Source organism: Scyliorhinus torazame, chromosome 4, assembly GCF_047496885.1.
Source record: "Scyliorhinus torazame isolate Kashiwa2021f chromosome 4, sScyTor2.1, whole genome shotgun sequence".
Taxonomy (NCBI): Eukaryota; Metazoa; Chordata; class Chondrichthyes; order Carcharhiniformes; family Scyliorhinidae; genus Scyliorhinus; species Scyliorhinus torazame.
The window spans coordinates 287,302,242-287,374,330 of record NC_092710.1 but is presented as its reverse complement, the minus strand read 5'-3'; positions in this window follow the sequence as shown (position 1 = coordinate 287,374,330).

Genomic DNA, 72,089 nt, shown 5'->3' with positions numbered 1-72,089 from the left:
CACGGATTCGTGAAGGGTAGGTCTTGCCTCACAAATTAGATTGAATTCTTTGGTAACTAAGTGTGTAGATGAAGGTAGGGCAGTTGGTGACATATACATGTATTTTAGTAAGGCGTTTGATAAGGTTCCCCATGGTCGGCTCATGAAGAAGGTAAGGAGGTGTGGGATAGAGGGAAATTTGGCCAATTGGATAAGTAACTGGCTATCACATAGAAGACAGAGGGTGGTGGTAGATGGTAAATTTTGAGACTGGAGACCAGTTACCAGCGGTGTACTACAGGGATCAGTGGTGCGTCCTCTGCTATTTGTGATTTTTATCAATGACTTGGAGGAGGGGGCTGAAGGGTGGGTCAGTAAATTTGCTGATGACACCAAGATTGGTGGAGTAGTGGATGTGGAGGGCTGTTGTAGGCTGCAAAGAGACATTGATAGGATGCAGAGCTGGGCCGAAAAATGGCAGATGGAGTTTAACCCTGATAAGTGCGAGGTGATTCATTTTGGTAGAAAAAATTTGAATGCGGATTACAGGGTCAATGGCAGGGTTCTGAGGAATGTGGAGGAACAGAGAGATCTTGGGGTTCATGTCCACAGATCTCTGAAGGTTGTCACTCAAATAGATAGAGCCATGAAGAAGGCTTATAGTGTGTTAGCGCTTATTAACAGGGGGCTTGAGTTTAAGAGCCGCGGGATTATGCTGCAACTATACATGACCCTGGTGAGACCACATTTGGAGTATTGTGTGCAGTTCTGGTCACCTCATTATAGGAAGGATGTGGAAGCATTGGAAAGGGTGCAAAGGAGATTTACCAGGATGCTGCCTGGTTTGCAGGATAGATCTTATAAGGGAAGGTTGAAGGAGCTAGGGCTTTTCTCTTTGGAGCGGAGGAGGATGAGAGGCGACTTAATAGAGGTTTATAAGATAATGAGGGGGATAGATAGAGTGGACGTTCAGAGATTATTTCCTAGGGTGGATGAAGTTGTTACAAGGGGGCATAACTATAAGATTCAGGGTGGGAGATATAGAAGGGATACCTGAGGTAGGTTCTTTACTCAGAGAGTGGTTAGGGTGTGGAATGAACTGCCTGCTGTGATAGTGGAGTCGGATACTTTAGGAACATTCAAGCGGTTATTGGATAGGCACATGGAGCACACCGGAATGACAGGGAGTGGGATAGCTTGATCTTGGTTTCGGACAATGCTCGGCACAACATTGAGGGCCGAAGGGCCTGTTCTGTGCTGTACTGTTCTATGTTCTATGTCCCAGTCACTGAGGATCATTGCCGATGGCATCAACACCTTGGTGCAGACATCGCGGAGCAGCCAGGGCTGCCAGAGCCAGAAGATTCAGGGGCAGCCGGTCTTCGAACCTGATGCCACTCCATCCCGAAGTGAACCCCTGAGCCCTATGGCCACCTCGCGGGACGAGGGCGTGTTGGGTGCAAACCCGGACCCGTCCCATGCAGTGGGAATGGTGGCCACGAGCTCCCCCGAGTTCAGCCCCTCTGATAATGTAGCATCTGGAGGTCAACACATGGGACAGGGCGGTACGGCTGTGCATGTGTCATCGAAAATTGAGCCGGAGCCCTCCGGCCACAGAGCCCCCAGAGGACAACCGCCAGGGGCATCGAAGGCCACGGGACAAGGTAAACGGCTGGCTACATCCACCTCAGATGTGCATCCTGCGGAGATACCTAGATGTAGCAGTAGCACAGGGAACGTTAAGCACATTGAGGATCACTGAGGGCACCGGGGTAGGGGAGAGTAGGGGGAGGGTAGGTAGGGGTGGATGTGAGGGGGAGAGTGGGGTGGCACCATCAGGACTGGGGAATTGTATGACACCTCTGACACATTAGAAACACTTGAGCACAACCAGTATGACGCCTCTGTCACTTTCTTCCGCCAAGCGGGCCGACATCCGAACTCTTGGCTCATCTCTCCAGGCATCTCCCCCCACCCAGTAGCATAGAACCACCCTCTGGCCGTGGACATGACCCCAGAGCTGTGTCCCATCCCCTTGATGTTTGGATGTTGGCTGCTGCGTGTGTGTTGTTGCCTCCCACATTGTTCAGGCACAGTGTCCATGCATAAAGGTGTGATTGGGATGCTGGGCAATGACTCCCACATGCTACCGGGCCTGCCCACCCACGGGAATCCACTTGGGTTGTGTGGAATGCTCACTTAACCATGATTGCCAATTCACCATAAGCAACAGACTTCCGCTGCGCGACCAGAGGCTTCGGCAGTCGGTGGGGCTTATGGTGGTCGGTGGAGCAGACGGGCAGGAGCTCGGGTTGCCCCCTGAACAGGTATGCATGATCCAGGGGTTATCTGCTGGTGCCACCCGCGGTTGCCACCCCAGCATCTCCCTCTTCCACCCCCCCTCCACTTCCCATGGGAGCCGGCAAGCCCAGTGCCGCCGGGCTCTTTGCCTGTGAGCGTAGATGGCTACTTACCTCCTTGGCTCTCCAAAGAGTCTATTCATGTCAATTTAAGGCTTCTCGATCCAAAAATGTCTAAGAGTACCGATCATTTATCTGCCACTCCAATCTTTTATTTTTGCAGATTGATGTCCACCTCTAAAGCCTGTGAAGCACTCAGTGTTCTTATGTGTGAGGAGGACCATGTCAACACATTGCTGTCATTGAAAACTCATGGGGCGGGATTCTCCACTCCCGCGCCGAAGTATCCACGCCGTCGTGAACGCCGTCGAGGTTTACGACGGCATGAGACGGCCCCGATCCGGACTGATTCAGGGCCCGACAATGGGCTAGGATCGGGGCCGCGTCATCTAAAGATAGATAGTTTTTTGAAGAATAGAGGGATTAAGGGTTATGGTGTTCGGGCCGGAAAGTGGAGCTGAGTCCGCAAAAGATCAGCCATGATCTCATTGAATGGCGGAGCAGGCTCGAGGGGCCAGATGGCCTACTCCTGCTCCTAGTTCTTATGTTCTTATCTACACGCGCCAGGCCTTGTCGGCGCGTAAAGGCGGCGCCGCATAGATGACGCAGCCGGCGCCGCATAACAGGCGTCACCCGCGCATGCGTGTTTGCCGTTCTCTCTGAGTCCGCCCTGCAAGAAGATGGCAGACGGATCTTGCGGGGCCGCGGAAGAAAGGAGGTCCTCCTTCAGAGAGGACGGCCCGACGATCGGTGGGCACCGATCGCGGGCCATGCCACATGTGAGGTATCCCCCGGTGCAGGATCCCCCGTCGCCCCCCCCGCAGGCTGCCCCCCCCAGCGTTTCAGCACTGTTCCCGACGGCAACGACCAGGTGTGGACGGCGCCGGGGGGAACCCGCCGTTTAGGCCTGGCCGCTAGGCCCATCCGGGCCTGAGAATAGCGGGGGTGCCGGAGAATCGCCATTTTGGGTGTCTCCGGCGATTCTCTGGCCTGCAGCCCACGGAACTCGACGGGGCCGTTCCCACCGCTTGGGAGAATCGCAGGAGGGCGTCGGACCGGCGTCCCGGGAAATTTTGGCGGCCCAGGCGATTCTCCCAACCGGTGCGGGAGTGGAGAATATCGCCCATGATGCTTCTTGTGGAAATGAAGGAAAGTAATCCTTCCAGTATAATGCACCAGTCACTTATTTAATACAGTGGACCAGTACTTCATGCAGCATCTGAAAAAATACTTCCTTGTGCTAGGAGACACTCAATTCTCAAGAACATTAATGGCAGGATTCACTTTCATGCTCTCAGAGCACTTAGTCACTGCTGATTTCCTTAAATCAGTTTTTACCATTTGCAGATAACTTTAGAATTGTTGACAGGACAATCCTCCGCATACACGATTCCTCTGTCACCATAGGCAAAACATCTCTGTGGCCTCTTTCCAGGTGAAGGTTTTGCCTCTAACGTTGTTAATTTTCTCTTCCTCCTGCTGCTCAGAGGGCACTGCTTCTGCTAGCAGTGAAAATATCAAACACTAAACATTTTTCAGTTTGCTGGGATTGTGAAGATCAGATTATATTGTGAGTTCTATAGTGCTGGGATCAGTTAAAGGTGAGCACATTGTTGACAGCTTCTCATATTGCAGTTTGTCACTTTGGTGGTGATGTATTACTGATGGAGACCTTTTTATCAGAATTTTGCTCTTTGAAGGCAAGTTATTGTGAAGGATTGGTCCAAGAGTTGACAAATTCCTGGAATTTATTTCACTTTTGATGCCTTGAAGATGGATAAGAAAAGGACAGTCGGTTTCCATAGAAGGATAGGTGCCAGTCTTACTGTGCTCGATGAGTTAGATAACACTACCAACATGCACACTCAACTGACTTAAAATCTCCAGTGAATGCATTATCATAAGAAACAAAACATAGGGAGGGACTTGATCATGAAGGGATTTAGAAACTAGGTTGAGGCATCGAAAACGCAGGACGATGCGTGAATAGGGCTTGATGCGAGGTAAGATGGGTCGATTGGTAAAAATTGTGCAAATCCTACATTAGCTGCGCTGTGTATGTACTGGCACCACCTGCGCTTCACCAGGTCAAGAAGGTGACTCGCCACCACCTTCTGAAGGGCAATAAGGGATAGGCACTAAATGCTGGCCCTGCCAGTAATCCCCACAGCCCATGAACAAATATATTAAAACGTATTGGTCGGTGAGCTATGCATAAATACAAGTTGATGTTAAAGTATCATTATAGGACAGAAGGAGGCCAATCAGCCCATAAAGTCCATGCGAGAAGATGTTGGGTGAAAGGTGGTTGGTTAGCCAAGGCTGCATTCGAATAGTCAGGTCTAGTGGTAACAAAGACAGAGATTTCAGCAGCAGATGATCTGAGGCAGGGGCTAGATTAGGCAATGTTACAGAGATGGGAAGAGACAATTTTAGCGCTGGTGCAGACACACAGTTTGAAGCTCACCTGGGAGTCCTGCCTTTGCGAATGCTCTAGCTCAACTTCAGCCAGTTGCCACAGAGGGGGTTGGTGCCAGTGGCCAGAGAACAGTGTGAGTGACAGGGACCAAAGGCAATCGGTGTTCCAGTATCGAATTGGAGGAGATTTCTCCTCATCTAGTACTGGACGGTGGATAGGCAGCGTGGCAAATCAGGGATAGCAAACAGTTCAGGAGAAATGACAGTGAGATAAGACTGGGTGTCATTAGTGTATATGCGGTCCCTGACATTGGGATACATTTTCCGGTCCCTCCCGCAGCTGGAATCATTGTGGGGGGCGGAAATATGCTGGACCACATAAAGGTCTTTTGACCTCGGGTGGGAATTTCCTGTTTTGGGGCAGGCATGACCGGAAAATCCTGCCCATTGTGTTTTCTGATGATTTCACCAAGAGGCAACAAGTGGACGGGAGGGTGGGGCAACGGGGTGGACGGGGCATGGGGAAGGGGGAGGGAGCTGTAAAGGTCCTGGGGGATGCCATAGGTAATTATGCAGAAGTGGGAACAGACACCGCTGCGATTTAATAAACAGTAGCGATAATGCACAGTGACTTGGTGGATGTCGTGTTGGGTGCTCTGCTACACAGACGAACCAACACGGTTGTGGATGGTACAACTCAGTTTTATTACTAACAATATTTACAATGGCAAACTGGTTACTGTGGTTCGTTCATTACCCTTGAATCTGTGGACCTATCCCTAACACTATCTTGGAATGGCACTCAGCACATGATGGGTGTCTGAGTGGCTTGCTGTGAGCTCCGTGCCCTGAGCTGTCTACTGCTGGAATCAACGGGAAGTGTTGTGTTCCCCGTTTTATACTGTGTATGCTCTTGCCTGTGGTGTTGTGTGTGTATTGATTGGTCCGTTGATCTGTCCATCAGATTTCGGATTTCTTTTTTGGATTTCGGCGGCAGCGGTGCGCAGGGGCCTTCTTGGAGGTGAGTAGTGAGTTTAAAACCACTTACCTTTACAGGAGCAGCCCTTTGGATTTCGGCGGCAGCGGTGCGCAGGGGCCTTCTGGGAGGTGAGTAGTGTATTTAAAAGCCTTACCTTTACAGGAGCAGCCCTTTGGATTTCGGCGGCAGCGGTGCGCAGGGGCCTTCTTGGAGGTGAGTAGTGAGTTTAAAACCACTTACCTTTACAGGAGCAGCCCTTTGGATTTCGGCGGCAGCGGTGCGCAGGGGCCTTCTGGAAGGTGAGTAGTGTATTTAAAAGCCTTACCTTTACAGGAGCAGCCCTTTGGATTTCGGCGGCAGCGGTGCGCAGGGGCCTTCTTGGAGGTGAGTAGTGAGTTTAAAACCACTTACCTTTACAGGAGCAGCCCTTTGGATTTCGGCGGCAGCGGTGCGCAGGGGCCTTCTGGGAGGTGAGTAGTGTATTTAAAAGCCTTACCTTTACAGGAGCAGCCCTTTGGATTTCGGCGGCAGCGGTGCGCAGGGGCCTTCTTGGAGGTGAGTAGTGAGTTTAAAACCACTTACCTTTACAGGAGCAGCCCTTTGGATTTCGGCGGCAGCGGTGCGCAGGGGCCTTCTGGGAGGTGAGTAGTGTATTTAAAAGCCTTACCTTTACAGGAGCAGCCCTTTGGATTTCGGCGGCAGCGGTGCGCAGGGGCCTTCTTGGAGGTGAGTAGTGAGTTTAAAACCACTTACCTTTACAGGAGCAGCCCTTTGGATTTCGGCGGCAGCGGTGCGCAGGGGCCTTCTGGGAGGTGAGTAGTGTATTTAAAAGCCTTACCTTTACAGGAGCAGCCCTTTGGATTTCGGCGGCAGCGGTGCGCAGGGGCCTTCTTGGAGGTGAGTAGTGAGTTTAAAACCACTTACCTTTACAGGAGCAGCCCTTTGGATTTCGGCGGGAACCGGAAGTTCGACCTCTGGCAAGTTTCCCCCCCCCCCCCCCCCCCCAAACCAATAAATTCTGGTGGAGAGGAAACCCGAGACACTACACGTGTAGTGTCTCCCACCCACCCTCCTCCTCTAACCTAATAATAAGACCCATTGGTGTAAGGTAAGTGCCATATTATATTATTATATTATTAGCATTGTGCAGGTCAAGGATTGGAGGTGGAGGAGCAGTCTCTGTCAGCGAGAGAACCTGAGAACATCTCAGAAGGTAAGCAAGTGATTTTTACTTTTATACCTTTTTTTCAAATTGTGTGTGTCGGGGGGAAACTGAAGTGACATCACAGAAAAGCTGTGACCTGAGTGGCTGGTTGGGATTCTAACCTAAATTTTTTTGAGTATTTGGGAACTAATTAAACATAATAACTTAATTATAATTTAGAGGATATCTAAGCCAGAGATCGGAGAATATTATAGTTAGCTATTTAAAAAAAAAAAAGACAAATTTTAATTTTAATTAATTGACGCAATGTCAGTTAGAGGGGTGCTGTGCTCTGACTGTGAGATGTGGCAGGTCCGGGAGGCTTCCAGCGTCCCGGATGGCTTCATCTGCAGAAAGTGCACCCAACTGCAGCTCCTCACAGACCGCATGGTTCGGTTGGAGCAGCAACTGGATGCATTTAGGAGCATGCAGGTGGCGGAAAGCGTCATAGATCGCAGTTATGTAAGTGTGGTCACACCCAAGGTGCAGGCAGAGAAATGGGTGACCACCAGAAAGGGCAGGCAGTCAGTGCAGGAATCCGCTGTGGTTGTCCCCCTCTCGAACAGATATACCCCTTTGGATACTGTCGGGGGGGATAGCCTATCAGGGGAAAACAGCAGCAGCCAGAGCAGTGGCACCACGGCTGGCTCTGATGTTCAGAAGGGAGGGTCAAAGCGCAGAAGAGTAATAGTTATAGGGGACTCTATAGTCAGGGGCACAGATAGGCGCTTCTGTGGACGTGAAAGAGACTCCAGGATGGTATGTTGCCTCCCTGGTGCCAGGGTCCAGGATGTCTCCGAACGGGTAGAGGGAATCCTGAAGGGGGAGGGCAAACAGGCAGAGGTCGTTGTACATATTGGTACTAACGACATAGGCAGGAAGGGGCATGAGGTCCTGCAGCAGGAGTTCAGGGAGCTAGGCAGAAAGTTAAAAGACAGGACCTCGAGGGTTGTAATCTCGGGATTACTCCCTGTGCCACGTGCCAGTGAGGCTAGAAATAGGAAGATAGAGCAGACAAACACGTGGCTAAACAGCTGGTGTAGGAGGGAGGGTTTCTGTTATCTGGACCACTGGGAGCTCTTCCGGGGCAGGTGTGACCTGTATAAGATGGACGGGTTGCATCTAAACCGGAGAGGCATAAATATCCTGGCCGCGAGATTTGCTAGTGTCACACGGGAGGGTTTAAACTAGTATGGCAGGGGGGTGGGTACGGGAGCAATAGGTCAGAAGGTGAGAGCATTGAGGGAGAACTAGGGAATAGGGACAGTGTGGCTCTGAGGCAGAGCAGACGGGGAGAAGTTGCTGAACACAGCGGGTCTGGTGGCCTGAAGTGCATATGTTTTAATGCAAGGAGCATTACGGGTAAGGCAGATGAACTTAGAGCTTGGATTACTACTTGGAACTATGATGTTGTTGCCATTACAGAGACCTGGTTGAGGGAAGGGCAGGATTGGCAGCTAAACGTTCCAGGATTTAGATGTTTCAGGCGGGATAGAGGGGGATGTAAAAGGGGAGGCGGAGTTGCGCTACTTGTTCAGGAGAGTATCACAGCTATACAGCGAGAGGACACCTCAGAGGGCAGTGAGGCTATATGGGTAGAGATCAGGAATAAGAAGGGTGCAGTCACAATGTTGGGGGTATACTACAGGCCTCCCAACAGCCAGCGGGAGATAGAGGAGCAGATAGGTAGACAGATTTTGGAAAAGAGTAAAAACAACAGGGTTGTGGTGATGGGAGACTTCAACTTCCCCAATATTGACTGGGACTCACTTAGTGCCAGGGGCTAAGACGGGGCAGAGTTTGTAAGGAGCATCCAGGAGGGCTTCTTAAAACAATATGTAAACAGTCCAACTAGGGAAGGGGCGGTACTGGACCTGGTATTGGGGAATGAGCCCGGCCAGGTGGTAGATGTTTCAGTAGGGGAGCATTTCGGTAACAGTGACCACAATTCAGTAAGTTTTAAAGTACTGGTGGACAAGGATAAGAGTGTTCCGAGGATGAATGTGCTAAATTGGGGGAAGGCTAATTATAACAATATTAGGCGGGAACTGAAGAACATAGATTGGGGGCGGATGTTTGAGGGCAAATCAACATCTGACATGTGGGAGGCTTTCAAGTGTCAGTTGAAAGGAATACAGGACAGGCATGTTCCTGTGAGGAAGAAAGATAAATACGGCAATTTCCGGGAACCTTGGATGACGAGTGATATTGTAGGCCTCGTCAAAAAGAAAAAGGAGGCATTTGTCAGGGCTAAAAGGCTGGGAACAGACGAAGCCTGTGTGGCATATAAGGAAAGTAGGAAGGAACTTAAGCAAGGAGTCAGGAGGGCTAGAAGGGGTCATGAAAAGTCATTGGCAAATAGGGTTAAGGAAAATCCCAAGGCTTTTTACACTTACATAAAAAGCAAGAGGGTAGCCAGGGAAAGGGTTGGCCCACTGAAGGATAGGCAAGGGAATCTATGTGTGGAGCCAGAGGAAATGGGCGAGGTACTAAATGAATACTTTGCATCAGTATTCACCAAAGAGAAGGAATTGGTAGATGTTGAGTCTGGAGAAGGGGGTGTAGATAGCCTGGGTCACATTGTGATCCAAAAAGACGAGGTGTTGGGTGTCTTAAAAAATATTAAGGTAGATTAGTCCCCAGGGCCGGATGGGATCTACCCCAGAATACTGAAGGAGGCTGGAGAGGAAATTGCTGAGGCCTTGACAGAAATCTTTGGATCCTCGCTGTCTTCAGGGGATGTCCCGGAGGACTGGAGAATAGCCAATGTTGTTCCTCTGTTTAAGAAGGGTAGCAGGGATAATCCCGGGAACTACAGGCCGGTGAGCCTTACTTCAGTGGTAGGGAAATTACTGGAGAGAATTCTTCGAGACAGGATCTACTCCCATTTGGAAGCAAATGGATGTATTAGTGAGAGGCAGCACGGTTTTGTGAAGGGGAGGTCGTGTCTCACTAACTTGATAGAGTTTTTCGAGGAGGTCACTAAGATGATTGATGCAGGTAGGGCAGTAGATGTTGTCTATATGGACTTCAGTAAGGCCTTTGACAAGGTCCCTCATGGTAGACTAGTACAAAAGGTGAAGTCACACGGGATCAGGGGTGAACTGGCAAGGTGGATACAGAACTGGCTAGGCCATAGAAGGCAGAGGGTAGCAATGGAGGGATGCTTTTCTAGTTGGAGGGCTGTGACCACTGGTGTGCCACAGGGATCAGTGCTGGGACCTTTGCTCTTTGTAGTATATATAAATGATTTGGAGGAAAATGTAACTGGTCTGATTAGTAAGTTTGCAGACGACACAAAGGTTGGTGGAATTGCGGATAGCGATGAGGACTGTCTGAGGATACAGCAGGATTTAGATTGTCTGGAGACTTGGGCGGAGAGATGGCAGATGGAGTTTAACCTGGACAAATGTGAGGTAATGCATTTTGGAAGGGCTAATGCAGGTAGGGAATATACAGTGAATGGTAGAACCCTCAAGAGTATTGAAAGTCAAAGAGATCTAGGAGTACAGGTCCACAGATCACTGAAAGGGGCTACACAGGTGGAGAAGGTAGTCAAGAAGGCATACGGCATGCTTGCCTTCATTGGCCGGGGCATTGAGTATAAGAATTGGCAAGTCATGTTGCAGCTGTATAGAACCTTAGTTAGGCCACACTTGGAGTATAGTGTTCAATTCTGGTCGCCACACTACCAGAAGGATGTGGAGGCTTTAGAGAGGGTGCAGAAGAGATTTACCAGAATGTTGCCTGGTATGGAGGGCATAAGCTATGAGGAGCGATTGAATAAACTCGGTTTGTTCTCACTGGAACGAAGGAGGTTGAGGGGCGACCTGATAGAGGTATACAAAATTATGAGGGGCATAGACAGAGTGGATAGTCAGAGGCTTTTCCCCAGGGTAGAGGGGTCAATTACTAGGGGGCATAGGTTTAAGGTGAGAGGGGCAAAGTTTAGAGTAGATGTACGAGGCAAGTTTTTTACGCAGAGGGTAGTGGGTGCCTGGAACTCACTACCGGAGGAGGTAGTGGAGGCAGGGACGATAGGGACATTTAAGGGGCATCTTGACAAATATATGAATAGGATGGGAATAGAAGGATACGGACCCAGGAAGTGTAGAAGATTGTAGTTTAGTCGGGCAGTATGGTCGGCACGGGCTTGGAGGGCCGAAGGGCCTGTTCCTGTGCTGTACATTTCTTTGTTCTTTGTTCTTTGTATGTATGTATGTTTGCACCATGATGTTGACCTGAATATCATGACAGTGGAATCCACACACAAGAATATGGCTAAACCACTTTCAGTGTCCCAAGTACAGGAAGTTTGTATATTGTTCATCTCTGGTTCAGTGCTGTATTACCCTCTGGGCACAAATGGCAATTTGAATATTCATTATTTTAGACAACTGCAGTAAGACTATTAGCAAGACTGGCACTGAAACAATTTTAGAGCGAAAAATAAAAGAGCCAAGCGCTTTTCCTATCTTTGTCCTTCTGGTCCCAATATTCTTCTGGGAAGCACAGGCTGAACAATGTTTTTGGAAGGCTGCACAGATATTTCCTGAGCGTTTGACTGCTTGCACCAATTACAGAAATGGGATACGTGTACAGCTCGTGAAATACAAATGAGCTTCCCTCAGGAGATGCTGTGTATTTGCCTCTGGAGGCCAGTGGGTGATCTAACACTTTGTAAATCACATCAATGAAATTCAGGGCTATCATCGACATTCATAAATGCTTCAAAGGAACATACAGCTGGTCTCCCGCTGACTTCCTGTCAATTTCCTACTCGTCATACATCTCTTGTGGGCAAATTAACACACAGCATTTCCCCAACAAAAACATCAGGGAGCCCTGCCTGGACTAATTTAAATTTCATTATGCTACAGTCACCATTTTATTGCTGATTGCAAAATGGTTAATCTGATACATTAGCTCTCTGGAACAAGTATTTGGTCACATGGACAACCGAGTTATGGATCACAAAAAACAAAATACTTTTCATAAAAGCAAAATACTGCGGATGCCGGAAAACTGAAATAAAAACAGAAATTTCTGAAAAAGCTGAGCAGGTTTGGCAGCATCTGTGGAGAGAAAAACAGAGTTAATGAGCAGGACCCTCCGGAACCCCATCCATTTGGTTTTTGGCGGTGCGCCGTTCGCTGGCAGTGGGACTCGCTCTTCCCGCCACTTGACAACGGGATTTCCCATTGAAGCCTGCCACCGGAAAACCCGCAGGCAGGGGGTTCGCTGCCAGCGGGAAAAGAAAATCCCAATGGCCGGAGAATTCCAGCCAATTTTTAAAGTCGATATGATTCCTCGTCAGAGCTCTCTATCTTCAAAATATTTTTCATATTGCTGCTATTTCTAATGTATAGAGATGCAGTCAATTTGTTAGAAGAAGAAACTTGTGCAGTTCATGTTCTGAACATGGTTCCAGATTTATAGTTACTTGTGTCCTGGAAAGAAGCTTTCAAACTGTGCTTTAGTGTTCATTGCAATGTACTGCTTGACTAGCTCAGTGTGCTGAATCTTCAAACCAGGTGCGTTGGTGTTGGATTGGCCACACAGCTTGTCCGACATCCAGTATTGGATGAGGAGGAATTTCTTCCAATTAGGAACACTGAAACTATTGTCTTTGACACCTCTCACTGATGTTGTTCTCTGGCTACCTCTACCATCCACTCTCTGTGGCTGCTGTCTGAAGCTGCCCAGAGCATTTGCAAACTCACGTGTTGTGGCTGACTCTCAGGTGAGCTTCAAACTACATGTCTGCACCAGAATTAAAACAGCCTATTTCCGCATCTGTAACTTACCCTGCCTCAGTTGACAACTTCATCTGGGCCTTAGTTACCCTCGACTTGCAAATTGGAATGCACTTCAGACTAACCAGCTATCTTTCAACCAACATCTTCTGGTGAGATACAAGGAAGCAGAAATGGAGAAATAATTTTTGCCACTGAGGATAAAGTCCTGCCACCCAGCCTGAAAGCAGAAGCTGACCCCGCTCCAATGGGCAGCGTGACCCTTGGGTGGTATTTTAACAGTCGTGACCAATTATTAGGCTGCCACCGGGGCTGACGTCCAGTTGAGAATGATGGCCAGCTCCCCACCAATGCTTTTGGTCAAATCAGAGTGATGGCAGCTGTTCCACCCTTAGCGCTGGGCAATGCTGAGGCTGCAGCATGAGGGGGAGGGTTTACTTCAATTCCAAGATTTGCCCATAGATGTAAGTTTCTCTGAGGAAGTCAGAGCCAGCCAGGCAAATCCTGACAATCGAGAGATGGTGGGGGGTTGGGGGCAGGGAGATGAGTTATTCCAGTAGCGGTGCATTAGGCATGGCAAAGCCTGCTGGGAGGCTGCCAAGGTTTACTTTGCGGTCTCTCCAACCGCTGGCAGGCCTTCCCGACCAAAGCTAAATTCCCACGGGAGCGAGTTATGGCACTGTGGTGTGCAAGGTCTCAAACTAGAAGCCCACCCTTGCCCCAGTTGAGGCCCTCAAAGAACCAGTTAATAGTCGAGGCTAGCTGGAGAATTGAACTTGTGAGGGGAAGATCGATAAATAAAAAGAGTTACATCTCAAATGGGAAATCAAGGGGAGGTGGGGTTGTGGGTAGCGGGGGTGGGGGGGGGGGGGAGGGGGGAGCGAGAGCTCCTCCATCCGAAGCCCCTTTCTGAAGTCAGGGCTCCCTTGTGTGATCTGGTGGCCTCTAGATCTGTCTCAAGAGGGAGCAAAAGTAACTTTTCAAACTGATATTGACTCAATGCCTTTTCCCTGAAATTAATTCAAAAGGGTAATTTCAAATTGAATAGGCCATTCAGAATCAAATACACTGGCTGTCTTAAACTCTCAACGTGTGAAAGTCAACACACAAGTTATATAATGAACCTGGCCACACGCCTTATTTGGAAAGGACTTTGGACTTATAACATGTCATATGATGAGAGTGTGATGTTTTCAGCCTGCTATTAAAACAATAAAAAGAGCTGTTCTGGATTCAAATCCATCAAACCGCCATCTTACCAGCTGCAAGTCAACCACGCAGCCAACATAATAAACAACCATACCTTGAAGGTGGGAGAAGGACTTTGCCCAACCTGTACCAACTTCAAATTCACTTGAGAACAAAAAATATCCTGGAAATTAAACTGCAAAAAGACTCACAACTTATTGCAAATCTTCTGCTTATCAGACCTTCACTTCACTTAAAAACATCAACTCATCTCAGGAACTACAGGTCTATTGAGGTAATTTATATATTATAATATTTATCTGTATCTAGTCTTTGTGTGAGTGACAGTACGTGTGAGGCGAGTGAGTGAAACGTGGAAAATGGAGGAGGCCATTCGGCCCTTCGAGCCTACCCCGCCATTCATTATGATCATGGCTGATCATCACGGTCAATAACCTGATCCAGCCTTCCTCACCATATCCCTTGACCCCCTTAGCCCCAAGAGCTATATCTAATTCCTTCTTAAAATTACACAAAGTTTTGGCCTCAACTACTTTCTTTGGTAGCGAATTCCACAAATTCACCACTCTCTGGGTGAAGAAACTTCTCCTCACCTCAGTCCTAAATGGTTTAACCCTTATCCTCAAGCTATGATGCCTAGTTCTGGACTCCCCCACTATGGGGAACATTCTTTCTCAATCTACCCTATCTAATCCTCTTAGAATTTTGTAAGTTTCTATGAGATCCCCTCTGAACGCTAAACTCCAATGAATATAATTTTAACCGATTTAGTCCCTCCTCATATGACAGTCCCGCCATCCCAGGAATCAGGCTGGTAAACCTTTGCTGCACTTTCTCTATAGCAAGCATAGAATCATAACTCTTTATTTTAGAAACTCACAGAGTAAGTTTGCTGCTGGGATTATTTAAATTGGAGCAATCACCCTGAAGGTAAGAAAATACAAGGACCTCACATTGATCACGGATTGTAAGAAAATACATAAATCTGTCCATGACATGAAGCTCGAATCAAACTTGAGGAATGGCCCTGTTCTTTTGACTAAAACTTTGTGGACTCAAGAGGCTCAACGGTTTTAGATTGTAACCACTGCCCTCATGTTGTTTTACTTTGCTTGTTTCTTGGGGCTGTTATTTCTCTCTTGTTTCTCCCTTATTTTCCGTTGCTTTTGGATGTCAACTGTTCAGAATCCTGCCATTCACAGCTTCTCTCGACACATCTTTTGTCTTGTAACTTGTCCCTTTGGCCCTGCACCATGAAAACCTTTGTCATTTAATCTCTTTCATCCTCCATCCTATCATGGATCTTCCCTTTGGTACTTTCCCCGCAACCCTACCCCACCTTTTCACTTGCTGTATTGTATTTGGGCGGCACGGCAGCACAGTGGTTAGAACAGTTGCTTCGCAGCGCCAGGGTTCCAGGTTCGATTCCCGGCTTGGGCCACTGCCTGTGCGGACTTTACGCATTCTCCCCGTGTCTGTGTGGGTTTCCTCCGGGTGCTCCGGTTTCCTGCCACAAGTCCCAACAGACGTGCTGTCAGGTCATTTGGATATTCTGAATTCTCCCTCTGTGTACTTGAACAGGTCCTGGAATGTGGCGACTAGGGGCTTTTCACAGTAACTTCATTGCAGTGTTAATGTAAGCCTACTTGTGACATTAAAGATTATTATTATTATTCTATCTTTTTCCCAAACTGCTGGAAGGACATAGACCTGAAATGCGAACGGTTTCTCTCTCCACTGATGTTATCAGACACTGGTCAGTATTTCCAACATTTTCTGCTTTTCTAAAAAACAGTGTAATATTTAATTTCCTGGTGTGAAAACTGCACAAAAATTAACACAATGGTTGTAAGCATTTGTGGGGCAATTTTGCTGAGTGGGATGTAAAATTGAGCTGCTGTGTTTGAAGCTGCTGTTTATTTAACCTTTGTAACAGAGAAAGTTACAGTGTACATTCCGCATAGGAAAGTAGGCAACTATTATACAGCTAGTTATGCACAGTGCAGGCATGTAAACTTGTAAATAACAACATGACACACAATAACAGATAACCTCAGATTTACAGTGTGCTCATCTAATCTGAAAAGGCATATTCATGAATCTAAAATGAATGGAACATTACCTAAATGATCTTTGTGAAAGATTTCGCACATTGCGGCAGCATTAATGCTGCTTATTTTCAGCCAGCATATTTTTCATCTTCCCATGCTGTCAGTATATAACCATTAGGAAAATGACTCGGTTATGTGTCAAAGGCATATGGTGACAACATATTACTGCTGATTAGGAATTTATGAAGAACAAATAAATCTGCAAGTTCCACAGAAATTTCAGAATAAAACAGCATTTGTCAAATGTTGAATTGTATAAAGCTGTATTTAAGACGCGGAACAACTATAGAAATTAGGTCAGACCCAAAGGGCACTTTTATTACTCCAGGATGACGACAATAAGGCAATTTATGAGGTCACAGGGCTGGTGGGGAGTCATGACTGCCAGTAGACCTTTGCAGAGGTTTGGGACAAGTGCGGCCTGCTGTTATCATGATATTAATTCAGATGGTCAAAGGTGAAAGGTCAATGTTGGGTGTCCCATTTTGGCATTAATGGCGGGGTGCTTACCCGCCGGCTTTTTGGGTGCGATCCAGACATGGGTTCACCCATATTTAGTTGTTTTTTTGGACTTGGGGAGTTGCTCACCGGTCTAGCCCACACTTAGAAATGTTTCCAGCAATGGGGAGCTGAACTCATCAGTGGCGAGACCAGCTCCTCAGAGATCGGGGCCCCACTTTGAAAGGGTTATCCCAACTTGAAATGAACTTGAGGGTTCCCCACATGCCCCACCCATGGACAATGCCACCTCGAACAATCATGGGCATTCCACCCCTCCCCCTCCCCAAGTGTGCTCACCGCTATGGTGGTCACAAAAGATCCTTTCCTTCTTTCCGGCTATCCCTAACCCCTTTTCAAGACCATCCCCTTCACACCAAAACATTTATGAAGCCCCTTCACACAACGCATCACCGTCCAACCTTCATTCCCCCTTCACTCTCCTCCTTTCAAGGGCATGGCCCCCTCAGGCCCCGACACTTGATAGTGCCAATCTATCACCCTGGCGCTGCCAAACTGCCAGAGCAGTGCTCCTTGCACCCTAGCAGTGCCAGGTTGGCATTGCCACGGTTCCCAGATGCCAGGGGCAGTGTCAGTGTGCTGCCCTTACCTCAACCACCCTGGGTCTCCAATGGCCTCCAATTTGGGCATCTGCTGTGATGCTCCCGGGATGCCTGCATCAGCACCAGGTGCAACGTGTGGTAAAATTGCACCTATAGAACCATGGACCCAGATCTTCCAGCCGAAGGGACCACGCAAAATGCAATGACTCCATTGGAACTGCCTGGAAAGTTTAAACATCTGATGGACAATTCCAAGCTACCTGGCACCCTCCAAAAAGGTGTAAAACTTTTGAGTTAGATTTGGAGATTTTTAACAGTTTTGACTTGTTCCCTGAACAGCTAACTAAAAGCACCATATTGTGGATGCTGGAGTTCTGAAATAAATACAAGTAGTGCCGGAAAACTCCAGTAGGCCTGGCAGCATCAGTGGAGGGAGAAACAGAGCTAATGTTTGAGTCCGTGTGATTCTTCTTCAGAACTGAAGAGAACGAGGAATGTGATAGGTTTTATGCTGTTGAAAAGGTTGGGAGGGGCACTGTCAAAAGAGGTCAGGGATAAGTTAGTGGGTGGGGGAAACCTATTACTGACCTTTACTTATGGTCCATCTGCCCCTCCTCACTTTCTCAACAGAGTAAAATCCATCACATTCCGAGTCCTCTTCAACTCTAAAGAAGAGTCATATTGTACCTAAATAGTTACCCAGGAAATATTAGACAGATTAAGATCTAGGCCTGAATGCCAAACACTCAGGGAACGCAACCCTGTCAAGTCCAGCAGGCGCGCTGCCAATTCACACTCAATTGAGCATTGATTGGCAGCAGAGAGGACTTCCATTTGCCCTTGGATGGAAGGCCTCCCTTGGAGAGCTCTCAGTCAATCATATTGGCCAACAGCTTTTTATACCCTGCAGGTACAGTAGCCAGAAGAGGTGCTGCAGTGGAGCATTACGAGCGGGGAGGGGGTGGAGGGCAGGAAGCAATCTCAGTAGGTTGGGGCGGTTGAGGGGGGGGGAGGTCCCAGGTCCCTGGGGGCTGGAACTCCCAGGTCCCTTTAGAGTGTTGCTCCAAATCTGAAAGTGCCTTCAGGTTGAACACTGCCCCACCGCATCGCCAGCATCCCACCCCCCCCCACCCCCCCCACAAACCCTTCCTGCCTGAGATTGATTTTGTTAACATTTTCTATCCTGCATCCTGATCTAACTGCTGCCTGCTTGCCTAAAAATTGAGGCTGCACAAGCAAAAGTCCTTAAGTAGCCATTAATTGACCTGAATTGGCCAATAGGCCTAACGGGCAGGCTTCCCGTCCGAGACCCTGTCCGCCCTACTATAAATTGGATTTGGGTCGGGGGGTGGGGGGTGGGTGCAGTCCCAGCGATCCTGGAATGAATCCCGTTCATGTAATTTTACACTCCCACCTCAGAACCCGCTTGTTGGGGAGTATAAAGTCTTTCCCCGAGTCCAAGAACTGACTCTCCTCATCCTCAGCTCTCCTCTCAATAGCCCTGTCTCCCAACCTGACCCCTGGCATCCCCCTGAGCCTCTGGCTACACTTGGACCCAATTTGTCTAGCCGCAGCCACTCAAATCTCCCTCTGACACTCTAAATCTCCCAGGCCTCCAACCTGATCCATCCTCACTATTGGACTCAACCCCTAACTTCTTTACAGAACTAGACGGGCAGCACGGTGGCTCAGTGAGTAGCACTACTGCCTCACGGCGCCGAGGTCCCAGGTTCAATACCGGCTCTGGGTCACTGTCCATGTGGAGTTTGCACATTCTCCCCATGTTTGCGTGGGTTTTGCCCCCACATCCCAAAGATGTGCAGGGTAGGTGGATTGGCCACGCTAAATTGCCCCTTAGTTGGAAAAAATGAATTGGGTACTCTAAATTTGTTTTTAAAAAAAGAAGAACCAAGCAACGTATCTCAATGACTACCATCCAGTGGCCCTGACTTCAGTCGTAATGAAGTGCTTCGAGAGGTTGATTATGAAGCGCATCACCTCCATTCTCCCAGAGCGCCTTGATCCACTGCAATTCGCGTACCGTCGCAACCGGTCCACAGCAGGCACCATCTAGACAAAAGGACATCTACATCAGACTCCTATTTATTGAGTCCAGCTCCGCCTTCAACACCATAATCCCAGCCAAGCTCATATCAAAGCTCCAAAATCTGGGACTTGGTTTCTCGCTCTGCAACTGGATCCTCGACTTTCTGACCCACATACCACAATCAGTAAGAATAAACAACAACATCTCCTCCACAATAGTCCTCAAGGCTGCGTACTTAGCCCCCTACTAAACTCCCTGTACACACATGACTGCGTGGCAAAATTTGCTTCCAACTTCATCTACAAGTTTGCTGACGATACGACTATAGTGGGCCAGATCTTGAATAACGATGAGTCAGAATACAGGAGAGATATAGAGAACCTAGTGGAGTGGTGCAGCGACAACAATCTCTGCCTCAATGCCAGCAAAACTAAAGAGCTGGTCATTGACTTCAGGAAGCAAAATACTGTACACACCCCCTGTCAGTGTCAACGGGACCATGTGGAGATGGTTAGCAGTTTCAAATTCCTGGGAGAACACATCACCAAAAATCTGCCTTGGTCCACCCACGTCGACGCTACCACTAAGAAAGCACAACAGCGCCTATACTTCCTCAGGAAACTAAAGAAATTTGGCATGTTCGCTTTAACTCTTACCAACTTTTACAGATGTACCATGAAAAGCATCCTATCAGGCTGCAGCACAGCCTGGTATGGCAACTGTTCGGCCCAAGACCGCAATAAACTTCAGAGAGTCGTGAACACAGCCCACTCCATCACACGAACCTGCCTCCCATCCACTGACTCCATCTATACCTTCCGCTGCCTGGGAAACATAATCAAAGCCCCCTTCCACCCGGCTTCCTCACTCTTCCAACTTCTTCTATCGGGCAGGAGATGCAAAAGTCTGAGAACACGCACAAACAGACTCAAAAACAGCTTCTTCCCCGCTGTTACCAGACTCCTAAATGACCCTCGTATGGACTGACCTGATTAACACTACACCCCTGTATGCTTCACCCGATGCCAGTGTTATCTAGTTACATTGTGTACCTTGTGTTGCCCTATTACGTACTTTCTTTTATTTCCTTTTGTTTTCATGTACTTAATTATCTGTTGAACTGCTTGCAGAGAAATTATTTTCACTGTACCTTGGTACATGTGACAATAAACAAAATCCATCCAAGTCAGAATTACGAGTGGCTTGGAGGGGAACTTCCAGGTCGTGGTGTTCCAACGTATCTGCTGACCATGTCCTTCTGGATGGTAATGGTCATGAGTTTGGAAGATGCTGTTTAATGAATCTTGGTGAGTTCCTGCCATACAACTTGTAGATGGAACACATGACTCCAACTGTGCATCGGTGGTGGAGGGATTGAATGTTTGTGGAACAAAGAACAAAGAAATGTACAGCACAGGAACAGGCCCTTCGGCCCTCCAAGCCCGTGCCGACCATACTGCCCGACTAAACTACAATCTTCTACACTTCCTGGGTCCGTATCCTTCTATTCCCATCCTATTCATATATTTAAGGGATTTAAGGGATGATAATCAAGCAGGCTGCTCTGCCTTGGGTGGCATCATGCCCCTTGAATGTTGTTTGAACTACACTCTCCCAGGCAAGTGGAGAGTATTCCATTATGCTCCTCACTAGTGCCTTCTAGGTGGTGGACTGGCTTTGAGGAGTCAGGAAGTGAGTTACTCACCGCAGGATTCCTAGACTCTGACCTGCTCCTGTAGTCATAGTATTTATGTGGCTAGTCCAGCTCATGTTTCTGGTTAATAGTAGATGTCACTAGTGGGGATTCAGTGATGGAACTGCAGTGGTTAGATTCTCTCTTGGAGGAGTTGGTCATTGCCTGTCACTTGTGTGGTAAGGCGTCACAGTGGTTAGCACTGTTGATTCACAGCACCAGGGTCCCAGGTTCGATTCCCGGCTTGGGTCACTGTCTGTGCGGAGTCTGCACGTTCTCCCTGTGTCTGTGTGGGTTTCCTCCGGGTGCTCCGGTTTCCCCCCACAAGTCCCATAAAGACGTGCTGTTCGGTAATTTGGTCATTCTGAATTCTCCCTCGGTATATCCGAACAGGCGCCGGAATATGGCGACTAGGGGCTTTTCACAGTAACTTCATTTCAGTGTTAATGTAAGACTACTTGTGACAGTAAAGATTATTATTGTGTTACTTGCCACTTATCATGCCATGCCTGGATTTTGTCCAGGTTTTGTTATAGTTGGACATGGACTGATTCAGTGTCTGAGGAGTCACAAAGGGTGCTGAACATTGTGCAGTCCTCTGTGAACATCCCCAATTCTGATCTTTTGATGGAAAGATGACCATTGATGAAGCACCTGAAGATGGTGTGGCCAAGGCCATTACCCTGAGGAACTCCTACAGTGATGCCCTGGAGCTAAGATGATTGACCTCCAACCACCACAACCATCTCCGTTTGTACTTCCTTTTTACTCAAAATGTTAACTCTGTTTCTATCCTAATAGATGCTGACAGAGCTGCCGGGTTTTTCTGGCGTTCTCTGGTCTTGTTTCAGATTCCAGCATCTGCAGTATTTTGCTTATCTTCCTTGTGCTAAGTATGATTCCAACCATAGAGGGTTTCCGTCTGATTCCCATCAGTTTTGCGACGCTCCTTGATGCCATACTCGATCAAATGCTGCCTTGATGTCAAGGACAGCCACTCTCACCTCACTTCTACATTTCAGCTCTTTGGTCCATATTTGAACAAGGCTATAATGAGGTTAGGATCTGTGTAGCTCTGACAGAGCCCAAACTGAACGTCAGTGAGGAGGTTATTGCTCAGCAAGTGCCATTTGATAGCACTGCTTATGGCCCCTTCCATCATTTTACCGATGATCGACAGTAGACTGATGAGGTGGTAAATGGCTGGGTTGGATTTATCCAAGGACATATCTGGGCAATTTTCCCCATTGCCAGGTTGATACTAATATTATAGCTGTACTGGGACTGCTGGGCTAGGTGCGCGACAAATTCTAAAGTACAAGTCTTCAGTACTATTGCCGGCATATTGTCAGTGACAATAGCCTTTGAAGTATCTAGTGTCTTCAGCCGTTTCTTGATAACACGTGGGGCGAGTACAATTGACTGAAGATTGGCATCTGCAGCATCCTCCAATGGGAGAAGACCCAGAAAAATCAAAGCAAGGTAAATGTGTAATTTCTGGAAAGAGGGATTCCAACCCTGAATGGAAGATTAGGCTACAGTGTTACATGTCTTTGACCAAAGGTCATCTGGACTCCAAACGTTAGCTCTTTTCTCTCCTTACAGATGCTGCCAGATTTGCTGAGATTTTCCAGCAATTTCTCTTTGGTTTCAGATTCCAGCATCCGCAGTAATTTTCTTTTATTACAGTGTTACATGGTGATCTTTTGCTACTCTATGCTCAGTGTCAGAATTCCTAAATCAGATTATCATTGAGTAGCTGGGTTTTGAGGCAGAGCAAGTAATCTTTGTTCTAACACTCCCCCTCCCCTCAAGCACCAAGGACAGAATCACAAGTACAAGGTAGGTAGGCATTTGGAAATCAGTCACATGATTGCCGCTCACAAATGCTCAATGCTAGCTAGAAAAGTGCGCCCGCTGGATGTTGGCGCATTGTCTCTTTGGAGCCAAGAAGGAAGAACTGGAAGAGATTCAGGTGATGGTATCATACTGCCGGTTTCACCATCACTTTTCCTGTGGCCACTGGGGGTTGGGGAAGTGGATGGACCAAGTTCTTAGTCCACATTGTTCACCAAATGGATTACCACAAATGAAATTAAGGAGCATGGACACCTGAAGTTATTGGATCTCTGCAAAAATCCCTCTCGATGCCTGTGGAAATCAAGGATTGGTAGCTGTTTATGCTTAATGAAATGTTAACCCAGCTAATTTAAAGAAATTAGAATCCATTAAGCACTTTTGCACAGAATCTGCTTCAGCGAAGCGCTTTGGGGAAAACAGTGTTTGAGTCTTGAGTTTTACTGGAGGCTTGTTAATATGATACTCATTTTCTCAGTTTCTGCGATCATGGAGCAAGTTAAATAGCCCACTTGTGCGACGTTAATCTCTGCCTTTGATTGTTCTAAGTATATGGATTATAATCTGGACACCTGCTGGTAAAAATTAGTTGGAAGAGCTGTCATCATTCCTGTCACTTTTCCCTGGATGGTTGTGAATGTATCAATGACATTTTGATGGTTTGTGTAAGAATTGTTTTTAAAAGATAGTTTATTAGTGAATTGAATATGACTAAAACAGTTTCACTTCTGGCTATGAGGTCGCAGTCTGATATTTGGAGCAGGTTAACACCAATAATCTCCTGCATTCCTGCAGTACCATTAAAGCAGAAGGAACAAACCAAACACTTACAGAGGTGTAGGGACAAAAGAGGGCAGCAGAGGGCGGCAGTGGCATAGTGATTTTGTCACTGGACTAATAATCCAGAGACCCAGGGTAATACTCTGGGGATCCGGATTCAAACCAGGAGGTGGAATTTGAATTCATTATTAGGGGGTGGTTTAGCACAGTGGGCTAAACAGCTGGCTTGTAATGCGGAACAAGGCAGCAGCGCGGGTTCAATTCCCGTACCGGCCTCCCCGAACAGGTGCCGGAATGTGGTGACTCAGGTCTTTTCACAGGAACTTCATTGTGACAATAAGTTATTATTATTAAAATATCTGGAATTGAAAGTCTAACGATGGCCATGAAGTCATTGTCGAATGTCATGAAAAATCCATCTGCTTCACTCATGTCCTTCAGGGCAGGAAATCTGCCATCCTTATGTGGTCTGGCCCACAGGTGACTCCAGTCCCACAGCAATGCCTCGGAAATGGAATAGTAAGCCACTCAGTTGTATCAAACTGCTAAAAAGGCTCAAAAGGAATGAAAGCAGACGAACCATCTGGCATTGGTCAAGGCACCGGATATGACAATTGCAAACCCAGCCCTGTCAACCCTGCAAATTCCTCCAAACTAACATCTGAAGGCTTGTGCTAAAATTGGGAGAGCTGTATGACAGACTAGTCAAACAACAGCCTGACATAGTCGTACTAATGGTATCATACCTTGCAGATAATGTACGGACACCGCCATCACCACCCCTGGGTATGTCTTGTCCCCCTGGCAAACCAGACCCAGCAGAGGTGGTGACACATTGATATATAGTTGGCGAGACCTCAACATCAACTTTGCTCCCTAGGTCAAACATGAGCAAGGAAACCTCCTGCTGATTACCTTGTACTGCATCCCTACCCCCTCAGCTGGTGAATCAGTGCTCCTCCATGTTGAACACTACTTGGAGGAATCACTCAGAGTGGAAAGGATGCCGGATGTACTCTGGGTGGATGACGTCAATGACCATCGCCAAGAGTGATTTGGTAGCACCATTACTGACCAGACCTGCAGAGTCCATCAGGACATAGTTGCTAGATAGGATCTGTGGCAGGTCGTGAGGTAACCAACAAGAGAGAAAAACATACTAGACATCATGCTCACTAACCTGCCTGCAGCAGGTGCATCTGTCCATGACAGTATCGGTAGGAATGACCTCCGCATAATCCCTGTGAAGACTAAATATTATCTTCACATTGAGAATACCCTCCAGCATGTTGTGTGACACTATCATTGTACTAAATGGGATAGATTTTGAACAGATTAGCAACGGGAGACTGCAAACCAAGAGGAGCTATGGGCTATCATTAGCAGCAGAATTGGACTCAACCACAATCTGCAACCTCATGGCCCGGCATATCCCCCACTCTACCATTAACACCAAACCAGGGGATCAACCTTAGTTCAATGAAGACAGCAGCAACATACATGAAACTAAAACAGAAAATATTGGACAATCTCAGCAGCTTTGACAGCACCTGAGGAGAGAAATGGAAGCTAATGTTTTGAGTCTGGATGACTCTTTGTCAAAGTGTGTTAGGAGCAACAGCAGGCATAACTAAAATTGAGGGAGTCAACCTGGTGAAGTTACAACACAGGACTACTTGTGTGCCAAAGAGCATAAGCTGTTAGACAGAGCTAAGTGACTCCACAACCAATCGATCAGATCTGAGCAGTCCTGGCACATTCAGCATGAATGCTGGTGGGCAATTAAACAGTTAACTGGAGGAAGAGGCTCCATAAATAACCCAATCCTCAATGATGGGGGAGAAAAGTACATCAGTGCAAAAGACGAGGCTGAAGCATTCACAGCAGTCTTCAGCCAGAATTGCCGAGTGGGTGATTCATCTTGGTCTCCTCCGGAGGTCCCCAGCATCACTAATGTCAGTCGTCAGCCAATTCGATCCATTTCACAAGATATCAGAATGGACTCACTTTGGAGCATCCGCGATGCTGAGGACGTCGTGGATAGCACGTTTAGCGAGTTGGTCATGCTGCAGGTGGAAGTTACTGAGGGAGATAGAAAATGGGTGACCAAAAGACAGAGCAAGAGTAGGAAGGCAGTGCAGGTGTCCACTGCGGTCATCTCCCTGCAAAACAGATATACTGCTTTGGATACTGTTGAGGGAGATGGCTCACCAGGGGAAGGCAGCAGCAGCCAGGTTCATGGCACCGTGGCTGGCTCTGCTGCGCAGCAGGGCATGAATAAAAATGGCAGGGCTATAGTGATAGGGGACTCAATCGTAAGGGGAATAGACAGGCAGTTCTGCGGATGCAATCGAGACTCGAGGGTGGTATGTTGCCTCCCTGGTGCAAGGGTCAAGGATATCTCGGAGCGGCTGCAGGACATTCTGGGGGAGGCGAGGGTGAACAGCCAGCTGCCGTGGTGCACATAGACACCAACGATATAGGTAAAAAATGGGTCAAGGTCCTACAAGCTGAATTCAGGGAGTTGGAGTTAAAATAAAAAGTAGGACCTCAAAAGTAGTAATCTCAGGATTGCTACCTGTGCCACGAGCTAGTCAGAGTAGGAATGTCAGGATAGATAGGATAAATGCGGAACTTGAGAGATGGTGCAAGAGGAAGGGATTCAAATTCCTGGGACATTGGAACCGGTTCTGGGGGAGGTGGGACCAGTACAAACCAAATGGTCTGCACCTGGGCAGGACTGGAACCGATGACCTAGGGGGGGTGTTTGCTAGAGCTGTTGGGGAGGGTTTTAACTAATGTGGCAGGGGGATGGGAACCGATGCAGGAAGTCGGAAGGTAGTAAAACAGGGACAGAAACAAAAGGCAGTAAGGGGGAAAGTGTAAGGTAGAGAAGCCATAGTCAAAAATCAAAAAGGGCGACAGTACAAGGTACAGTGACTGAGGGGAGCTCAGTGAATAGGCTCAGTAATAATAAAAGGAATAAAACGGGAAGTAAAAACATTAATGGTAACTGACGCGGCAGGTTGTTACATGAAGATATGGGTTCAATGACAAGGAAAATTAGGAGAAAAGTTAAGAAGAAATATAACTTAGGAGAGTTTACTGATCGAGGTGTTAAGATTCAAAACAGAGCTAATAAAGCCAAGAAATGTGTACTTTACCTGAATGCTCGTAGTATTCGGAATAAGGTAAATGAGTTGATGGCGCAAATCATCGTGAATGACTATGATTTAGTGGCCATTACTGAAACATGGTAAAAGGATGGTCACGACTGGGAGTTAAATATCCGAGGGTATCAAACTATTCGGAAGGACATAGTGGATGGTAATGGAGGTGGTGTAGCTCTGTTATTTAAGGATGACATTCGAGCAATAGTAAGGGATGACATCGGTGCTATGGAGGATAAGGTTGAATCCATTTGGGTGGAAATCAGGTATAGTAAGGCGAAAAAGTCACTGATAGGCCATCAAATAGTAACATTATGGTGGGGCAGGCAATAAACAAAGAAATAATGGATGCATGTAGAAATGGTACAGCAATTATCATGGGGGAATTTAATCTACATGTCGATTGGTTTAACCAGGTCGGTCAAGGCAGCCTTGGGGAGGAGTTTATAGAATGTATCCACGACAGTTTCCTAGAACACTATGTAATGGAACCTACGAGGGAACAAGCGGTCCGAGATCTGGTCCTGTGTAATGAGACAGGATTGATTCATGATCTCATAGTTAGGGATACTCTCGGAAGGAGCGATCACAATATGGTGGAATTTAAAATACAGATGAATTGGATTGGATTGGATTTGTTTATTGTCACGCGTACCGAGGTACAGTGAAAAGTATTTTTCTGCGAGCAGCTCAACAGATCATTAAATACATGGGAAGAAAAGGGAATAAAAGAAAATACATAATAAGGCAACACAACATATACAATGTAACTACATAAGCACTGGCATCGGATGAAGCATACAGGGGTGTAGTGTTAATGAGGTCAGCCCATAAGAGGGTCATTTAGGAGTCTGGTGACAGTGGGGAAGAAGCTATTTTTGAGTCTGTTCGTGCGTGTTCTCAGACTTCTCCTGCCCGATGGAAGAAGTTGGAAGAGTGAGTGAGCCGGGTGGGAGGGATCATTGATTATGCTGCCCGCTTTCCCCAGGCAGCGGGAGGTGGAGATGGAGTCAATGGATGGGAGGCAGGTTTGTGTGATGGACTGGGCGGTGTTCACGACTCTCTGAAGTTTCTTGTGGTCCTGGACCGAGCAGTTGCCATACCAGGCTGTGATGCAGCCCGATAGAATGCTTTCTATGGTGCATCTGTAAAAGTTGGTAAGGGTTAATGTGGACATGCCGAATTTCCTTAGTTTCCTGAGGAAGTATATGCGCTGTTGTGCTTTCTTGGTGGTAGTGTTGACGTGGGTGGACCAGGACAGATTTTTGGAGATGTGCAACTCTAGGAATTTGAAACTGCTAACCATCTCCACCTCGGCCCCGTTGATGCTGACAGGGGTGTGTACAGTACTTTGCTTCCTGAAGTCAATGACCAGCTCTTTAGTTTTGCTGGCATTGAGGGAGAGATTGTTGTCGCTACATCACTCCACTAGGTTCTCTATCTCCCGCCTGTATTCTGACTCGTCGTTATTTGAGATCCGGCCCACTATGGTCGTATCGTCAGCAAACTTGTAGATGGAGTTGGAACCAAGTTTTGCCACGCAGTCGTGTGTGTACAGGGAGTAGAGTCGGGGGCTAAGTACACAGCCTTGCGGGGCCCTGGTGTTGAGGACTATTGTGGAGGAGGTGTGTTGTTCATTCTTACTGATTGTGGTCTGTTGGTCAGAAAATCGAGGATCCAGTTGCAGAGTGGGGAGCCAAGTCCTAGGTTTTGGAGCTTTGATATGAGCTTGGCTGGGATTATGGTGTTGAAGGCAGAGCTGTAGTCAAGAAATAGGGGTCTGATGTAGGAGTCCTTGTTTTCGAGATGCTCTAGGGATGAGTGTAGGGCCAGGGAAATGGCGTCTGATGTGGACCGGTTGCAGTGGATCAAAGCGTTCTGGGATTGTGGAGGTGATGCGCTTCATGATCAACCTCTCGAAGCACTTCATTACGACTGAAGTCAGGGCCACTGGATGGTAGTCATTGAGGCACGTTGCCTGGTTCTTCTTTAGTATCGGAGGATGAGAAGGTAAAATCAAACACTAGTGTTTTGTGCTTAAACAAAGGAGATTACAATGGGATGAGAGAAGAAATAGCTAAGGTAGACTGGGAGCAAAGACTTTATGGTGAAACAGTTGAGGAACAGTGGAGAACCTTCCAAACGATTTTTCACAGTGCTCAGCAAAGATTTATACCAACAAAAAGGAAGGATGGTAGAAAGAGGGAAAATCAACCGTGGATATCTTAGGAAATAAGGGAGAGTATCAAACTGCAGGAAAAAGCATACCAAGTGGCAAAGATTAGTTGGAGATTCGAGGACTGGGAAATCTTTAGGGGGCAATAGAAAGTTACTAAAAAAGCTATAAAGAAGAATAAGATAGATTATGAGAGTAAACTTGCTCAGAATATAAAAACAGATAGTAAAAGCTTCGACAAATATATAAAATGAAAAAGAGTGGCTAAGGTAAATATTGGTCCTTTAGAGGATGAGAAGGGAGATTTAATAATGGGAGATGAGGAAATGGCTGCAGAACTGAACAGGTTTTTTGGGTCGGTCTTCACAGTGGAAGACACAAATAACATGCCAGTAACTGATAGAAATGAGGCTATGACACGTGAGGACCTTGAGAGGATTGTTATCACTAAGGTGGTAGTGATGGGCAAGCTAATGGGGCTAAAGGTAGACAAGCCTCCTGGCCCTGATGGGATGCATCCCAGAGTGCGAAAAGAGATGGCTAGGGAAATTGCAAATGCACTACTGATAATTTACCAAAATTCACTAGACTCTGGGGTGGTCCCGGCGGATTGGAAATTACCAAACGTGCCACCACTGTTTTAAAAAGGAGGTAGACAGAAAGCAGGTAATTATAGGCCAGTGAGCTTAACTTCGGTAGTAGGGAAGATGCTGGAATCGATCATCAAGGAAGATATAGCGAGGCATCTGGATGGAAATTGTCCCATTGGGCAGAGGCAGCATGGGTTCATAAAGGGCAGGTCGTGCCTAACTAATTTAGTGGAATTTTTTGAGGACATTACCAGTGCGGTAGATAACGGGGAGCCAATGGATGTGGTATATCTGGATTTCCAGAAAGCCTTTGACAAGGTGCCACACAAAAGGTTGCTGCATAAGATAAAGATGCATGGCATTAAGGGTAAAGTAGTAGCATGGATAGAGGATTGGTTAATTAATAGAAAGCAAAGAGTGGGGATTTATAGGTGTTTCTCTGGTTGGCAATCAGTCGCTAGTGGTGTCCCTCAGGGATCAGTGTTGGGCCCACAATTGTTCACAATTTACATAGATGATTTGGAGTTGGGGACCAAGGGCAATGTATCCAAGTTTGGAGACAACACGAAGATGAGTGGTAAAGCAAAAAGTGCAGAGGATACTGGAAGTCTGCAGAGGGATTTGGATAGGTTAAGTGAATGGGCTAGGTCTGGCAGATGGAATACAATGTTGACAAATGTGAAGTTATCCATTGTGGTAGGAATAACAGCAAAATGGATTATTATTTAAATGATAAAATATTAAAACATACTGCTGTGCAGAGAGACCTGGGTGTGCTAGTGCATGAGTGACAAAACGTTGGTTTACAGGTGCAACAGGTGATTAAGAAGGCGAATGGAATTTTGTCCTTCATTGCTAGAGGGATGGAGTTTAAGACTGGGGAGGTAATGCTGCAATTGTATAAGGTGTTAGTGAGGCCACACCTGGAGTATTGTGTTCAGTTTTGGTCTCCTTACTTGAGAAAGGACGTACTGGCACTGGAGGGTGTGCAGAGGAGATTCACTAGGTTAATCCCAGAGCTGAAGGGATTGGATTACGAAGAGAGGTTGAGTAGACTGGGACTGTACTCATTGGAATTTAGAAGGATGAGGGGGGAATCTTATAGAAACATATAAAATTATGAAGGGAATAGATAGGATAGATGCGGGCAGGTTGTTTCCACTGGCGGGTGAAAACAGAACTAGGGGGCATAGCCATAGCCTCAAAGCAAGGGGAAGTAGATTTAGGACTGAGTTTAGGAGGAACTTCTTCACACCAAGGGTTGTGAATCTATGGAATTCCTTTCCCAGTGAAGCAGTAGAGGCTCCTTCATTAAATGTTTTTAAGATAAAGATAGATAGTTTTTTGAAAAATAAAGGGATTAAGGGTTATGGTGTTCAGGCCGGAAAGTGGAGCTGAGTCCACAAAGGATCAGCCATGATCTCATTGAATGGTGGAGCAGGGTCGAGGAGCCAGATGGCCTACTCCTGCTCCTAGTTCTTATGTTCTTATGCTCTTATGAAACGGCTAAAGACACTTGAGACTGCAATGGCTATGGGCCCTGACAATATTCCGGCAATAGTCCTGAAGGTTTCCTGTATTCCCAGTCAAGTTGTTCAAATGCAGCTGCCTTGCCATGTGTTAATTGCCCAGGTATGTCCTGTACCCAAAAAACAGGACACATACAAACTGGTCAATTGTCTACTCTTGATCATCAGTAAGGTGGTGGAAGGAGTCATCAACAATGTTGTGAAGCGGCACTTACTTGGCAATAACCTGCTCACTAACGCTCAGTTCAGGTTCAGCCAGAGCCATTCATCTCCTGATCTCATTACAGTCTTGGTTCAAACATGGGGCAGCATGGTAGCACAGTGGTTAGCACAGTCGCTTCACAGCTCCAGGGTCCCAGGTTCGATTCCCGGCTTGGGTCACTGTCTGTGCGGAGTCTGCACATCCTCCCCGTGTGTGCGTGGGTTTCCTCCAGGTGCTCCGGTTTCCTCCCACGTCCAAAGATGTGCAGGTTAGGTGGATTGTTTATGCTAAATTGCCCCTAGTGTCCAAAAAGGGTAGGCGGGGATAGGGCAGAGGTGTGGGGATAGTGTGGAGGTGTGGGCTTGGGTGGGGCGCACTTTCCAAGGGCCAGTGCAGACTCGATGGGCCGAATGGCCTCCTTCTGCACTGTAAATTCTATGAAATTCTATAAAAGAGCTGAACTCTCGAGGTGATTGGAGAGTGACTGTCCTTGACATCAAGGCCACATTTGACTGCGTATGGTATCAAGGAGCCCTCGCAAAACTGGAGTCAATAGGAGTCGGGAGAAAACCCTTCGTTAGTTGGAGTCATACCTGGCACAAAGGAAGATGGTTGTGTTTGGTGGAGGTCAATCATCTCAGTTCAAGCACATCACCGCAAGAGTTCACAGGGTAGGCTCCCTGGCCCAACCATCTTCAGCTGCTTCATCAATGACCCTCCTTCTACTCTGAGATCAACAAGTGGGGATGTTGCTGAAGTTTGGATAATGTTCAGCACCATTTGCAACTCCTCAGGTACTGAAGCAGTCCTTGTTCAAATATAGCAAGACCGGGACAGAGTGTCCAGGTCACTGGGGGACATGGCCCAGTACCAGGCAGATCTTGAGGAGGCACAGGTCCTGGTCTCAGATGGAAAAGGCCGAGGCATGGTGGAGCTTATCCCAGTCACAGGTGGGCATTGCCGAGGCGCTGCAGAGGTGGCCCAGTTACTGGGGGACATGTCCCAGTCATTGAGGAGCATCGCCGAGGGTGTCGACACTATGGTGCAGACAATGGAGAGGCGCCAGAGCTGGTAGGGCCAGATGACGCTGGGACAGCTGCGACTCAATCCAGTTGCCCCTCTGTTCCCAGATCAACCCCAGGGTCCATTGAGCACCGATCGGGAGACGGGGGTGCTGGGCGCCAACCTCCGCGGACCCATTCTATGGCTAAGTTCCCCCGCATTCCACCCCTTTGACAATGCCACGTATCGCAGTCAGCACCCGGGTCAGGGCGGCACAGCTATGTATGTGCCGCCGGCAAGTGCGCCGGGGCATTCGTGACCCAGAGCCCCTAGAAAACACCTGCCAGGGTCACCAAAGGCCATGGGACACTGCTGATGTGTATCCTGGAGACACACCTAGAGGCAGCGGTAGAGCAAGGAAGGCTAAGCACGTTGAGGACACTGGGGGGGGGGGGGGGGGGGGGGAGAGGGGGGGAACCGGGGTAGGTAGGGGCTAGGGAGGGGAATGTGTGTTTGGGGGTGGGGGAGAGGGGGCTGGGGGCTGGGGGGGAGGGTGGGAGGGTGTGGAGAGAAGGGCCGCACCATTAGGGGGAGTTGGGCAATGGTGTACACTTGTCCAAGACCAATTAAAAGACTCTCACCACAGCCAGTGTGATGCCTCTGGCTCTTTGTCCTGCGTTGCAGGCCACCAATCCCATGCCCCTATCCCTCCAGACATGGGGTCCTGGCTCCATCCGTGACCCCCAACACTGCCCAGGCACACCCGGCCGCAGCGGGGGCCTGCTCACCCGACTGCACTCCCTGCACACCAGACACCCAAACAGAACGTCACCAAATCCCGGCTGTGGACATGAGTGGGACCTCGGGCCCATCCACTGGGTGTTTGATGCTGGCTGCTGCGACTGTGGTGCTGAATCCCACAGTGTTCAAGCATAGTGTCTCGGCATCACGATCTGATTGGGATGCTAGGCAATAAACGCTACATGCTACAGGGCTCAGCCGTCCACGGGAATCAGTTTGGGTTGTGTGAAATGCTCACTGAACCACGACTGCCAATTCCCTATCAGCAATGGCCTCCATGGCCTCCAGCCGCATGGCCAGAGGCCTCAGCAGTCAGTGGGAGTTATGGGTGGTCAGTGGGGCAGACAGGCAGGGACTAGGGTTGGCGCTGGAACAGGTACACATGATCCAGAGGTTGGTTTGGAGGTCCCAAACACAGTCTCCCCCCTCCCCCCCCCCCAACAGCAGAGCCCCACCCTCAAGCTACTAAACAACCCCCCTAGCCCTGACATGCCCAAACCCCATGGTGATCCACTCCAACTGGGGTTTCACCCCCCCCCCCCCCCACACACCCGGTCACCCCCCAACACCCCTCTGAGAATATGGGCAGCAAGCCCATTGTCCTCGGGCTCATTGCCTGTGAGCAAAGATGGCTACTCACCTCCTCGAGTCCCCATAGCAGCTGTTCCGCCAGGTTCACATTTGTCAAAAGGAGTATTAATCGACACAAGCGTGACCACTTGTTGGAGAGGCCGCTGGATGATGGGAGGCTGTTAGATGTAGAGAGGCTCCCGTTAATTGTATGGAAATAGAGAGCTTAAGTGGTGATTATTGCTTTCTCGCCACGCTACAGTGAGATCCTGATTTTGCCTATGGGAACAGGCCAGTTGCAACACTGGTGCAGTTCTCGTTTATGGCCTCTCCGGCTCTTTATCGGCATTATCGCACTTTTGCTCGAGCGAAACGAGGCCACTGAATCATGCCCTTAATCTCAGGCAAAAATGCAATTTCTCATCAGTCCACTGAAGCACTTGTTGCTGCAGGGACTTGAGAGCTGGTGGCCAATCAGATTGGGCAACAGCTCTCTAAGGCGGGGCTTCCTCCCATGTGAGGGACAGACCACTCACCTGCAGTCACTTAATTATCATTTACCTGGGGGGCACTCAGAGTTCCCTGCCACCTGAGAAATCCAGGTCATTAACACTTCAAACGCAGCCAATCAGTGGTAATATCCACAGCTGTCCAAAGAGTAGACTGATATCTGGGAAGGAAATAATAGCAAGTGCTCATTTCAATTTCAAATGCTTGTCAATCAATGTAAAGGAGCAGGTGGTTAGATTTTTTTAAAAGTGTCAAAACCGTTTTTTAAAATCTCAACAAGAGATATTTAAATCACAGTAGAAAAGATGACAGCAGACTGAGAGGACATTTTGTAGCATTTTTTCATTGGATTCTGGCAAAGCACTGTAATGGATGTGAAAAAAATACACAAGGCAGGTCAATGTAAGGGTCAACTTACCTTTAAATGACAGATGCCAGTGATAAATTCCTGCATTAAAAAGACATCTGCATTACAATGCAGTACCTGAGAGCGACATTTGTGGTGTAAAAGTATGTTACACTTACTTTGCAGAATGTTCCAGACGCCACAACAGGCTTTCCCATTTTATTCACAAATTCTCAAACTTGGTGTGCTTTTAATGGGTTTCCAAAAACCCGAATATAAGACTGTTTGGGAGGAACTCAATTTTCATCCCCCATTGAAAATGGGAAACTCGACTTCAGCATGTGTTGGTGTCATCACAGAATTCCTACAGTGCAGAAGGAGGCCATTCAGCCCATTGAGTCTGCACTGACCCTCCAAAAGAACACTCTACCTAGGCCCACACCCTTGCCCTATCCCTGTAACCCCACCTAAACTTTGGATACTATGGGGCAATTTATCATGGCTAATCCACCTAACCTATGCATCTTTGGACTGTGGTATGAAACCAGAGCACCCGGAGGAAACCCATGCAGACACGGGGACAAAATACAAATTCCACACAGTCACCAGGGATGGAATTGAACCCAGGTTCCTGGCGCTGTGAGGAGCAGTCCGAATGACTATGCCACCGTGCAGCCAGTACATTGCACAGTAAGCAGTCCTGAAATTGATGAGGGGTCAGAATGCAATGGAAAATTGGGTTCTACTATTATAGGCCAGGGTTTAGAGAACTCAAAAGCATATCATGGTGTTCACCTGACCCACAACTTTTAATAGATTTTGGTTATGGGGAGCACAAGGGCCCACTTTACAGGTGTGATGCAACAGAGAACTAAAAGTATTTTTAAACAAAAACAATGTTTATTCTATGAATCCAGTTAACATTTTATAAACACGCAGTATACATCTTATCAATTACCAACCCTGATAACCCCCAAAAAGATACAGTACTCTATCGGTAACTCTTAGTTACTTCCCTAACAACATCCATAAGCCAAAACACTTTTTAACAAAGACAGTAGGTTTGCATTTCTTACAGAAACAGGTACTACTTGGAAATCATCAAGTGATCTGGAGACATTCTTTATCATCAGAGAGAGAGACCAAACATACATCTGCTTGGTTTGAATGCAGCTCTCCAACAGAAAGCGACACTAAAACACAGAGCCTAAAAGAGCTTCCAGCTCAAAACAAAAGTAAAAAGCAGAATCACATTCCAGCTCAACCCACACAATGGCATCACTCCAGCCATTTGATAAAACACACGTTTCTTGAAGGGACTCTCACATGACACTCCCCACACAAAAAATGAAGTAGTGCCATTTGTGTATCGATAAACACCTCTGCACCCAGATGAAAATTCGGCTATCAACTATGAAAAAGCAACATTTATCACAGGGGTGCAAGTCAGTGAATCCGGATCTCAACTGTGAGATCTGTGGGTTTGATGTAAAAATTCGTAGAATGTTAAGTAGCTCTCCAAGAATATATCTGCGATGGAAACCTGACCTGATCTTAGGCAAGGCAGGAGAGATTGCAACTGCAAACTCAAGAGCTGAAAAGCTTTGAAATGAGTAGAATTGAAGCCCCTTCAGCTTCAAGTAGTAACTAGAAATTGATTAAAAATCAGTTTGGTGAGAAATGCTGTCAATCAAAGTTCAGTGAGCAAGAGGTTATTGGCAGTGGCAGAGGCCACAGAAAACACAGTGTAGATCCAAATGTTGTTCAACTCTCGGAAAATCGCACTTGAATTCTGAGAAAAGAAAATATCATTAATATGCAGCAGAGGTAAGAACACAAGTGGTTGCTATGAGAGAAACGTCATTTCAGACATGTAATAGGAATGTCTTAGCTGAATGCCAAGGAAACAAAAGAGATTTAAGGATTAATGACGGAGAGTCATTCATAGAAACATACAGAGAAAATAGAAGCAGGTGGAGGCCATTCGGCCCTTCAAGCCTGCTCCACCATTCACTATGATCATGACTGATCATCAAGCTCAATACCCTGATCCTGCCTTTCCCCCATATTAAAAGCAAATTACTGCGGATGCTGGAATCTGAAACAAAAGAGAAAATGCTGGAAAATCTCAGCAGGTCTGGCAGCATCTGTAGGGAGAGAAAAGAGCTAACGTTTCGAGTCCAATGACTCTTTGTCAAATCGAACAGACAGAGAAAGTGGGAACTATTTATACTGTGGAGTGAGAATGAAAGATGAGTCATAGCCACAGAAACCCAGGGAAACCGCGTGCTAATGGCCACAGAAACCAAGGGGAAAGAGTGCTAATGGCAGTCCCCAGAGAGAACAAAAGCTGTGAAAGGTCAAAAAGCAGAGAAACTAACATCAGAGGATGAACTGTAGATGTGGGGGGAGGGGACGGGTGAGGCAAAGAGGAGAAAGGTGAAGGAAAGGTGGATTATATTGGGGGGGGGGGGAGGGGGGACACTGCTGATGCCACTTTCCAAAATGGTGCTTCGAACATGTGTTTCTTCTTCCTCAACCGTGATTTCCCAGCTACAGTTGTTGACAGGACCCTCAACAGTGTGCGGTCCATCTCTCGCGCCACTACCCTCGCCCCTTCCATTCCTTCCCAGGACAAGGATAGAGACCCCTCGTTCTCGCATTTCATCCCACCAGCCTCCGTATGCAAAGCATAATCCTCTGACATTTTCGCCAACTCCAGCGTGATGCCACCACTAAACACATCTTCCCTTCACTCCCTCTGTCAGCATTCCACAGAGACCTTTCCCTCTGAGATAATCTAGTCCACTCCTCCGCCATGCTCAGTACCTCTCCCACCATCCATGGCACCTTCCCATGCAATCGCAGAAGGTGTTGCAGCCATCTGGGATGGTCACTTACAAAGGGAAACATGGCCACTTACAAAAGGAAGTATGGCCAATTGCAAAGAATCATGGGAAATATGGCCAATGCAGGATACTGACGAACTCAGAGCTTAAGTGTATATTGGCCACTAGACAACCAGACACTATTGAAACCCCACCGATTTACATTCCAATGGCCCATTTCCCCAGAACAAAAGACTTGCATTCAGGTATCAGATACAGATACAGACTCATCGGTGCCACTCCCTTCACGCAGGAAGCCCAAACAGCCAAGGCCAATGACCGCTCAGGACATGCTCAGCCATCAAGGCACCCGCCCCTTTATTGGCTAAAATCGAAGGCAGTAATTGAAGCCTGCTGAATTATTCGGTCCAAAGCTAAAGACCGCCCAAATGAGCGCAAAACCCCCGAAGGATAAAAAGAGACACTGCCATGTGTTTGGTCTCTTTTGGCCCCGGCGCACCGGCACTCTCTTGGCCCCGGCTTACGCCTAAAACCAATTGCAGCATCATGACGAGAAGCAAGTTCAAGACCAACGATCGCTACCAGATGGATGAGCCCAGCAGAAACAAAGTCACTTCTCCAGACCCAGCCACGCAAGTTCCGAACAAAGGCCTTGTTCCTCTGCATAAAGCTGGGTGTCTGAAGTTAAGTCCAGGTTGTTGTAGTGTTAGGTGTAATTTAGCTTGTAGTGTTTTATGTTGCATGTCAAGTCTTGTGTCTAAATAAACTATCATTGAACTTGAACTAACTAACTGGTTGTTTTGCCTTTGATCGATATCCGGTAAAGCCTTGTGGTGGTACCATTTGATACCTGGTGACTCTAAAGAGCATCATTATTAATTGGCGACATGGGCAGCATGGTGGCGCAGTGGGTTAGCCCTGTTGCCTCACGGCGCCGAGGTCCCAGGTTCAATCCCGGCTTTGGGTCACTGTCCGTGTGGAGTTTGCACATTCTCCCCGTGTTTGCATGGGTTTCGCCCCCATAACTCAAAGATGTGCAGGCTAGGTGGATTGGCCATGCTAAAGTGCCCCTTAATTGGAAAAAATTGGGTACTCTACATTTATTTTTAAAAATTAAAAAAAATTAATTGCCGACATTACTCCGGTGCCGATTGGCAACATTATTGGCGACTCTGGTGGGATTCGACCTAGAAGTAACCCACAAAACTTTGAATTAGAAATCCAATTGGGAAAAGTGAAAGAAACCAAAAGTGTAAGGTCCGGAGCGATCAAATCACCAAGGTTCGGAAGTGTGCATTAACTTGCATGCGTACTAACAGGGATATAAGGTAACCTCGTTAGATTTTGTTGCGAAAAACTATCGGGAGTAGTGTGAACCGGAAAATTGCTTCGGCCATACCCGCTGTTTGAATCGCCGCCCTATTCCCCCCGTCCCAAATTTACGGTAGAGGAAAAGAGATACTAGGAGCAATGGCAGCAAAGGCAATGGAACGCCTAATGAATCCGCAGGAATCCGAGGTCGCAGCAACCAGTAGAGCAGAGCAGTGCTCCATATGGGAAGAGGAATTGAGAAAGCACTTGAAAGGGAAAGAATGGCCCCTCTGGTCCGAGATACATAAAAATAATGCAGGAAAAGTTCGTAAGCCAATGGCAATCGTATCCTGTCTGGCACAATTGCGAGGCACAGAGGAGGTCGTGAGGACGCTCTGCAGACAGCTTGTAAAGAAAGAGGAGAAGAATGAGGGATATTTTAGTGAATGTGAGAAAGTTAATGAGCAACTCCGAGAGCAGCTAGCAGCTAAAGATAAGGAGATGGCTGATGTCAAACGGGCACACCAATCTTGTATAGCTCACTTAAGCAGCTTTCAGACACAATACGATAAGGCCTACCAAGATACACAACGCGCAGTTTTAGTAAGAGAAGAGATGGAACAACAGGTAGAACAGTTAAAGAAACAATGTGCAGATTTGAAGGCAGCTTTCCGAGCATTCCATCGTTCCACAACGGAACAAAGGCAGAGTTCAGTAGACCACGCCAAATGTAGGCAACAAATAGCCAGGTTACAGTCACTGCTCTCAGTGCACAACGGATTCAGAGACACCTTTGGACCGAATTCAGATCAGGAAGATGACCCCGATTGGCAGGAACTCAATGAAACTGCCCATCAATATGTAGAAGACACTGAGAATCAGAGCCCCCCAGACCCTGAAAAGGAAAGCACCCGCACCACCGACTGCACAGACAGCACACAACCTCATGAATCCAGTCACCACGCAGCGCAAGTCACCGATTGACGATGAGCCCGGTTTTGTATACACCACCCCACTAACCATCACACAATTGAGAGATGCGTGCGACAGAATAGAACCATTCCAATCCACAGCAGACCCGCATCATTTCTTTGAGCGATTAAGACAACAGACAGTTATATATGGTCTGGACGAAGTGAAGCTTATAATAATGAGCCTTGACCCATCCTTTAGGTCAGCATTACCAGACCCACAGAATGTAGGAGGAGGAAGCCTCCAGGACATGAAGACAGCTATTTTACATGCAATTGGTTACAACAGAGGAGATCCTGTAAAAGTCTAAACCGTTGTAGACAAAAGAAGGGAGAGCAACCGACTGCATATGCAGGACACCTTTGGATACACTTTAAAGCGGTCTTTGGGGATTTAGTCCGCGCACACTTAGATAACGACAACACAACCAAATGGGCCTGCACTTTACTCTCCCACGCCACAGAAGCAGGTCAGAAAGCCTGTGTGAATTATGACCCCGCAGACTCCACACATAATTAAGTGTGGGTTTTAAAGAGACTCTCCAGAGCTTGGGAACAATCCCTACATAGAGAGGAAGATCAGGAGAAGGCAGAAGCGAATATGAACCCAGTCAGGACACATCAGCACCCCGCATGGGTGAATGAGGGTAGAAATGAAGGACAGCACCCCAGAGCACAGGCACCATGAGGATGCTATAATTGTGGACAGCAGGGACAGCACGCCTGCGAATGCAATGCCCCCTGAACCAGCAACGGAACCAGCAATCGAACGCCCCGTAACAGCACGGTAGCATTGTGGATAGCACAAATGCTTCACAGCTCCAGGGTCTCATGTTCGATTCCGGCTTGGGTCACTGTCTATGCGGATTCTACACATTCTCCCCGTGTGTGCGTGGGTTTCCTCTGGGTGCTCCGGTTTCCTCCCACAGTCCAAAGATGTGCAGGTTAGGTGGATTGGCCATGATAAATTGCCCTTAGTGTCCAAAATTGCCCTTAGTGTTGGGTGGGGTTACTGGGTTATGGGGATAGGGTGGAGGTGTTGACCTTGGGTAGGGTGCTCTTTCCAAGAGCTGGTGCAGACTCAATGGGCCGAATGGCCTCCTTCTACACTGTAAATTCTATGAAACAATGTTAGGCCCATACATAGCATTCATGCCCGATCAGATAATGCAGCGACCAGATTGACGGTGTTCGGACTCCCCAACTTGGGTCTGCGACACACTCTGGGACACATCAGGCAGACCAGTAGTCACAGGCACAGTCCGGGGACATCCAGTACAGTTCCTTTGGGACACAGGAGTGTCCCGCACCACTTGAAACTCCTCCACAATGTTTCAGCGTGACAAATGGCCCAACACAGACACCATCACTCTTAGTGGATTTACAGGACATGTACAGCAGGGATACATTACGGCCCCCATAGATATTCAAATTTGAAACATTAATACAAAGCACCCCTTTGTTTTAGTCGACTTGCCCCAAACAGCCAAGCACATTTTAGGAATCGACTTTATGAGGTCGCACAACCTTTCCTTTGACCCCGTGAATAAGCGTGTTTGGAAAATGGCCAGAACAGCAAGAGCCCCCGTCATGCTCACAGTAGGAGACTACGAACACAGAATATGCTCAGTGGGAGATTATTGGTTTGACCCACAAGCGATTACCACAGATAAGACAATTAGAGAGGCTATAAGAAGTTATAAAACATCCTTCGCCCAGCACAAGCACGATTACGGAAAAATTCCAGGAACAGTCACCATTACAGGTCCCGATCCCAAGCCCCAGAAACAATACGGTTTCCCTCAGTAAGCCGAGGGAATAATACAAAGCTTGCTAGATCAAGGCGTAATTCGACCCGTAGCCTCAAAAATCAATGCCCCAATTTGGCCCGTACGAAAATCAGACGGTTCATGGAGACGTACCATAGATTACAGAGAAATCAATAAAGTAACCCCATTAGCAGCCCCCACCATTGCCACGAGTCCCGAAACAATGCTAAAGCAGGGAGTACATGCTAAGTACTTTACTGTGCTGGACATTAGCAATGGCTTTTAGTCCATTCCTTTAGATAAGAATTGTCAATACAAATTCACCTTCACGTTCCAAGGACAGCAATATACATGGACATGCCTTCCGCAAGGTTCCCACAACTCCCCTCCATTTTTCACCGACAATTGGCAAACAGACTATCTAAATTTCCCCGAGCTGAATGCACGTTAAGCTTCTTTCCGAATTACTAGGTCTCTTACACTCAATTGGATATAAAGTTAACCTGAAAAAAGGCCAGATTCTAAAAAAAAGGTCCTTTACTTGGGCACCATTATCACACACGGAAAAAGAGAGATAGAACATAAACGGATTGAATCGATAGTTAAATTGCCCTTGCCCCACAATGTCACTATACGCCGGTCATTTTTAGGATTAGTTGGGTATTCTGGAACCATATAGATTGTTTTGCCACAAAGGCAGCCCCACTTTCCGAGCTCCTTAAAAAGAATGCCTCATGGGAATGGCTTCCACAGCATATGGACGCCATTGATGCATTAAAACGCGCCTTAGGTACAGCCCCCGCTTTGCAGGTACCAGACCCACACTCTCCATATGCCATAGAAGTAGCGACCACCGACCGAACCATATCGGCCGTACTACTCCAAGAAAGACATGATCATTTAGGACCCGTAGCCTATGCCTCATGAGTTTTGGATCCAATGGAGCAAGGATTTACAGCCTGCGAATGGCACTTGCTCGCAGTTTTCTGGGCAGTTCAATACTTCGCACATATCACCGGCCTCAACCCTGTAACGATTTTAACCGAGCACACCCCAACGCAGCTACTGTTAGATGGGAGGTTAAAAGATGTTTCAGTTAGCCAGATCAGAGCAGCTCGCTGGACACTATTATTACAAGGAAGGGACATCATAGTTAAACAGACAAAGACCCACACATTTTAGCGGACAATGTACAGTATGAAGGAACCCCACATGAGTGCCAGATCATTGCAGTCAAACACCACACAAGACCCTTTATTCTAAAACCGCTACACCCACGTGTAGGTACTAAAGCACAGAATCCCCCGACCACAGATAACTCTTAAAAAATGTATGTAGATGGTTCCTCCACCATTGATAATGGAAAAAGAATAACAGGATGCGATATTTATGTGGAAGATGCGCAGGCACCCGCATTAGAGGAGATATCGCTAAAATTGCCAGGTCACTTAGGATCGCAGACAGCCGAATTGGCAGCAATTGCATATATAGTGCAGCACCCAGATTCATCCCAACCCCCGCAGATATATATTCGGACAGTTCATATGTCTGCAACAGTTTGACGGAATTCCTTCCCCTGTGGGAATCTAGAGGATTTATATCTGCTGACGGTAAACCCCTACCCTCAGCCCCATTATTGAAGCACATTCTTGAAACAGCTAAAGACCGCACATATGGCATAATAAAAGTCAGAAAATGAAATGAAGCCATCATTGTTCGTCCCCACCCAGTAACGTAAAGGCAGACGCCCTAGCAAAGGCAGGGTCACGACACAGTCACTTTTGGTAACCCCCCGAGAGTGAGCCGATACACGCATTTCAGATCTCACAGACAAATATCGAAGATTTAGGCCCAAAAGGCAGATGACACTCTGAGACAAATTTTAAATGGTACCTTCCCAGCCCCCTACGACAAATTCAAGGACACACTGAAGGTACAGGACAGAATAATTTTAAAGAATGGAATTTATGTGGTCCCCACCCAGGACAGAAACTAGATAATTTGCCAGTTTCATGATGGACACAGACATCGGGGGATAGAAACCACCATTGCCCTCTTAAGACCTTTGTGCTGGTGGCCTGATTTAAAAGCAGACGTCACGCATTATGTTGACAATTGTTTGATCTGCGCACAGAATAATCCAGAAAGGTACTCCAGGAAAGGACAATTAAGACACAGCCGACCTGTTAATGGCCCATGGATGAATTTACAGCTCGATTACAGCTGCAGAAATTGTTTGAAATTTGTGTTGGTAGTGATCGACAACTTCACAAAATGGGTGGAAGCATTTCCCTCCAGGACCAACAAGGCTAAGGCAACAGCCAAGATTTTAATGCAGCAGATATTTACACGCTGGAGACTCCTCCGCAGCATTGAATCGGACCAAGGTTCTCATTTTACAGGCAGAGTTATGAAGAATGTCCTGACAATTTTCAGCATTAAACAGAAGTTCCATATTGCTTATCACCCACAATCCAGCGGCATTGTGGAACGTATGAATCGGACCCTGAAATCTACTATTAGGAAAATGGTGCAAAAGCACAACACCATATGGGACATGGTCCTCCCATTCGCCCTTATGTTTATTAGGAACACAGTCTCAAGTTCCACAGGATTCACCCCCCACACCCTCATAACCGGACGACCCATGAAAGGAACTGAATATTTATTAGGACTTGATTTGGCCAGCCCCACAGTCACCGCCCTCACCCATGAAAAAGCAGTCCAACAGGTCAAGGAAAATATTAAAGCAGCCCAGCTCGCTGCAGCTGTCCAACTAGGCGCTAGGAAAAAGCCAAGTAAGGCCTGCTTTGATAAAACAGTCCACCCAGTAGAGTATGCAGTCGGTCAGCAAGTGATGGTTTCCCTATACAACCCAAGTTCGTTCCTCTCCCCTAAATTTTCAGGACCCGACTCCATTTTGGATAAAGTAAGCGCCTTTGTATACAAAATAACGTACCCTAATGCAAAATCAGGTTGGTTCCATATCAACCAGCTTAAAGTTTATGGAACCCAATGCAGCCATCACACCACGTCTTCCTGGCAACGGCAGATGAGTATGCCCCGCCCACTGACAACCTAGATCGACCCTCCCCCAGCCAGGACAGCACATCCACAGACCCGACCATGTCTCCACCCGCAGGAACGACTTTCCACCTTGAACTTGATTCAGAGTAGCGATAGCACTCCAGACTTATTTGAAATCAATGACCAATGGCACAACCGCCCAGGCTCCAGTCGCTCCAGACCCTGGAACCACGACCTATACCCTATACCCCCTTTTATTGCCACCGCCACCGCCCAACGAGAGAAATTTGCCCTTTGCAGCTACCGCCTCTGATGACCAAAGAATTCCCCATTGGCACCGCGATAACTCGTATCGATTGATAAGGGACGACGATTCGGATCCCACAACGGCCACGGCACAAAAACGCCAGACACGAGTTTGGCAACCGGGAGATGGTGATGACTCTGAGTCTGACTCCCGTTACGGTAACCCTTTTGTGACGCTTTTTGATACTGAACCCTGAGGTGTCCAGATGATGAGAAAAATGAACCGACTGAGATTTACGGTGTCCTATTTTCTGATGGAGCCTGCCTGCTTTCTTTCTTTCTTATTGCCACATGTTTTAATTAATGTCGCCCATTTACTAAATTTCTTGATGCAGTCATGATTACTCTTCTGCACATTGTCGGAGTCCATATGTTACAAATTCTTTCCACTCGTGTAAGATCACCCAGGCAGTGAAGTAACGGCACTAATCCCCGCCCTGCCTGAGATCCTCTATGTATTCGGTCAGCCAAGCTCGGGTCGTGGAGCAGTGGCACTGATCACCGCCCTACCCGGGGAATTCCACCCATTCTTGCCCTGCCAAGGCTCACACGCACCCCATGTTCCCGTCATTGCGAGTAATTTGGAAAAGTTCTTAACACTCCTTACTGTCCTTGGCAGGTCTTTGTTTCCCCTTATCTGTTCTTTTTGTGTGTGGTTTAAAGAATGCTTTTTGTCACAGTCTCTGCACTCAACTCTTTACTTTCAGTGGCTCTTTGGTTGCGACCCCATCTGCTATTTACATGCTCAACACACTTGGTTGTAACAAAATTTGCTGCTATACGCATCGACCTCATGGTGACGATTCTAATGGGTAATTGAAGTTCAGAAGAGAAAGACAAACATAACGAGATATTAACCAAGGGTAATAACAGATATTATGCTTGCACCCCCAGGAATACACAAAGAACGAAGAACAAAAAGACAACAAAATGAAGACAGAACTGATGACCTCCATTCTGATCATCGTTGGATCCCTACAGTTGCGTGCGTTGACAACCTTTGTACCCCACACTACACCGGTCCCCGACATGACCATACAATATGAGACCCCCTAGCCCGGACCCCACACCTCACATGAAAATATACACTGATATCCCCACATGGTGCAAAAACATTGTAATGTGGTATTCCCTCTCCTATACAGTCGAAGCCCTCTTGGTAATCGCAATACTCTGCAGTGTTGTTCAGACACTTCGACTCCGTAAATGATGAAGGGGAGCCTCCCGCTCCCCGATATACACACTCCGAGCCCCTTTCCTTGGAATCCACCAAACCCCACAAACCTTTTGAACCTTTTATCTGACAAAATAAAGATTGTATTTTTCTATGATTGTAATGAATTACGTAGAGATGTGATGCTGCTGTTGTTATTTAAAATTTTTGCATTGTACGTAAGTTCCGTTTGATATTTGCCAGCAGCATGAGTGTAGCTTAGGTAATGACAGTGAGAGGTTCCCTTGTGTAAATAAGTTAAATGTATGATTAAATGTTTATAGTGGCCCCCTTAGAATTTATGAATGTGGGATGTATTAAAAACTTAGGTAAATGCTCCAAAAACATAGGACAGAGTAGTGTAGAACTGTCCTTGACCAAGGGTAACCAGCACACCAAAGACGGATGAGGGATCAATAGTGTGATGGCCACTTACAAAGGGAAACATGGCCACTTACAAAGGGAAGTATGGCCACTTGCAAAGAATCAGGGGAAATATGGCCAATGCAGGATCCAGACGAACTCAGAGCTTAAGTGTATATTGACCACTACATAACCAGACACTATCGAAACCCCCAGCCGATTTACATTTTAATGGCCCATTTTCCCAGAACAAAAGACTTGTACTCAGGTATCAGATACAGATACAGACTCATCGGTGCCACTCCCTTCACCCAGGAAGCCCAAAAAGCCATGGCCAATGACCGCTCAGGACACGCCCAGCCATCAAGGCACCCGCTCCTTTATTGGCTAAAATCAAAGGCAGTAATCGAAGCCTGCTGAATTATTGGGTCCAAAGCTAAGGACCGCCCAAAAGAGCGCAAAACCCCTGAAGGATAAAAAGAGACACTGCCATGTGTTCGGTCTCTTTTGACCCCGGCGCACTGGCACTCCCTTGGCCCTGGCTTACGCCTAAAACCAATTGCAGCATCACGACCAGAAGCAAGTTCAAGACCAACGATCGCTACCAGACGGATGAGCCCAGCAGAAACAAAGTCACTTCTCCAGACCCAGCCACGCAAGATCCGAACAAAGGCCTTGTTCCTCTGCATAAAGCCGGGTGCCTGAAGTTAAGTACAGGTTGTTGTAGTGTTCGGTGTAATTTAGCTTGTAGTGTTTTATGTTGCATGTCGAAGTAATTCTTGTGTGTAAATAAACTACCATTGAACTTGAGCTAACTAACTTGTTGTTTTGCCTTTGATCGATATCCGGTAAAGCCTTGTGGTGGTATCATTTGATACCTGATGACTCTAAAGAGCATCATTATTAATTGGCGACATTACTCTGGTGCCGATTGGCAACAGTGTAACACCTGCCCCTTTACCTCTTCCATGCTGAACATCCCAGGCCCAAAACACTCATTCCAGGTTAAGCAGCGTTTCACTTGCATCTCTTCCAACTTGGTCTACTGCATTCGCTGCTACCAATGTGGTCTCCTCTATATCGGAGAGACCAAACGCAGACTGGGTGATCGCTTTGCTCAGCACCTTCGGTCTGTGCGCATTCTGGACCCGACCTTCCCGTTGCTTGCCGTTTTAACAAAAGACCCTGCTCCCATGCCCACATGTCTGTCCTTGGCCTGCTGCAATGTTCCAGTGAAGCTCAACGCAAACTGGAGGAACAACATCTCATCTTCCGGTTAGGCACGCTACAGTTTCTGGTCTCAACATCGAATTTACCAACTTCATATGATCAGCTCCTACCCCACCTCGACCCATTTGTTTTCATCCCATTTCATTTCAACTGTCTTTTACCATTTCTTTCTTTCTTAATATCCATTTAATCCCCCCCCCCCCCAATCTTATCCACCTTTCCTTAACCTTTCTCCTCTTTGCTTCCCCCTTCCCCTCCCCCCACATCTACAGTTCATCCTCTGATGTTAGTTTCTCTGCTGTTTGACCTTTAATATCTCTTATTCTCTCTGGGGACTGCCATTAGCATTCTTCCCCTTGGTTTCTGTGGCCATTAGCACCCGGTTTCCCTGGGTTTCTGTGGCGATGATTCATCTTTCATTCTCACTCCACAGTATAAATATTTCCCACTTTCTCGGGCTGTTAGCTTTGACAAAGAGTCTTCGGACTCAAAACATTCGCTCTTTTCTTGCCCTCCAGATGCTGCCAGACCTGCTGAGATTTTCCTGCATTTTTTCTTTTGTTTCCCCCCACATTTCTTGATTCCTTTAGCCGCAACAGCTATATATAATTCCTTCTTGAAATTACACAATGTTTTGGCCTCAACTACTTTCTGTGGTAGTGAATTCAACAAATTCACTACTCGCTGGGTGCACAAATGTCTCCTCACCTCAGTCCTAAAATGTTTACTCACTGGCCTGTAGTTCTCTGGCTTATCACTGCAGCCTTTCTTAAGTAGTGGGACCACATTCCTCTGGCACCTCTCCCGTGGCCAGAGAAGAATAAAAAATTTGGATCTGGGTCCCTGCAATATCCTCCCTCACCTCCCACAGCAAACTGAGACACAATTCATCCGGACCTAGAGATTTCTCCACTTTTAAGCCTGCCAACTCCTCCAGTAACTTGTCCCTCCCTTTGACAACTTGCTCAATAACCTCACAGTTTCTCTCCCCGAGTTCCATATCTGCCTCCTCATTCCCTTGGGTGAAGACAGATGTGAAATATTCATTAAACACCCTACCACTGTCCTCTGGCTCCACCCTTGGTCCTTAATGGGGCCTACATTTTCCCTGGTTATCGTCTTCCCATTGATATACTTATAGAATATCTTGAGATATTCCCTACTTTTTCCAGCTCAAGATTTCTCTTATCCCCTCTTTGCTCTCCTCGTTGTTTTCTTTAGCTTCACCTTGCACTTTCTGTCCCCCAGAAGTCTGGACACTGGGGCTGTGAAGCCATGTCTTAAGCATTATGTTACCATCTTACCTTAAAAGCTATGTCTTAATGAGGAAATGGAGACCTTTGCATATGCAGGCGGATGAAAAGTGGGCAGACGTTCATCAAGTGGTATTGCCGGTAGGGTATAGAAAGGAGATGTTGCGAGTCACACATCAGGTACCAATAGGAGGTCATTTGGGAGTAAGGAAAACTCAAACTAAAATACGAAACATTTTTATTGGCCTGGACTACATAACGATGTAGTCAAATTTTGTTGATCATGTCACACATGTCAAGTGATAGGGAAACCTCAAGCGGTAATAAAACCAGTGCCCTTAATACCCATTCCAGCATTTGAGGAACCTTTTACAAGGGTATTAATTGATTGCGTAGGACCGCTTCCTAAAACAAAAAGTGGGAATCAATATCTTTTGACTATAATTGATGTGTCTACCAGGTTTCCAGAGGCCAATCCAGTATGTAATATTACAGCTAAAAAGATTGTGGAGGAGTTATTTAAATTTTTTACTAGATATGGACTACCCACAGAAATACAATCGGATCAAGGATCAAATTTTACCTCAAAATTATTCAAGGAGGTTATGGATAGCTTAGGAATAATACCATTTTTTAAAAAAAAATTTTAAAATAAATTTAGAGAGTCCAATTCATTTTTCCCAATTAAGGGGCGATTTAGCGAGGCTAATCCACCTACCCTGCTCATCTTTGGGTTGTGGGTGCGAAACACACGCAAACACGGGAAGAATGTGCAAATTCCACACAGACAGTGACCCAGAGCAGGGATCAAACCTGGGATCTTGGCGCTGTGAGGCAGCAGTGCAATCTACTGCACCATCGTGCTGCCCAGGAATAAAACAATTTAAATCAACTGCGTACCATCCAGAATCACAGGGGGCATTAGAAAGGTGGCATCAGACATTAAGGACAATGTTGAGGGTTTATTGTCAAGATTATCCAGAGGGTTGGGATAAAGGAATTCCATTCGTACTGTTTGAAATTAAGAATGCACCTAATGAGTCAACCAAATTCAGTCCTTTGGAACTAATTTTTGGTCATGAGGTAAGAGGACCACTTAAATTGATTAAGGAGAAATTAGTGAGTGAGCAGTCCGAAATTACATTCTTGGATTACGTGTCATATTTTAAGGAATGATTAAAAAGTTGCACAGTATGTGATGAAACAGGTAGCGGACAAGAAAGCAAAAGTTCTTCGTTTTGCCAGTGGAGATAAAGTTTTAGTATTGTTACCAGTGGCAGGTGAACCTTTAAAAGCAAGGTTTTGTGGACCTTATCAGATTGAAAGGAAGTTGAGTGGGGTGAATTATTTGGTAAGATCGCCAGATAGAAGGAAAACACAGTGAGTTGTCATATGAATATGCTTAAAAGATATTTTGAAAGGGAAGGAGAACAAAAGGAGGAGGTTTTAGTGATTCTAACTCAAAGTGAAGAACCAAATCCAGATGACTATGAATTTTACATTCCTCAAATTAAATTGGATAACAAGGTTGTTCTTAAAAATTGGGGTAACTTATTGAGTTATCTTCCAGAGGAAAAACGAACTGACCTGAATGAGTTATTAATACCACATATGCAGGTTTGTGGAATTAAGTTGGGAAGTACTAAAATGATTATACATGATGTAGATGTGGAAAATGCTGTTCCAATTAAACGATATCTATATCGACTTAACCTTCTAAAATTGGTACAGGTTCAAAGAGAAATTCAAAGTAAGCTTAAAAATGGCATAATTGGAGTGGGTTGCAGTCAATGGAGTTCACCCATAGTGAAGGTACCAAAGCCAGATGGTACACAACGATTGTGAGTGGACGATAGAAAGGTTAATGCAGTTACAAGAACAACCACTTATTCTATCCCACGGTTGGAGGACTGCATTGAGAAAGTGGGACAATCAGCTTTTATCTCTAAACTGGATTTACTTAAAGGTTACTGGCAGGTATCTGTATCCGAAAGGGCATTGGAGATTTCAGCTTCTGTGACTCCAAATGGTATATAACAATTCAAAGTTATGCTATTTGGCATGAAAAACGGCCCAGCCACATTTCAACGGTTAACTAACAATGTAATTTCAGGATTATCCAATTGTGCAGTGTACACAGACGATCTGGTGATTTTTAGTCAGACATGGAAAGAACATTTGAAGCATCTGATGGAGCTATTCGATCGACTTCAGGAGGCAGGTGTGGTGGCAAACCTAGCCAAAAGTGAATTTGGAAAAGCCCAAGTTATGTTCCTTGGCCATACAATTGGATATGAACAAATGGTCCCACGGGATGTGAAAACAAAAGTTATTGGGGAGTTTCCAATACCCTTGACACAAAGGGTAATAATTAAATTTCTTGGTTTTTACCGTAAATATGTGCTGACTTTTAGCAGCATGGTTGCTCCACTGATGGACTTGCTGAAGAAGCGTAGCAAATTTCAGTGGACGGCGAAATGTCAACAGATATTTGACGGTCTAAATGCTGTGTTAACCACTGCTCCTGTGTTGGCCACCCCAAATTACACAAAAGCATTCAAGGTGGCTATGTGATGAGGGCTTCTGTAGGTGCAGTGCTCTTGCACGAAGACAACAAAGGAATAGATCACCAGTGGAAGTATTCAACAATTGAAAAGGAGTCTTTGAGCTTGGTGCTGGCTTTGCAACATTTTAACATTTATGTTACCAGCAATTCATTTGAAACAATTGTATATACTGATCACAATCCATTGATGTTTTTGGAGTAATTCAAGAATAGAAATGCCAGACTGTTTCGATGGAGTTTATTATTACAGCCATTTAATTTAAAACTTATACATGTGGCAGGACGAGACAACGTGATAGCTGATGCTTTGTCATGAATGTGATGAAGAGAAGCAGGTTCGATGGTGGAAAACAAAGAACTAAAAATGGCCTGTATTATAGTAAATGTATGCCTGTTTCGATGTTTTAAAGTGTTTATTGTCAAGTGTTAGGAATGGGAAGTGAAAAGATGAAAAATGAAACCATCTTTGAAGTTTAGTTTTTTTTCTTGGGGGGGGGGGGGGAGCTGTCATGTAAGTATCCCTTTTTGGCTTATCACTTGGTTTTAGTGATGTAATTTTGTGGGTGGAGCTGGGCTGCCGCTGTGTGAGGTTATTGGTTTCGCTTTAATTTAGGTTTGACTGCTGTGGACTACAGACAGAGAAAATAAGTGTTTTGGCCTCGCTCTCTCTATTTCCATTTTAAAGAGTTGTTCCAGGAAAAAAAAAACATTGATTCTAGCTACCTGCTTTTATAACTTAAAAAAAATAGTTTGCTTTCCATAAGTGCTTAAACCTGCTGGTGAAACGGGGTCAGAATCTCAGGAAAAGCCTGGCTTATTCAAGAGAGAATGCAGAGTGCTGGGCCATGCCCTTGAAAATGGCTTTTTGGTTTATGGGATTTTGTTTTTGAATTGGAACAGTTACGGGGGAATTCATTAGGTGTTATACATGGATTACTGTAGCTGTGGGGTAGCTTTATGTTTGTAATTGATAAAAAATGTTGCTGTGTGTTTATACAAATTCTTAGAATAAGTTCTTAGAATAAAGCTTATTTTGATTAAAGTGTTGAGGAAGACTGTTCAATCACACCTCATGTGAAGGCTCTTGTGCTCATCCTAGGCAAATTAACCAAAAAGTTAGAGGTCAGGTGAACTCCATAATATACTTTGGAGTTTCTAAACCCTGGCCCACTTTCTCCCCGTGTCTGCGTGGACCTCCTCTGGGTGCTCCGGTTCCTCCCACAGTACCAAAAATGTGCAAATTAGATGGATTAGCCATACTAAATTGCCCCTTCCTGTCCAAAGGTGTGCAGGTTATGTGGGGTTACGGGGATAGAGTGGGGGAGTGGGCCTAGGTAGGGAGCTGATTCAGAGGGTCAGTGCAGACCTGATGGGCCAAATGGCCTCTCTCTGCACTGTAGGGATTCTACGGAATTGAAGCTCAAGAGAAGACATTAAAACAACGAGATGAAATGACTGACGGCAAACTTGAAAAACATAGTTGCAAAAATGTACTAAATGAAGTTAAGAAGGAAAGATCAATGAGACAATGATGATTAAACTGAACTCCATGAAATAAACAACTAGAAAATAAGAACAGGTCCAGTGAAAAACTGAATCAGGAGTTTGAAGAAGGGAAGGTTGACAATGAGAAATTAACTGACCAGTTAAAAACATTGAAGTTGGCAAAAGAATCAAAAATTCAGACAGAGAAAGAAACTGAGATTACGTGCCAGAACAAGATTGCTGAAAGGGTCACATGAATTGAAATGCATAAACACCAATATGATAAAATGGTCAATGAAAAAGATGCTGAGTTGAAATGCTGGAAAGGGAAGAAACATTATCAGATGGCCTAAAAATGCTAAATAGAGTAATATGACTACTCCTTCACATATGACAGACCAAGATTGTGAAAGAACTGTCAAGATATCAAACTTTGTTCGTTTGTGATGATATGTGCCTGCATGCATTCTAATGTTTTGGCAGAGCAAGGGTTAACGTGAGATTGGAGACTGGCACCGGCCACAGAATGATGTATGTCGTCACATGGTCAGAGAGTAGTTTAGGACAGAACGCGGTAAGCAGCAAGCCTGTGTGGAACAGCTCCATGCAAGACTTATTTCAGAATTGTATAGAGTTAAAGTCTACCAATAGAAGTGTTTATATTTAAACACACAACCCTCAAGATCTTATCAATGAGCCATCACCACTGCAGCATAAAAAAACATTAAGTACACAATATGAAATTTCGATAGTGGATCAATTTTGATCCCTAGAATTATTGTCTCTGAGGTTGTACCAAGGAGACATGGCTGAATGGATTGCTCCTAAACATGTGGATTACATGTGGAGTAGAGAGACCCTCCAGCAATCAGTGTTGCCGTAAATAAATGTTTTCAAACTCATAAGCACCAAGGTACCTGATCGACCTGTTACAGACAACTGATGTCTCCGTGGACAAGTAGCAATGAACTGTCTGTGTCAGAAGTGATATCCATTACTGCAGTTCCTGTTAATGTCGATCCTGTGGAATTATGCCACTCGACAAGAAACAAGAAAACCCTCAAAGACTCGATTTATCCAACTTGTGTACATAATGTTTAGCTGGAATTTAGGACTGAGTAAATTAGTTACTGAAGATTGTATGAAGGAGTTAAAGGTGGAGGGATGTTAAGATTGCCCCTTTAAGATAACAAAGCTGAAAAGTGTCACCTCCCCAATTGGGACTCAGAGTAGATAATCGCGCCAGGAGATGAGTCCTCTTTGGCAGGAATTTTGGAGGGAGCAAGGTGCAGCCATGGGGCTGCTAAACTAATCTTATTAATAAATCTTTTTTTGTGTTAATTAATGAAGTCCATGAAAGTGCATTATTGCGTTCCCCTAACACTGCGCATTTTTCCATTTCAGTCTAATTCCCTTTAGAATGCTTCGATTGCAAATGTCTCCAGCACACTCTCAGCTGATGCAGGGAAGATGTTACTAATAATGGGCGTGTCCAGAACCAAGGATCACAGTCTGAGGATTCAGGGTAAACTATTTTGGACAGATATAAGGAGATATTTCTTCACGCAAAGAGTGGTGAGCCTGTAGAATTCATTACAACAGCAAGTAGTTGATGCTAAAACATTGAATATCTTCAAAAGGTAGCTAGATATAGCACTTGGGGAGAATGGGATCAAAGGCTATGGGGAGAAAACAGGATTAGGCTATTGAGTTGGATGATCGTGATGAATGGCGGAGCAGGTCGAAGTGGGAGAACATGCAGGCTTCACACAGACAGTGACCCAAGCCAGGAATCGAACCTGGGACCCTGGAGTGTGAAGCAACAGTGCTACCCACTGTGCTACCATGCTGCCCATAGGCAGGATCTGGAGAGCGTTGACTGGGTGACGTTGCTTGAGGGGAAATCAACATCCGGCATGTGTGAGGCTTTCAAATTTTAATTCACTGGAATTCAGGACCGGCATGTATCTGTGAGGATGAAAGATAAGGGTGGCAAGTATAGGAAACCCTGGATAATGAGGGACATTATGAACCTTGCCAAAAAGAAAAAGGAAGCATTCATAAGGTCTCAAAGGCTTAGGACAGATGAAGCCCTTGAAGAATATAAAGAAAGTAGGCGTTTTATACGTATGTAAAGAGCAAGAGGGTAGCCAGAGAAAGGATTGGTCCATTCAAGAATCTTGGAGGGAATCTATATATGGAAACAAAGGAAATGGGAAGATACAAAATGAATACTTTGCCTCAGTATTCACCAAAGCGAAGGACTTGGTGGATGTGGAGTACAAGGTAGAGTGTACAGATATTCTGAGTCATGTTGATATTAATAAAGAGGAGGTGTTGGGCATCTTAAAAAGCATTAAAGTAGATAAGTCCCCAGGGCCTGATGGAATCTTCCCCAGAATACTGAGGGAGGCATGGGAGGAAATTGCTGGGGCCTTGACAGTAATCTTTGTATCCTCATCTGTTTCAGGTGAAGACTGGAGAGTAGCCAATGTTGTGCCATTGTTTAAGAAGGGCAGCAGGGATAATCCAGGAAACTATAGGCCGGTTAGCTTGTAGCCACCTGAGTTGTCCAAGTCCCGATTTAAAATGGCGAACGGCAAAGGCTGAAGGGAAATTCAGCCAACACAGGCAGAAACCAGCAGGTGCAGGTTTGCTGTGTATTTAACTCTGCAAAAGCCCAGACAGCATCGATACCAGCGACCATCAGCATAATAATGTAGCAGCCATCTACATACTAATGAGCAATCCCCAGGAACAATAGCAACATTTGGGACACACAAAACTAAGCCAGACTCCCTGGCGCCAGCAGTAGTCAACACAAAAGAGGTTAACGAACACCTCAAGACCACCCATTGATGAGGGAACCACTCCAGTATTGGAGAAATTGAACCAAGCGATTGGAATAAAGTCCAATCAACTAGAACCAGGTACAGGGTCCGCCCCGAAAGGCGGGAAGCCCCTGGGGACTATAAAAGTTAAGCCCCAAGTTCAAATCGCTCTCCTTGACTGGGTCACTCAGCAACGCGAAGCAACCCCTGAGAGTGAACGGTCCAAGCTGCCGCATCCCTGAAGTAAGTCCCAAGTCGATGCTCGCTACGAGATAGGCGCTCCTAGCTAACAGTCCATACCGGCTTTGAATCCCGCAGTTTCAGATACCGAACGAAAGGCCATTTGTTCCCCTGACCTGGTGGGTCAGTCCAAAGTTAAGTACAGGCCTGTTAGTTGTAGAAGTAGCTTAGAAGTAGAATTTGTGCATGAGTACCGATTACTGTGTATAATAAATGTGCTTTGATTTGAATCTTACTAATTGGTGTATTGAGTTATTGATCATTACTTGAACTTGAACCTCGTGGCGGTATCATAAAGATACCTGGCGACTCGAGAGCAAAGGTTATAAAACAGAGCCAATTGAACCAACTAAAAGTTAGCAACAAGCTTTACGTCAGCGGTATGGAAATTATTGGAAAAGATTCTTAGAGACAGGGGGCGAAATTCTCCGTTATCGGCGCAAAGTCCGCCGATCGGCGCAAAAAACGGCGCAAATCCGACTTGCGTCACATCGGAAAAATGGGTTGAAAGTCTCCGGCCCGAAATGGGCTTGCAGCGACGTAACGGGATCCGCGATTGCGCACGGTGGTTCATGCCGTGCAGCGTCATACGCGCCGCACGGCGTGACGGCTCATAAGGTCGCGCTGCTCCCCCCCACCCGACCGGAACACCCGACCGCAACACCCGACTGGATGGCTGGCCGCCGCTCAGCCCCGAGGTTCGAGTCACGGGATGTGGAGGCGCTCCTGGACGCGGTGGAGCAGAGGAGGGACGCCCTGGATCCCGGGCACGGCCGCAGTGGGCCCCACACCCCAGCCGGCGGTCTGGGGAGGGAAGTGGCAGAGGCCGTCACCGCTGCGGCCCGACGACCACGGACAGGCACCCAGGTGCCACAAGAAGGTGAACGACCTCGTCAGAGCAGGCAGGTGAGCCTCCCCCATATCCCCCCTCCCCCATATCCCCTATCCGCCAAATCCCCCCCCCCATATCCCTCATAACCCGCTTCCACATATCCCCCCTCCCCCATATCCCCATATCCCCCCTCCCCATATCCCCCTCCACCATATCCCCCCTCCCCCATATCCCCTCCTCAATATCCCCCTCCCAATATCCCCCATATCCCCCCTCCACCATATCCCCCTCCCATAGCCCCCCTCCCCCATATCCCCCTCCCCCATTCCCCCCTCCCATATCCCCATCCCCCCCATACCCCATATCCCCCTCCCCGATATCCCCCTCATATCCCCTCCCATATCCCCATATCCCCCTCCACCATAACCCCCTCCCCATATCCCCCCTCCCCCATATCCCCCCGCCCCATACCCCCCTCCCCCATATCCCCCACACCCCCTCCCCCATATCCCAGCATAACCCCTCCCCCATATCCCCCTCCCCTATATCCCTCATAACCGCTTCCACATATCCCCCCTCCACCATATCCCCAGATCCCCTCCATACCCCCCTCCACCATATCCCCCCTCCCCCATATCCCCCCTCCTCAATATCCCCCTCCAATATCCCCCATATATCCTCCACCATATCCCTCCCATAGTCCACCTCCCATATCCCCCTCCCCTTATCCCCCCTCCCATATCCCCCACATCCCCTCCCATATTCCCCATATCCCCCCTCCCCCATATCCCCCTCCCCTATATCCCCCATATCCCCCTCCCCCATATCCCCCACCCCATATCCCCCTCCCCATAGCCAACCTCCCCATATCCCCCCTCCCCCATATCCCCCTCCGTATATCCCCATATACCCCTCCCCATATCCCCCCCATATCCCCCCTCACCCATATCCCCCTCCCATGTCCCCATATCTCCCATAACCCCCTCACCCATATCCCCCTCCCCCATATCCCCCCTCCCCATATCCCCCAAATCCCCCCTCCCCATATCCCCCCTCCCCTATATCCCCCATATCCCCCCTCACCCATATCCCCCCCTCCCCATATCCCCCCTCCCCTTATCCCCCTCCCCCATATCCCCCTTCCCCCATAACCCCTCTCCCATACCCCCATATCCCCCTCATCCATATCCCCTCCCCCATATCCCCCTCACCCATATCCCCCCTCCCCATATCCCCCCTCCCCATATCCCCATATACCCCTCCCCATATCCCCCTTCCCCATATCCCCCTCACCAATATATCCCCTCCCCCATATCCCATATCCCCCTCCCCCATATCCCCATCCCCATATCCCCCTCCCATATCCCCCTCCCCCATATCCCCTCCACCATATCCCCCCCTCCCCATATCCCCCATATCCCCCTCCCCATATCCCCCCTCCCCCATATCCCCCCTCCCCATATCCCCCCTCCCCATATCCCCACATCCCCCTCCCATATCCCCCATATCCCCCTCCCCATATCCCCCCTCCCCTATATCCCCCATATCCCCCCCTCCCCCATATCCCCCCACCCCCATATCCCCCTCCCCCATATCCACCCTCCCATATCCCTCCCCATATCCCCTTCCCCATATCCCCCCTCACCAATATCTCCTCCCCATATCCCCATATCCCCCTCCCCCATATCCCCCTCCCCATATCCCCCTCCCCATATCCACCTCCGCATATCCCCCATATACCCCCTCCCCATATCCCCCCATATCCCCCTCACCCATATCCCCCCTCCCCATGTCCCCATATCTCCATAACACCCTCACCCATATCCCCCCTCCCCATATCCCCCTCCCCATATCCCCGAAATCCCCCTCCCCATATCCCCCCTCCCCTATATCCCCCATATCCCCCCTCACCCATATCCCCCTCCCCATATCCCCCTCCCCATATCCCCCTCCCCCATATCCGCCCTCCCATACCCCCCTCTCCCATATCCCCCATATCCCCCTCATCCATATCCCCCTCCCATATCCCCCACCCCATATCCCCCTCCCCATATCCCCCCTCCCCCATATCCCCATATACCCCTCCCCATATCCCCCTTCCCCATATCCCCCCTCACCAATATCTCCCCTCCCCCATATCCCCATATCCCCTCCCCCATATCCCCCTCCCCATATCCCCCCTCCACCATATCCCCCTCCCCATATCCCCCCTCCACCATATCCCCCCTCCCCATAGCCCCCATATCCCCCTCCCCCATATGCCCCCTCCCATATCCCCCCTTCCCCTTATCCCCCATATCCCCCCTCCCCCATATCCCCTCCCCATATCCCCCTCCCCCATATTCCCCCCTCCCCCATTTTCCCCCCTCACACATATCCCCATATCCCCCCTCATCCATTTCCCCTACCCCATATCCCCTCCCCCATATCCCCCTCCCACATATCCCCCATATCCTCCCTTCCCAATATCTTCCCTCCCCCATATCCCCCATATCCCCCATATCCCCACTCCCCAATATCCCCATATCCCCCTCCCCATATCCCCCATATCACCCCTCCCATATACCCCCTCCCCCATATCCCCATATCCCCCTCCCCCATATCCCCACTCCCCCATATCCCCCCTCCCCCATATCCCCCCCTCCCCCATATCCCCCCTCCCCCATATCCCCCCTCCACCATATCACCCCTCCCCATAGCCCCATATCCCCTCTCCCCATATCCCCCTCCCCAATATCCCACTCACCAATATCCCTCATAACCCCCATCCACATATCCCCCCTCCTCCATATCCCCATATCCCCCCTCCCCATATCCCCCTCCACCATATCCCCCCTCCCCCATATCCCCCACCTCAATATCCCCCTCCCAATATCCCCAATATCCCCCCTCCACCATATCCCCCTCCCATATCCCCCCTACCCATATCCCCCCTCCCCCATGTCCCCATATCCCCCTCCCCCCTCCCCTATATCCCCCATATCCCCCTCACCCATATCCCCCCTCCCCCATATCCCCCTCCCCCATAACCCCCTCCCCCATATCCCCCCTCCCCCATATCCCCCTCCAAATATCCCTCATATACCCCCTCCCCATATCCCCCCATATCCCCCCTCACCCATATCCCCCTCCCCATGTCCCCCATATCTACCATATCCCCCTCCCCCATATCCCCCAAATCCCCCCTCCCCATATCCCCCCTCCCCTATATCCCCCATATCCCCCCTCACCCATATCCCCCTCCCCATATCCCCCTCCTCATATCCCCCCTCCCATATCCCCCCTCCCCCATATCCACCCTCCCATACACCCCTCTCCCATAGTCCCCCATATCCCCCCTCCCCATATCCCCCATAATCCCCTCCCCATATCCTCCCTTCCCCATATCCCCACTCCCCAATATCTCCCCTCCCCCATATCCCCATATCCCCCCTCCCCATATCCCCCTCCCCATATCCCCCTCCCCCATAATCCCCCTCCCCATATCCCCCTCCCCATATCCCCCCTCCCCCATATCCCCCCTCCCCCATATCCCCTCCCCATATCCCCCCTCCCCCATATTCCCCCCTCCCCATTTCCCCCTCACCCATATCCCCCCTCATCCATATCCCCCTACCCCATATCCCCCTCCCCATATCCCCCCCCACCCGATATCCCCCATGTCCCCCCTCCCCAAATCCGCCCTCCCCCATATCCCCCCTCCCCATATCCCCCCTCTCCATATCCCCCATATCCCCCTCCCCCATATCCCCCTCCCCATATCCCCCAAACCCTCCCTCCCCCATATCCCCCACCCCATATCCCCCCACCCCATATCCCCCCTCCCCCATATCCCCCCATATCCCCCATATCCCCCCTACCCCATATCCCCCCTCCCCCATATCCCCCCTCCCCATATTCCCCTTCCCCCATATCCCCCGTATCCACCCTCCCCATATCCCCATATCCCCCTCCCCCTTATCCCCCCTCCCCATATCCCCCATATCCCCCCTCCCCCATTTCCCCCTCCCACATATCCCCATTATCCCCCTCCCCATATCCACCATATCCCCCCTCCCCCATATCCCCCCTCCCCATATCCCCATACCCCCCTCCCCCATATCCCCCATATCCCCCCTCCCCATATCCCCCATATCACTCTCCCCCATATCCCCCCACCCGATATCCCATGTCCCCCTCCCCATATCCCCCCTCACCCATATCCCCTCTCCATATCCCCCATATCCCCCTCCCCATATCCCCCCTCCCCAATATCTCCCCTCCCCCATATCCCCCATAGCCCCCATATCCCCACTCCCCAATATCCCCATATCCCCCCTCCCCCATATCACCCTCCCCAATATCCCACCTCCCCCATATCCCCCATAACCCCCCTCCCCCATATCCCCACTCCCCCCCATATCCCCCCTCCCCCATATCACCCCTCCCCCATATCCCCCCTCCCCCCTATCCCCCATATCCTCCATATCCCCCTCCCAATACCCCCCTCCCCCATATCCCCCTCCCTCATATCCCCCCTCCCCCATATCCCCCTCCCCATATCCCCCCCTCCCCCCATATCCCCCATACCCCCTCCCCCATATCCCCATATCCCCTCTCCCCATATCCCCCCACCCGATATCCCCCATGTTCCCCTCCCCCATATCCCCCCTCCCCCCATATCCCCCCTCCCCCATATCCCCCCTCTCCATATCCCCATATCCCCCCTCCCCCCTATCCCCCCACCCCATATCCCCCATATCCCCCCTCCCCATATCCCCCCCATATCCCCCCTCCCCCATATCCCCCCCTCCCCCAAATACCCCCCTCCCCATATTCCCCTTCCCCCATATCCCCCCTCCCCATATCCCCCATATCCCCCCCTCCCCCTTATCCCCCCTCCCACATATCCCCCCTCCCCATATCCCCCCTCCCCCTTATCTCCCCTCCCCCATATCCCCCATATCCCCCCTCCCCAATAACCCCCTCCCCATATCCCCCCTCCCCATATCCCCTCTCCCCCATATCCCCCCTCCCCCATATCCCCCCTCCCCCATATCCCATGTCACCCCCCTCCCCCATATCCCCCCTCCCCCATATCCCCCATATCCCCCCTCCCCCATATCCCCCCTCCCCATATACCCCATATCCCCCTCCCCAATAGTCCCCCTCCCCATATCCCCCCCTCCCCATATCCCCCCTCCCCCATATCCCCCATATCCCCAAGTGAATCCAGCCCTAACCTTAACCTCTGCAATGCACGCGCAACCGATGGCGTGCATTCATATACCTGCCTAACACTGTAGCCTTTTATCCCTGCCACCACCGCCCCCCCCCCCCACAGGAGAAGCGCGCACACAACAATAGGGAGCATGTGAGGACTGGAGGAGGTCCCGCTGATGAGAGGCCACTGACCGAACACGAGGAAAGGGCCCTGGAACTGGCTGGCGGACCTGACGACCGGGAGGTTGCTGATGCAAAGGTCAGGGGCGTACTAGCAAGTGAGCCACCGACAGCCCGTCCCCATATCCCCCCTCCCCTATATCCCCCATCCCCCATATCACCTGATCACTGCCTGCGTGTCTAACCATGCAAACTTCATTGTGTATCGCAGGAGCAAACGTCCAGGCACCCATCCCCGCAGGTGCAGACCGCCCGCAGGATGCCCCTCGGAGGCTACGGGAGGCGGAGAGACCCGGACCCTCCAGCATGCGACGCCCGCAGGATGCCCCTCGGAGGCCACGGGAGACAGAGAGACCCGGACCCTCCAGCATGCGACGCCCGCAGGATGCCCCTCGCACACCACGGGAGACGGAGAGACCTGGAGCAACAGGGAGACGACACCCCCGTCACGTGCGGGAGCGACCACCCAGCGACGAGGGGGGCAGCCACAGGCCCCCGTCACATTCGAGCCAGGACACCACTACCCAGGACACCACTACCCAGGACACCACTACCCAGGACACCACTACCCAGCAAACCCTACCTGGGACAGCACTACCCAGGAAGACGAAATACCGGACAGTGACTCAGAGTGGATGGGTGGAGCCGAACCCCCACCCCAAAGTGCCATGGACTCAGGGTGGGACGAAGAGCACGACACAACACCCACTGCTGTCACCAACATCCTCCACCCATCGCAGAAACACTCACCTCGGTTGGGCACTTTAGTGATGAGGCGTCTGGTACACTCACTGGTGCGCACAAACACAGCCGTCCCGGTACAGCAGGTGGAGGTAGGAGCAGCAGAGGGGCCGGGCGGTCGGAGGGCAGCCCAGCCCAAGCGAACTTCTGCCGCCCAGATGGATCCCGGGTTCCTGAGGTTACCACACCCACACATAGATCCGATGCAACCACCGACCCGGAGACGAGCGAAGAGGGTGACGGCCGGCTTGCGGCGGCTGCAGTCGCAGGTGGAGGAGTCCACCCGCGTCCAGGAGCTGGAAGTGGTGCCGGTCATACGTGCCATCCAGGCTGACACCGCACGGGTGGCGTCCGCGGTGGAGGCAACGGGTGCGACGGTGTCAGACATGGGGAACGGTTTGCGAGGCCTGGGGCTTTCCGTGCAGGCGGCGTCTGTGGCCCAGGACATGGCTGCCCTCTCACAGGAGGCCATGAGCCAGTGCCAGCGTCAGATGGCAGAGGCGCTCAACACCATAGCCCAGTCTCAGCAGGCCATGGCCCAGTCTCTGCAGGCCATGGCCCAGTCTCAGCAGGCCATGGCCCAGTCTCAGCAGGCCATCGCTGAGGGCACCGGCGCCAGTGGCCATGTGCGAGCCGGCGTCGCACTGTCACAGACAGGGTTTGCCAACCCCCTGGGCTCCATGGCTGCAAACCTGCAGACCCCTGTCGATATCAGCACGGGCCTCCAGGACTGGCAGCGCCAGATGTCGGGGGGGCGTCGGATGGCCAGTCCGTTCGCATCCCCCACCCATGTAGAGGCCTGGGGGCCATCGGGCACCCCGAGGGAGGAGGAGGTGGTGTGGTCCGTCCCGGCTCACCCTGTAGGGGAGGTCCCGGAACACCGCGACACCTCGGACTCCCCCCCTTCCGTCCCAGGTGCATCGGGTGGGCAACGGGCAGGACAGGCTGGCAGCTCGCCATCCCAGTCGCCCGGGCCGCAGCCTGGCCCATCTAGGCCAGGACGCACCAGGAAACGGCCGCCAAAGGGATCCAGTGTCAGAGGGCAGGAATCACAGGAGTCCACCTCCAGTTCTGCTGTACCGTCTGGGGAACCACGTAGACGTAGTCAAAGGGCCCGTAAGGCCAAACAATTAGACACTGAGTAAGTTGGCACGGGTGCAGGGCACAGATGAGTTTTAGGGGCAAGGGCACGTGCATGAACTCCTTTGGTTATTAAAGTCAATGTTACACCTACAGAAGTTGCCTTTGTGCTCTGTCCAATGCGTGCGGGGGTGTCATGTACGTTGAGCGCAAGTGTGTGTGTGAGGGGTGGTGTTACCTCAGCCCCAGGTGAGTCTGCCCCGTTCCCCCTGGGCCGCCATCAACATCCCCCCGGGCAGAGGACGGAACCGTGCGCTGCAGTGTCACAGCCGCATGCAGGGATGGTGCGGGTGGATGGTGGTACTGTGTTCATGGGTCAGACATAGTCCAACGATGTGGAGCCAGGAGCTCACCGCAGGGCGGGTTGTCATCATCCTCCATGGCCTGCAATAGACACGCGTCCACCCGCAACTGTGTGAGCCCGGCCCGTTGTGCCGCAGTTGGATCGGCAATGGGGGGGGGTGGTGTGCCTGCGGGTGGGGTGGGTGGGGTTGGGGAAGGGGGTGAGGGTGCTGGGTGGGTGGATGGGTGGGGGGTGTGGGTGGTCGGCTGTTGCCATGGTGTGCGGTCTGTGGCCATACTACCCGATTCCCACGCCCATCTAGTCAGTGAAGCGGGCGGCTGTCTGTCCCGTGCCCGCTGGGCCAGCCGGTAACGGTGGACAGCTACCCGCCTGTGTCTACCCCGTCTTCCCTGACCATTACCCCCATCCCCCTCATCCGGGGAGGACTGCGCCCCTTCCTGCTGCTTCTCCACTCCGCCCTCCTCTGCCTGCGGCACATTGCCCCTCTGCTGGGCTATGTTGTGCAGGACGCAGCACACCACAATGATGTGGCCGACCCTATCTGACCGATACTGGAGGGCGCCCCCAGAGAGGTCCAGGCACCTGAGACGCATCTTCAGCACGCCAAAGCACCTCTCTATCACTCCCCTTGTCGCTACATGGGCATCATTGCAGCGGTTCTCCGCCTCATTGCGGGGCCTCCGTACAGGCGTCATCAGCCATGATCGCAATGGGTAGCCCCTGTCGCCCAGCAACCAGCCCCTCAGCCGAGGATGGCGTCCCTCGTACATGCCGGGGATGGATGACCGCGACAACATGTATGAGTCGTGTACACTGCCTGGGTAACGGGCGCAGACGTGCAGGATCATCATGCGGTGGTTGCAGACCACCTGTATGTTCATCGAATAGGTCCCCTTCCTCTTAGTGAACACGGCCCTGTTATCTGCAGGTGGCCGCACGGCGACGTGCATCCCATCAATCGCGCCCTGGACCATGGGGAACCCGGCCACGGCAGAGAAGCCCACGGCCCGTGCTCTTGGCTGGCCCGGTCCACAGGGAAGCGGATGTAGCGGTGCGCCATGGCATTTCGGGCATCTGTCACTGCCCGGATGCACCGGTGCACCAATGTCTGCGATATGCCGGACAGGTCCCCACTCGGTGCCTGGAATGACCCCGTTGCATCAGGGCCACCGTAACCTTGATGGACACGGGGAGAGGGTGTCCCCGCCAGTACCACGCGGTGACAGGTGTGCCAGCAGGTGGCAGATGTGTGCCACGGTTTCCCGCCTCATCCGGAGTCTCCTCCTGCATTCCCGGTCCGTGAGGTCCTGGTATGACTGCCGGGGCCGGTACACACGGGGCGCCCTCGGGTGCCTCCGTTGCCGTGGGGCCGCGACGTCCGCCTCCCCCTCCTCGTCCTGTCGGTCAGGTGTCCCTCCAGCCTGGGCGGCTGCCGCCTCTCTGGCACGCTCCTCCTCCTCCTCCTCCTCCTCATCCAGGGCAACATAGACATTAGCAGCTGCCGCCACGGCGGCCAACATCGCTGGATGATCGGAAAACATGACGGCTTGGTGGGGGGAAGGGGAACGACGACATGTCATCAGTGCCCATATCCCCTCCTCCCCCCAGCCAGGTGGCATGGACCGCATGGGTCCAACTGTTGGAGGCTGGCATCTGGCCAGGTGGACCAACTCACTTGCCCTCGCATCCCCCTCCCCGGCACGGACCCCCCATCCCCCTCCCCGGCACGGACCCCCCAACCTCCTCCCCGGCATGGGCCCCCCCAACCTCCTCCCCGGCACGGACCCCAACCTCCTCCCCGGCACAGACCCCCCATCCCCCTCCCCGGCACGGACCCCAACCTCCTCCCGGCACGGACCCCCCATCCCCCTCCCCGGCACGGACCCCCTCCAACCTCCTCCCCGGCACGGACCCCCACAATCTCCTCCCCGGCATGGACCCCAACCTCCTCCCCGGCACGGACCCCCCACCCCCTCCCTGGCACGGACCCCCCCCCAATCTCGTCCCCGGCACAGACCCCCCCAAGCTCCTCCCCGACACGGACCCCCCCAACCTCCTCCCCGGCACGGACCCCAACCTCCTCCCCGGCACGGACCCCCATCCCCCTCCCCGGCACGGACCCCCCCAACCTCCTCCCCGGCACGGACCCCCCCAACTTCCTCCCCGGCACGGACCCCAACCTCCTCCCCGGCACGGACCCCTCATCCCCCTCCCCGGCACGGACCCCCCCTAACCTCCTCCCCGGCACAGACCCCCCCAACCTACTCCCCGGCACGGACCCCCCCCCAACCTCCTCCCCGGCACGGACCCCAACCTCCTCCCTGGCACGGACCGCCCATCCCCCTCCCCGGCACGGACCCCCCCCCAACCTCCTCCCCGGCACGGACCCCCCTCCCGGCACGGACCCCCCTCCCGGCACTCCCCCGGAGCCCAGCCCACTCTAACCACCCCCCCTGTCGCACACACACACACACAACCCGAGACACACCTCTCCTCACACATTCAGACTGCGGCCACGCCATCGCCTGCCCAGAGCCAACCCCCCAGGCCGTCACTCACCTCCACGCCGGTCGGCGTGAACCTGGAGTACAGGGTCACGTTGATGAAAAGGAGGTTTGATTTACGTTGACGTGAACAGTCATCACGTCGACGGGACTTCGGCCCATCCGGAAGGGAGAATATCGGCAGGCCGAAAATCGGCTGCCTTGCGCAGACCCGTGCCATTCTCCGACGGCAGCGGCGCCATTAACGCCCCGCCGACTTTTCTCCCTTCGGAGACTTTGGCAACCGGCGGGGGCGGGATTCACGGCGGCCAACGGCCATTCTCCGACCCGCTGGGGTGTCGGAGAATGACGCCCAGGATTTACTCACATTTGGAAACAAATGGACGTATTAGTGATGGACAGCATAGTTTTGTGAAGGGGAGATCGTGCTTCATTAATTTGATCAAGTTTTTTAAGGAAATTACAAAGATGAAAGATGAGGGAAAGGCAATAGATGTTGTATACGCGGACTTGAGTAAAGCATTTGACAAGGTACTTCATGGTAGACTGGTAGAAAAGGTGAAGTCACATGGGATCAGAGGAGAGCTGGCAAGTTGGATACAGAACTGGCTTGGGGACAGAAGATACTAGCAGGAGAAGGGTGTTTTTCTGAATGGAAGGTTGTGACTAGCTCCACAGGGATCAGTTCTGGGCCCTTTGTTTGTGGTGTATATAAATGATTTGGAAGTAAATGTAGCTGGTCTGATTAGTAAGTTCGCAGACGACACAAAAATTGGTGGAGTTGCAGATAGTGAAGAGGATTGTCAGAGGATACAGCAAGGTATAAACTGTTTGGAGTCTTGGGCGGAGAAATCGCAGATGGAGTTTAATACGGATAAATGTGAGTTAATGCACTTTGCAAGGTCCAATGCACGTAGGAATTACACTGTAAATGGTAGAACTTTGTGAGAATTGACTGGTAGAACTCTTGCGAATACTGACAGACAGAGAGATCTGGGCATGCATGTCCACCGATCACTGAAAGTGGCAACGCATTTGGATAAGGTGGTCACGAAGGCAGGCGGCATGCCTGCCTTCATTAGTCAGGGCATTGAATATAAAAATTGGCAGGTCATGTTGCTGCTGTACTGGACCTTAGTTAGGCCTCATTTGGAATATTATGTACAATTCTGGTCGTCACACTACCAGAAGAATGTGCGTGCTTTGGAGAGGGTACAGAAACGGTTTACTAGGGTGTTGCCTGGTATGGAGAGCATTAGCTACAAGGAGAGGTTAGATAAACTCGGTCTGTTCGCACTGGAATGATGGAGGTTGAGAGACGACCTGATGGAGGTCTACAAGATTATGAGTGGCATGGACAGAATGGATAGTCAGATGCTCTTTCCCAGGGTAGAAGAGTCAAGTACTAGGGGCATAGGTTCAAAGTGCAGGGGCAAAAGTTTAGAACAGATGTGCAAGGCAAGATTTTTACACAGAGGGTGGTAAATAAATGGAACACGCTGCCTGGGGAGGTCGTGGGAGTGACAACGGCATTTAAGGAGCATCTAGGCAAATATATGAATAGGGTTGGAATGAAAGGATATGGACTCCCTAAGCGCATATGGTTTTAGCTGAGGCAGGTACCATGGTCGGCGCAGGCGCGGAGGCCTGAAGGGCCTGTTCCTATGCTGTACTGTTCTTTGTTCTTTGTTAAAGTAGTATTTACCTTAAATCCCTGAGTAGAGAGCTACTGACTCTAGCAAGGATACCTCTATCCCAATTAAGAGAACTATCATCGCAACATTACAGTGGGATATCTTGGCTCTTAGTGTCCAAAGGATGGGTGGGGTGATGGAAATAGGGAAGGAGATTGGATCTAGGTAGGGTGGTCTTTCAAAGGGTCGACGCAGACACGATAGGCCTTCTGCACTGTCGGATTCTATGATTCTATGAATAACCTCCAAGCAAACAGGAAACCCAGAGGTGCAGAACGTGGTCACTTCCTTGCAACACCCAGTTTCCAAGATTCAGTGAACAAGTTATTTCGGGTAATCTTTAATGTTATGCATTGATAGATTGCAGTATCTTACAATTTATCAATGCCCAATTGCTGAGGTGATGTAAATGCCAGGTTCCTGATTTTCAAAACTGCCTTGTGTTGAGGGATATGGCACAGGATATGGTTCGGCAGGGTCCCAAGTTCGATTCCTGGCTTGGATAACTGTCTGTGCGGAGTCTGCATGTTCTCCCCCGTGTCTGCGTGGGTTTCCTACAGGTGCTCCGGTTTCTTCCCACAAGTCCCGAAAGACGTGTAGTTAAGTAATTTGGACATTTTGAATTCTACCTCTGTGTACCCGAACAGGCACTGGAATGTGGCGACCAGGGGCTTTTTACAGTAACTTCATTGCAATGTTAATGTAAGCCTACTTGTGAAAATAATAAAGATTATTATTATTACCCACGTATGTTTGGAACTTTATCATTCTTGCCCTTTGGTCCAGCAGAATCACCCTTTTTAATCTTATTTCTCTCTGGATTTTCTTATAAATCAGTATTTACAGCTGCACTACTTCAAACGGAACAGTGTCTCCCAATTTCTTTTGTCCAGGCCCCCCATGGTTTTGAATACTTCCAGCAAATCTCCTCAGAGTCTTCTTTTCCCCAAAACAGTCCCAACTTCTCCAATCTATGTTCATAACTGAAGTTCCTCTTCCTGGAACTATTCTCGTGAATCATGTTTGAATTCACTCTCTCCAATGCCTTTAAATCCTTCCTCAAGAATGAAGCCTAGAACTGGACTCAATAATGGTCAATTTAGAGTCTTATACAAGTCCTCTACAAGTTCAGCATAACACCTTTGCTCTTATACTCAATGCCCCTATTATTAGAGCCCAGAATACAGTGTACTTTATTAACTGTGCTCTCAACCTGTCCTCTAACCTTCAATGACGAATGCACCTACCCACTCAGGTCACTCTCTTCCTGAACCCATTTTGCATTGTACCATTTATTTTATATTGTCTCTCCTTGTTTTTCCAACCCAAATGAATCACTTCACGTCACATTTCTCTGCATCGAACCTGTCTGCCCATTTCACTAACTTGACTATGTCGTTTTGAGGTTCGACACGATCCACCTCACATTTCACAATGCTTCCAAGTTTCTTATTATTCTTTGCTTCTCTCGATGGTTTACATGAATTAAATTTCTTATTTTGGCTTGTATTATGCTGAAAGCCTGGGAGAGAGTGGTGTGCAAGCTGCAAAACACCAAGCCTTTGAGGGCCCTGGGCTCAACTCGCAGCTTTGGCCTTTGCCTTTGCCGACAGCACATCCATCCGCCCAAATGGATGCCTCACACAGGGCAAAACCTTAAAACTAAGAGCAGGATCCAGGCATCTGGAGGTTCTGCCACCAATAGTGGGAGGAAAGAATGTTGTGGGAGTGGGGTGAGACGAAGGCAAAAGAGGTTGGAGGGAGAGGACTGAGTGTTGAGGGATGGGTGACTGGGGATGAAGAAACCTTTAAAAGCGAGCAGAGGACAACTAAAAAAAGCAATAAGGGGGGAGAAGATGAAGTATGAGTGCAAGCTAGCTAGTAATATAAAGGAAGATAGGAAGAGTGTTTTTCAATATATTAAAGGTAAGAGAAAGACAAAAGTAGACGTTGGACCACTGGAAAATGTGGCTGGAGAAGTAATAATAGGAAACAAAGAAATGGCAGACAAACTGAATAGTTACTTTGCATCAGTCTTCACGGTGGAAGACACAAGTGGGATGCCAGAGCTCCTGGAGAACCAGGGGGCAGAGGTGAGTGCAGTGGCCATCACTAAGGAGAAGTATCTGGGGAAACTGAAAGGTCTGAAGGTGGATAAGTCATCTGGACAGGATGGACTACACCCCAGGGTACTAAAAGAGATAGCTGAGGAAATTGTGGAGGCATTGGTGATGATCTTTCAGGAATCACTGGAGGCAGGAAGGGTCCCACAGGACTGGGAAGTGGCAAATGTAACACCACTGTTTAAGAAGGGAGGGAGGCAGAAGACGGGAAATTATAGGCCTGTTAGCCTGACTTTGGTCATTGGTAAGATTTTAGAGTAAGCGGAGGTCATGTCTGAAAAATCTGTTCAAGTTCATTGAGGAAGGAACAAGGAAGTTGGACAAAGGAGAACCAATGGATGTGATTTATTTAGATTCCCATAAGGTCTTTGGCTAGGTGCCGCATAGGAGACTTTAAATAAGTTAAAAGCCTTAGGGTAAGATCTTGGCATGGATAGAGGATTGGCTTCATGGCAGAAGGCAGAGTGGGGATAAAGGGGTCTTTTTCAGGATGGCAGCCCATGACTAGTGGTGTACGTCAGGGGTCGGTGCTGGGACCACAACCTTTCACAATATACATTAATAATCTGGAGGAAGGAACTAAAGGCATGGTTGCTAAGTTTGCAGATGATACAAAGATCTGTAGAGGGGCAGGTACTATTGATGAAGCAGGAGGGCTGCAGAAGGACTTGGAGAGGCTAGGAGAGTGGGCAAAGAAGTGGCAGATGGAATACAATGTGGAAAAGTGTGAGGTTATGCACTTTGGAAGGAGAAATGGAGACATCGACTATTTTCTAAATGGGAAGATGCTTATGAAATCATACAAAACAAAGGGACTTGGGAGTCCTTGTTCACGATTCTCTTAAGGTTCACGTGTAGGTTCCGTTGGCAGTTAGGAAGGCAAATGCAATGTTAGCATTCATGTCGAGAGGACTAGAATACAAGACCAGGGATGTACTTCTGAGGCAATATAAGGCTCTGGTCAGACCCCATTTGGAGTATTGTGAGCAGTTTTGGGCCCCGTATCTAAGGAAGGATGTGCTAGCCTTGGAGAGGGTCTAGAGGAGGTTCACAAGAATGATCCCTGGAATGAAGTGCTTGTCATGTGAGGAACGGTTGAGGACTCTGGGTCTGTACTCGTTGGAGTTTAGAAGGTTGAGGGGGGATCTTATTGAAACTTACAGGATACTGCGAGGCCTGGATAGAGTGGACGCGGAGAGAATGTTTCCACTTTTTGGAAAAACTAGAAGTAGAGGACACAATCTCAGACGAAAGGGACGATCCTTTAAAACAGAGATGAGGAGGAATTTCTTCAGCCAGAGGGTGGTGAATCTGTGGAACTCTGCTGCAGAAGGCTGTGGAGGCCAAATCACTGAGTGTCTTTAAAACAGAGATAGATAAGTTTTTGATCAATAAGGGGATCAGGGGTTCTGGGGAGAAGGCAGGAGAATGGGGATGAGAAAAATATCAGCCAAAATTAAATGGCGGAGCAGGCTTGGGCCAAGTGGCCTAATTTTGCTCCTATGTCTTATGGTCTCATGATCTAAGAGGAGATAGAGATCAATG